The sequence below is a fragment of the Chenopodium album genome, chromosome 22 (genome assembly GCF_948465745.1).
Source record: "Chenopodium album chromosome 22, dcCheAlbu1.1, whole genome shotgun sequence".
Classification (NCBI taxonomy): domain Eukaryota; kingdom Viridiplantae; phylum Streptophyta; class Magnoliopsida; order Caryophyllales; family Amaranthaceae; genus Chenopodium; species Chenopodium album.
This window is the reverse complement of record NC_137855.1, coordinates 19,932,401-20,004,489: the sequence shown is the minus strand read 5'-3', so window position 1 is coordinate 20,004,489 and position 72,089 is coordinate 19,932,401. Positions and strand designations below refer to the sequence as shown.

Sequence of the window (72,089 nt, the reverse complement as noted above, 5' to 3'; positions counted from 1 at the left end):
GCTTTTACGCATACTCATTTGCCATTATTCACAAGGAGATCTTAACACAATCTTGCTTTCATAAGAACCAAACATTTCAACTTCTCCACCACAAATTCCATCAAGAATGATCAATTGCTTCACAAAAACAAAGAAAAGAAAGAAAATGAAACAAAAGGCCAAAAGATCTATAGATGTGACTTGAAAAGAAGGTATAAGGCTCAAATGGTTGCAAGAAGGCAAATGTAAACCCAAAAATAAAGAAATAAACGAACTATCCTAAAAATGAAAAATACCACCCCGAAAAATGTGCCTTTGTCCTTCCTAGATAGTTCGGTCTCGTGTTTGAGAATCATACATCAAGCTTTATTAGATTAGGTTTGCATAGTCAAGGATCCACGCCGCTCATTCAAAGAATGTTGAAGGCTAGAAAAACAAGTAACCTCACAAGGATGTGGCAAAAACTCACTAATGGTGTCAAATGAACTATAGGAAGCAACTACCAACGTGCCACAAACAAGTAGAATCCAGCTTCATGATCCCCCTAGTTCAAACCAACTACCCTAGCTTACACTATCCTAGAGTCAACCAAACATAGTCTCAAACCGTGCATACCTTTACAACCTAGGAAGAAAATCATGCAAAAGACAAAGTCCAATGTACAAGGTCCAATTCAAAAGAAAAGTGAAAATTAAAGCCTCAAAATTATACCACAAAGAAAAAGAAAGGAAATAAAAGAAAGAGAAAATAAAAGAAAATAAAAGCGAAGTAATGGAACATAGAAAAGGAAAATAGGAGAGATAATATGAAAGGACTAGAAGGCAAGTTAAACACATAAGAATCCCAATCGACAGACAAGTGATCGAATGACATCATCGTCATTAATCCCAAACACATTATGTGTTAACAAGCATTCATCCTCGAACCATTCAACATCCCCTAAACCAATCCTAATCTATGCAACCAGGAAAAATAAAGAGAAAAATAAGAAAGATCTCACCGGCTCCAAGCTTAGCAAAAATAAACGAAGTAAGTAGAAGCCACCTCGTTGCATTCCATAAACAAAAGCTTCGACCAAAAACCAAGTGAGAAAAAGAGAATAAAAGAATCTATATACAAAGAAAATTGTCAGTAACTTCCAAAAGAAATCAGCCTAATATTTGGCAGCATAACGACAGGAAATGAAAAATATATATCAGAGATAGTGAAACATCAGGAAACATCATCAGCAACAAGAATCATCAGAGTAATAGCAGAGCAGACAGATAAAGAACAGAGCGAGTCATCATCAAAGAAACAGCAGATAAAACATCACAGAGACATCAGAGCAGACAGAGGACATAGAAGCTAAGAAGGAAAAATGCGAAGTAAACCACTAACAAGGAGGAGAACCATGCAAAACATAACCAACCTAAACCAACTCCCCCAAGCTAGAAATTAGCCACCCCTCCACCAAGCTAAACCCAACCATAGGGCAAACACAAAGAACAATCATAAAGCATGCATACGGAGGGGGGTAGCCAAAATGGCTCACTCGGCACTAAAGTAGGGGGTAGAACTAGTACTCCCCCCACCTGACGAAACAACTTCCTTCCCTTTAGCCTTACCCAACCTCCTAAGGGAATCAGCAGCAAAATAGTCAGACCAGTCATCCAAGACAGGGGGCCCTGAACGACCCCATCTCCCCTCAGTCTCAGGGCAAGGGAAAGGAGCAGGATTTGCTGGATCATAAGTCCAGTCACATCCTCCCGGCCTCCTGTAATCGTAATCCCCCTTAGAGGTCCCACGAATGGCACTATGCGCCATATGTGGGCCCTCCCTGTAGGGATAGCAAAGACGGGGCCCCACCGCCTTGTCAAAAGGCTCCCACTGTGGGACAGGGCCCTCTTGGACCGGGAGGTATGGATAATTCACATAAGGCTCAATATCCCCTCTAGAAACATGAAAGTCATACACCCTCCTAGCATGATAATCATAACCACCCAAAAAACAAGTATTCCCCATAGAAGAAGAAGACAATGCAACAGAAAGGGCATCAATCTTGGCATGCAAGCTAGATAAATCATGCAAGGGAGGGGATGAAGGAGGAAGAGGAATAGGAGAAGAAGTTTGAGGGATACCTTCCTTAGATGAAGAGGCCTTAGACTTTGGAAGAGCATTACCCGAAGAAGGCATGGAAACCCGACGAAAAGAAACCGGAATATCTCTCTTAGGCGGCTTCCAAGGGTAGGGCGAACTCTTGTCTCTCACCATCGACCCTTCGTAGGGAATGAGGCACCAATCGGTTGTCCGAGACACCTTCCAAATAACAAATCGTCCATGATAGTGCGCTCAATGAACTTTTGATTGATTAAGGCAAACGTGCCCAACAAACAAGACGGAGACTTCTCTCTAGGGTCCTTAATCTCCACAAGATCTCCAATCATAGAAGCATATTTTTTGTTAAGCGATAGCACGATGAGGGTGATCATACCCCCAATTTGAATGCTTCCCGAGAGAAAGAAACCGTCACGAATATCGATGAAGCGATCGAGCAAATGCCTAGAAAAATCAATTACATCAAAGTCCTCCAACATATCATCCCTATATCGATGAGCCAACCATAGCCAACTTAATTTCTCTTGAGAAATAGCTCCAAGAGATTCCTTGGAGAAAAATGCATAAGTAAGTATGCGGCTAAAGTAGCGCATCGTTCCATGGACTATAGAGGCCGATTTGGAAGTTTGGGCGCAATAAGTATCCTCAATAGAAATATCATCCCACCAATCATTCTCATCATACCTATGGTTGCGATGGAGAGCTTCATAGGCCGGATAAAACAAAGGCTTGCCATCAATGGGCTCCGGAAAGTTGAACATCTTGTTTAGGAATGAAAGGGGAATAGAATAGTCTTCATTGAATACTTGGAAGGTAAGTGTTGGACATTCATTATCGTCACCATCCTCTTGCACTTCGAGCGAAGATAGGAATTCATAGGTGAGCCTTGCATAGGTGGGAGCATTAAGGTCAATGAATTGCTCAAGACCCAAATTTCGAGCTAACATCCGCACATCGTCGTCTATCCCAAGAAGAGTAGTGGTGTCTCGATCATAGAATCTTGTAGAATACAGTTTCCGTGAAGAAAGACTCTCAAATCTATCCCAATGCTCTTGAACCGTGAACTTGATGCCATAAGTTTCTTTGATGGAGGAAGGTGGATCAATTGTCTTCCTCGAATTTGTAACCTTAGTGCGCTTAGCTTGTCTTGAACCACCCATCTATAAGATAATGCACAAAGAAAATGATTTCAATAGTAAGAATAGTGTGCCAAAAATTAATCATGTGCATGGGGAAAAATAAAAGGAAAATATGACATGAGTTAAGCAAAAGTTCAATAGAGGTGAATAATGCATAATCAAGGCATCACAATTGACACAAGTATTACCCCAAATCACAATTAACAAAAGCAACTATATACCATACTACCAACAACCACTTTCTCCATTATCACCATCAACATCAACAAAACACCCTAAAACTAAACATATGAAAATCCAACAAGGTTCATGCCAAAATTCGTAAATGCTCAAGTAATATCATCATCATAATTAGATTTCACAAACCATCATCAACAATTCCATAATCATCATCATAAAAACAAGTGGTAGTAATGGTGGAGAGTATGAGGGTAGTACTAGTCATGCTCAAATTCTCAAGAGATATGAAAATTGAAACTTTATCAGATAAAACATGCAATTATACTTTCAATTGATTGAAAATCACAACAATTAAGCAAGAAAAACACCACTACACATAAAGATCTCCAACAATCATACCAACAAGTTTCAATTAAAAAGTACCCAAAATTTTCAAACTAGGAGTGAGAAAATTACCTTTAAGGATGTAGATTGAAGACTTGGGGAGCAAAGTAGTGAGAATTATGGAAAATTTGATGAGGAAAAATGAAAAATATTATGAGGAGAATGGAGAGCAACTATGAGCAACCACAATATACCTAAGGAGGAAGGAGAATGAAATAGGAGAGAGAGAAGGAGAAATCGGGCTTAAGAGAGGAGGGAAAACCACCCCACGTTCACCCAGCAATGTGCGGCCGCACAAGAGAGCTGTGCGCCCGCACAGTGCTCGTGTGTGGCCACACAGTGCTGGTGTGCGGGCGCACAAAAACTAGGCTCTTTTTTCCCGATTTTCTTCCTCCCTCATCATGTGCGCACACCCCATGATGGTCATGGGGAACCACATAGGCAGTAGCTACACTTCATATTGGAGAAAGAAAAACATGAAAATCATGAAAATAAACACAAGTATTCACCATTCTCCATACTTACCCACCTTTCCAACTTAAAAATTGGGACAAGTTTACCTCAAAGTTGGCATCAAAATTGTTGGAATTCGACTCAAACCATCCTACAACATCAAACACAACAAAATTAGATCACAAAAACATCATCAAAACCCAAAGAAAAACCAAAAGAAAAAGAAAGAAAAATTTAGAAAACACGGGTTGCCTCCCGTGAAGCGCTTAATTTAGAGTCTTAAGCTAGACATCCTCCACCTCTTTCAAGGCGGATATAGAGAGTCATGTCATGAATGACCCCCACAAACACCCCATCATAATACCTCTTTAATCTATGTCCGTTAACCTTAAAAGTTCTTGAAAAATCCAAAGGAGAAATTTCGATAGAACCATTTGAAAACACCTCTTGAACAACAAAAGGGCCGGTCCAACGAGACATCAATTTTCCGGGAAAAAGCCTCATTTTGGAATTGAAAAGAAGCACCTTATCCCCCGGAACAAACTCTTTCTTCTCAATGAGCTTATCATGCACCTCCTTAGTTCTAGCTTTGTACAAGCTAGCACAATCATAAGCATCCAACCGAAGCTCTTCTAACTCATGAAGATCTAACCAACGTTGCTCACCCGCACTAGCCAAATCAAAATTGATCTTTTTAATAGCCCAATGAGTGTGGTGCTCAAGCTCAACCGGAAGGTGACAAGACTTCCCATAAACCAAGCGATAAGGAGTGGTACCAATAGGAGTTTTGAAAGCCGTTCTATATGCCCATAGAGCATCATCAAGCTTATTTGCCCAATCTTTCCTACTCCTTGCAACCGTCTTCTCAAGAATTAACTTAATTTGACGATTAGATACCTCAACTTGCCCATTAGTTTGAGGATGATAGGAAAGACCAAATCGTTGGTTCACTCCATGCTTCTTCAACATCTTCTGGAAAGCATAGTGCACAAAATGTGAACCATTGTCACTTATAACCGCCTTGGGGATGCCAAAACTAGGGAATATTATCTTTTTGAACAATTTCATCACCACTTTATGGTCATTAGTGGGAGAAGCAATGGCTTCCACCCACTTTGACACATAATCAACGGCAACAAGGATATATTGATTCCCATAAGAGGATGGAAAAGGACCCATAAAATCTATACCCCAAACATCAAATATCTCCAATTCAAGTATTGGTTGTTGGGGCATCTCATTCCTCCTCGAAATATTCCCGGTCCTTTGTCATTGATCACAACTTTTGACATACTCCCAAGCATTCTTAAAGAGGTTAGGCCACCATAATCCACATTGAAGCACCTTAGAAGCCGTTCTTGAAACACCCATATGACCACCACTAGGATCCGAGTGGCACATCTTCAAAACATTTGGTATTTCCTCATTTGGCACACATCGGCGTAACAATCCATCCACACCTCTTTTTTACAAGATTGGTTCATCCCATACATAGTGCCTTGCTTCTCTCTTAAGCTTTCTCTTTTGATTGTCGGAAAAAGAAAGAGGGAACTCCCCACAAGAAAGAAAATTCACCAAATCGGCAAACCAATGGAGCTCCTTCATATTGATAACATACAAAGAATCATCCAACATCCGGTCCTCTATAGGAGAACCATCGTCTTGAACTTGAAAATCTTCAAGTCTAGACAAATGATCCGCAACAACATTTTCAGCACCTTTTTTATCCCGGATCTCAAGATCAAAAGATTGAAGCTCAAGGACCCAACGAATTAACCTCGGTTTTGATTCTTTTTTCCCAAAGAGATACTTCAAAGCCGCATGATCGGTGAGAACTATAGTCTTAGACCCCAACAAGTAACAACGGAATTTCTCAAAAGAATGAACAATAGCCAAGAATTCCTTTTCCGTTGTTGTGTAATTTCTTTGAGCACCATTGAGAGTCTTTGACATATAATAGATGACATGGAGCTTCTTGTCAATTCTTTGACCCAACACACCTCCTATAGCCGTATCACTTGCATCACACATGAGCTCAAATGGCAAATCCCATCTAGGGGCTTGGACAATAGGAGTAGAAGTCAAAGCTTTCTTCAACTTATTAAAAGCTTCCAAGCAAGCATCATTAAAGACAAAATCAACATCTTTTTGGAGAAGATCATTTAAGGGCTTAGCAATAAGAGAAAAGTCTTTGATAAACCTTCTATAAAATCCGGCATGACCCAAAAACGATCTTACCCCTTTCACATTGACCGGGAGAGGCAACTTCTCTATCACTTCAATCTTAGCCTTGTCAACCTCGATGCCTTTATTGGAAATTTTATGGCCTAGAACAATCCCTTCTTCCACCATGAAGTGGCATTTTTCCCAATTAAGCACCAAGTTGACCTTTTCACATCTCTCTAGGCATCTTTCAAGATTTTTGAGGCAATCCTCAAATGAAACACCTCCCACGGAAAAATCATCCATGAAGACTTCCATTTCCTCTTCAAGCATGTCCCCAAAAATGCTCATCATACACCTTTGAAAGGTCGCCGGAGCGTTACACAATCCAAAGGGCATTCTTCTATATGCAAAGGTACCATAGGGGCATGTGAAGGTTGTCTTTTCTTGATCCTCGGGGTGAATAGGAATTTGAAAGAATCCCGAATATCCATCAAGAAAGCAATAGAATTTGTGCCTAGTCAACCTTTCAAGCATTTGGTCAATAAAAGGGAGAGGGAAGTGATCCTTTTTGGTTGACGTGTTTAGACGTCTATAGTCTATACACATCCTCCAACCGGTGACCGTTCTAGTTGGAATGAGCTCACCTTTCTCATTCTCAACTACGGTCATGCCCCCCTTTTTAGGAACGACATGAACGGGAGAGACCCACCTTTAGCTTGAAATGGGGAATATAATTCCCGCATCCAAAATCTTGGTGATCTCTTTCTTGACTACTTCTCCCATTTGGGGATGTAGTTTCCTTTGTCGTTCGGTAGAAGGAAGGGTGCCTTCCTCAAGTGTTATGTGGTGTGTACACAAGGCGGGGCTTATGCCTTTAAGATCATCAATTGTGTACCCCAAAGCACCTTGGTGCTTTCTCAAAACACCACATAACGCTTGAGCTTGGCTCTCACTCAAGGATGCACTAACAATAACGGGATATGTAGAATTAGGGCCTAAGAATTCATACCTAAGGTGTGATAGTAGAGGTTTTAGCTCTACCATGGGAACACCTTTACCTTCTTTGGTTGAGGCCACTTGCAAAGCATCTTGACTTGATATCCCCATGCAAGTTTCTTCTCCATTCCCTATATCGCCTTCATTAAGCAAATTTTCATACAATTGCTCTTCCTTGGTTGAGATACCTATCTTTTCCTTGTTCAACAAGACACACTCAAGAGGATCGTTAGATGTGAGCAAGTGCTCATGCATGGAATTCACAATATTATCAAGCACTTCAACTCTCATGCAATTTTCTAAAGAAGAGGAAGGATATTTCATTCCTTCATTCAAATCAAATTCAATTACCTCATCTCCTATCTTAAGAGATATCTTAGCACTTTTCACATCTATCATAGCCCCCGATGTAGCAAGGAAAGGTCTACCTAAGATGATAGGTATTGTAGCATCTTCATCCATATCCAACACTACAAAATCAACCGGAATAACAAATTTTCCAACCCTTAAAGGCACATCTTCTACCTTCCCCTTAGGAATCTTGATTGATCTATCGGCTAATTGCAAGGTAATCTTTGAAGGTAGAAGTTCTCCTAGACCTAACCTTTGATAAACCGAATATGGCATAAGGCTAACACTAGCTCCTAAATCACATAAGGCATTATCAATTTGGGTCTTGTTGATAGCACAAGGGATGGAAAAATTTCCGGGATCCTTCAACTTAGGAGGCATCTTATTCATGATGATTGCACTACAATGCTCGGTAAGGCTAATAGTCTCCGCCACATCACAAGTCCTTTTTCCACTCAAAATCTCCTTAAGGAACTTAGCATAATTTGGCATTTGTTCAACAACATCGGTGAAAGGAAGAGTTAAATGAAGTTGCTTAAGCATCTCTACAAATTTCCCAAATTGCTCATCCAACTTATATCTATTATATCTTTGAGGATAGGGGAGCCTTTGTTTGCAAACCTCTCTCTCTTTCTCTATCACCTTCTCTACTTGTTCCTCACCAACATTTTTGCTCAAGGGGCATTCATCACCTTCAATTTCAATGGAATTCTTACTAGTTCTCTCATTAGCAACACTCTTCTTAGGCACACCTCCCTCAAGGACCTTACCACTTCTAGTAACAATGGCATCCATAGGGTTCCTAGAACCTAAGCTAGGTGGAGTCAAAGAAGAAGAGTTTGCATATTCCTTGAATATACTAGTCAATTGAGAAAGTTTTTCACTCAAATCTTTGTTATAAGCCAACATGTAATTAAATTTCTCTTCATTCAAAACCATACACATTTCCAAAGTCTTGGCTTGTTTCTCAATGACACTTTCCAAAAATTCCCTAGAAGAAAATGATTGGTCATGGGAATTATCATTTAAACTTTGAGCATTTGGAACTAAATCAATTGGGGAACCATCTTGAAAACTTGCTTGAAAATATCCCCTAGCTTGATTATTCCAATTACCCCTAGTTTCATTTTGGCTCCTTTGTTGACCATAGTTATCATAACCTTGGTTATGATCCCCATGTCTATAGCCATGACCATGACCATTACAACCATGATGATTATAGTTACCATGAATCTCTTGGCATTCATGATTTCTATAACCTCCATTTTGGTTATAATCATCATGATTCATATGATAATTCATATTTCCAATATTCCTTTGAACATCATTTCTAGGTTCACAAGCATGATTCTTGACATAATTCATATGTTCCATTTCACTTCCATCACATTCACTACAAGAAACATTTGGGAACATAGAAGCATTATGATCATTCATTCCACATAATTGACATGGCCAACATTCCACAATCATGTAACAAGTAGAAAGATTGGAGTTAGAGTGAGAAGATGTACCTCTCCCCTTAATTTGGGAGGGAATAATTGGAGCTTGGGAAGGAGGCTTCTCAAGCTTTTCCTTGAGGGACATAACTTCTTTCCCTAAATCCGCAATCAAAGTGGTCAAATCATTAATGACACTAAGTTGTTCAATCGAGTAACCCTTGCTTGTTGGCTCTCTTTCCACTTCTTGCCAATTCATATAATGACGAGCTACTTCATCAATAGCATCAACCACTTCTTCTTCCGTCTTGTTCATGATTGGGCCTCCGGCTCCGGCATCCAAACTTGCTCTCCCATGAGAACTCAACCCACCATAAAAGATATGTATGATTTGATAGGTAGGAATCCCATGGTGTGGACACTCCCTTTGATAATCCTTGAATCTTTCCCATGCTTCATAAAGGCTTTCATTAGGCTGTTGCTTGAACCCTTGAATCAAAGCTCTTGCCTCCGCCGTTTTCTTTTGAGGATAGAAACGGAACAAGAAAGCTTTGGTGACATCATCCCAAGTTTTCAATGAATTGGGCTTCATCTCTTTATCTAACCATTCCAAAGATCTTCCTATGAGGGAGAAAGGGAACAACTTAAGGCGGATGAATTCTTGAGACACTCCATTAATCTTGATTGTGTTACAATATTTTTCAAACTCCTTAAGATGGTTCAATGGGCTCTCGTTCTTCGCCCCACCGTATTGCCTCCTCTCAATAAGAGTGATCATTGCCGGCCTTATTTCAAAGTCATTCTCCGGTGATATAGGTGGAGCTATGGCGCTCTCATACCTATAAGCCCCGGGCACTCCAAGCTCCTTCAAGGTAACTCTTGAACTACCTCCCATGACTTGGGATCTACACACACAAAACTCAAAGACAATATTAGTAGCACGGCTACAAGTGTAGCCTAAGTGTAAAATCTTTTTGTATTTTGCAAATAGAATGGAATAGACTCAACAACAACATACACTCAAAACACCATTCCTCGGCAACGGCGCCATTTTGATGAGAAGGAGAACGGTAGGTTGTTAGACTACCACCCCACCCTATCAAACAATATTTGTAACTTAACAAACCCCTATTTAGTGTAGTAGTAAGTCAAGGTCGAACCCAAGGGAATGGAGGTTAAATGCACGATGCCAAAATTAAGCTATTCCGAAATCTAGAAGGGGTATATGGTAAACACTAAGGATAAGCTAAGCGATGCAAAAAGGCTAGTACTAAATGAATGCTAAAGCACTAGGGGAATGGATCCACATGCATCAACGATGATGTTCAATCAACTTGGGGAATTAACCAATCAAGTCAAGCAATGTGAGGGAAAACCGAAATTATAACCAAGAGAGTACATCAAGCTATTCTCCTAGAGGTCTAATTAGCGTCAATTACATCAAACACCAGCTAGGAAACATCACAAGATATCTCAATCGAGTAAATGTAAGCCACAAATCAATGGTCCGTATCAATGTGAACTCACAATGCAATCTAGTGTGAATAACAAGGGTGATCAAGCCTAATCAAGCACACACATGCACAAAATCAATCAACCAATTTAATCACATCATCAACTCAATTAATTTCCCCCAAATTAACCTTAATTCATCATCAATACATGCTTCACCACTACCCTAGCAAATAAACTACTCACAATCCATTAAGAACAACAAAATCAAAGCTAAACTAATCATCATTCCCAAATTCATCAATTGAAATCAAATTGAAACCAACAAAATCAATCAAATCAATCAAACTATCAATTAATCAAATCAAACAACAATACTCATGAAATCAAAGATTGAATTGCATTAAAGAGTAAAGAATCCTTACAAACTTGATAGAAATCAAATCAAATGAAGCAATCTTCAATCATCAATCATCAAACCCACACTTTTTCTCTCTAAAAATGCTAAGAACTAATGTTTTCTCTTTCTAGGATCTAATCTAATCTAATTCTCTCCCTCTAATGAAGATCTAAACTTCTCTCTATAAATGGAATGAAATAACTAACAATCCCAAGAGGAAGTTGAGAAGGAGGTCCGAAAATAGACCCACGTTGGTGCGGGCGCTCGAAGGAGAGAGAATGGTGCGCACGGGAGCACACCCAGGAAGGTGCGCCCGCACGCACCTGATGTGCGGCCGCACACGACAGATGTGCGGCCGCACACTCCTCTGGTGCGCCCGCACAGAGCTGCTGCTTCCTCCTTTCTTCTTTGCCCTTGCTCACGAGGTGCACGCATCCTAGATGATGATGATGGAGGACAAGGTAGGCAGCAACTTCCTTGAATTTCTTGAAGAAAATGAGCCATGAAGAAGACATAAACAAGACTTTGAAGCATGCTCCTTGAACCTCACATTGACTTGAAATTTCTTGCACAAGCTTTAGGCATGAAAATCAATAGAAAACTATGTAAAGGAAACCCGGGAATCCTTGGACAATCAATCACAACCTACAATCATAGGATAAAAAGCAAGTAAAAGGGAAAAATAGCAAGTAAACGAGAAAAAGCACGAAATAGAGAAACTAACTACAAAAAGCATGAAAAGAAGAAAACGAGAATAAAACTAAGGGAAACTAAAGAAAAGAAAGATAAAAAGAAATAAAAATCATCCAAAAAGGAACCAAATGAGTGCCAAAAATGTCACTCATCAAAGATGTGGCTTGAAAAGAAGGTATAAGGCTCAAATGGTTGCAAGAAGGCAAATGTAAACCCAAAAATAAAGAAAATGAATAAAACTATCCTAAAAATGAAAAATACCACCCCGAAAAGGTGCCTTTGTCCTCCCTAAATGGTTCGGTCTCGGATTCAAGATCTATGAGTCAAGTTTCAAGATTAGGTTTGCAAAAAGTCAAGGATCCATGCCGCTCATACAAGTAAGGTAGAAGGCTTGAAAAACATAGAACTCACATGGTTGTAGCAAAGACTCACTATTGGCGTCAAATCGACTATAGGAAGTAACGACCAAACATGCCACAAACAAGTAGAATCCGGCTTCAAGTTCCCACTAGTTCTAACCAACTACCTTAGCATGCTTTATCCTAGAATCAACCAAGCGTACTCTCAAACCGTGCACACCGTTACCATTTAAGAAGAAAAGCATTCAATTATACAAGTCCAAATGTTATTATGTCCAAAGCAAGAACAAAACAAAACACATTGCAAATTTGCCTTGATAAAAACAAAAATCTTTTTGGAGTTTGTCAAAATATAAGAAACATGGAAAAGCATATACAAAGGTGCATAACACATAAGAATCAACATTCCACCAAACATGATAGAATACCCTCCCCCAAGCTTGAATGAGACAATACACTCAAACATAAATCATATAATCCATGGGAGGGGAAATCAAGGAGATCAATCCAACAAACCAACATATGTCCAACAAGTCATCATCCACAAGAGAAAGAGCAAGGAAAGACATTACCGAATTTGAGGTGGGTGTAAATACCCGCAAATGACCCAATTTAAACCTTTCAAAGCTAATTTCTCAAGAATTGAACCTTGTCTTCATATGCACGCAAAGATAGGAGTCAACCTTCCTTGATTCTTGATCCAAATCAAAGAACCAAAATATATCAAGTCATGTACCTAGCAAAAGGCACACAAAAATTTCCATGAGAGAAAAATCTATTCTAAAAAGAAAAGGAAAATCTAATCTAAAACACGGGTTACTTCCCGAGAAAGGCTTGCTTAAGGTCCAAGCTTGACCGCTCTAGTAAAATAATAATTCAACGCACGCAAGAGCTTGTAAAATGCACTACTACACATTTCATAAGAGAGAAAGTAGGCAAATGACGGAAGAAAAACGTGCAACAAGATCATTGCACGCAAGTGAGAAGGGAGGTGCCAAAAGAAAGAAGAAGAAGGATCAAAAGGAAAAACAAGAAAATAAGAAGAAGAAGGGGGAAAAGAAAAAGAAAAAGGCAAATCCTCCTCACTAAAATATTTTTGGGTGGCAACATCACCCTCTTCCTCATTTTGAGACAAATGAGCCGCAAGCAAATCCTCATAGACAAAAGGGTCCCCGATAGGCTTACCAACAAAGGAAGGGAGAAAAATAGGGCAATAGGGGATGTGGTCAAACTTTTGAGAGAAAGGGGTATGAGAAATAGGTAAAGGGTTCGCGATTCCCTCAACACAAGGTCTCACATCACCAATGAGGGTATGAAAATCAATCATAGAATCCTCAAAAGAAGAACACTCATGATCACCATCTCCCTCAAACATCCAACTCCCAAGAGGAACCACATAATCTCCTCCACTACCTTCATGAACAATAGCTCCTTCAACTTCCTTAAAGCTTAGAGTCTCAAAACCATGCATGAATGGAGGCAAATATAACTCAAAATCATCTCTCTCCCATGAAGCTTTCTTAATCAACTTGCTTAAAAGGCTATGGCTATTCCTTATGCACTCAATAAACACATTTGACATAACCTCAAACGAGTCCAAATACTCATGGATAAAAGAGTCACATTCATACACTTGAGATTCATTACAAAGGGTGGGAGGGTTGGGATTTTCAAATTCAACACTCTCTTCGTTCTCAACTCCTTCACCATCGCTCATATTCTCACCAATGGTATCCTCACACACACATTGGATTTGTTATTTTCACATACAAGCATCAAAAATGACAATTGGCTTTTTAGCTCTTCATTTCTCATTCTTCCCTCCTCAAAACGCTCCTCACTCTTTTTCATCATGTCCAATTGACTTCTCAAACAATTAAGAGTAGATTCCATTTTAGGCCCAAGATTATCACTAAGCTCAACATGCCTAATTCGAGTTTCCAAGGTAACAATAAGAGATTCAAAGGATGTAGGAGATTGAGGTTCAACAAAAGAAGAAGGAGCACAACCAAGATTGGAAGAATCAAAATTGAAATCATGAGCATGTACATCACATTAGGGGGTGGGGGCACAATCAAACATATGAGATTTGTCATCAAGGGAACGAAGCACATCACAAGAAAGCATGGTAAATAATGAAGAATATTGAAACACACCATTAGCATCAACTTGAGCATGTACTTCATCATCATGAACAAAAGGGGAAATAGAGTTGAAATCATGTGTTCTAGGTTCACTAATGGGATCATGTGACAAATCATGGGAAATCATGCTAACATTAGAAGAATCAACACATTGCATATCAATATTAGGAACATGATTATCCCTATTATAGGCATCCCTAGCAAACCAAACATAAAAATCCCAAGCATCGTCAATTGACAATGCTCTAAATTCACCATTGTGCATGCATTCAACTTTATCCCTAGTTTGCTCATTCAAACCAAAATAACAAATCTCACAAGCCTCCCAAAGGCTACTACAATTATAATCAAGAAATCCCTCTAATCTATTAAAATATTCACAAAAAGGCTCATTGTCAAATTGAGGAAATGAGAGACATGCCATTTTTATACAAAACAAGCAAAAATCAAATAAAAGAAAAGTATACACAAACACCTAGACTCAAGCAATCAAAAACACTCAAACATAGACACCGTTCCCCGGCAACGGCGCCATTTTGACGTGGGGAAAACTAGGTCGTTGGGCTAATTCTCCCTAAGCTAAACAAAATTTATAAACACTCAACAAACCTAAATACAAGTATAGAGGTAAGTCAAGGGTCGAACCCAAAGGAACGGTAATGCCTAAGTGCTTCCAATTATATGCCTAAGCTAGGTCGAAGACAAGAGATAAAAGGTAACTCTAACAACTACTAAAAGGAAGAAACCAAACAAATATTAGAGCTAGGGATTAGGATTCACTTATAATAGCAATGAACAATGCAAATTGGAATGGAAAGTCGACTAAGTCAAGCAATGTGAGGGAAAATCAATCATGCAACCAAAAGAGCATGTCAAGCTATTCTCCTAGAGGTCTAACTAGCGTCAACTACGATAAACTCTAGCTAGGAAACATCACAAGACACCTCAATCGTGTAAATGCAAGCCACAAATCAATGGTCCGTATCAATGTGAACTTACAATGCAATCTAGTGCAATAATCAAAGTTAGCTACTCTCTAATTAATCACACACATGCACATGATCAATCAACCAAGTTTAATCACATCATCAACTCCATCAATTATCCCCAATTTACATCAATTCATTACATCAAAGCTTCACCAAATCCCTTACCAAACAACTACTCAAACATTATCATCAATTCTACCAATACAAACATGAATATCCAAAATCAATTATCAAATCATAAAATTCCAATCAAATAAATCAATCAAAACAATGAATATTAAACAAAGCAATAAATGAGATAGAGTTTAGAAATGCTCTTTGATAATAAAGTAGATCTCCAATACAATTGTCACCATTGGATCTTCAATCTCTCAATCACCATTGAAATTCCTCACTTTCTCTCTCTAAAATCTACTTCTAAAATTAACCCTAAACTAGAGAGAGAAGCTCTCAACTAAGCTAGGAAAATTGATCTAAAAATCTAAGCTAATTCTACTTCTACTTGTTTCTCTCTCTACCCAAAAATGGGTATTTATAAAATACAAGGATTAGAAGAAGATAAAATAGAAAATAAAATAAAAGAAAAAGAATAAAAAAAGGAAAAGGAAAAGGAAAAGGAAAAGAAAAGAAAAGAAAATAAAATAAAACAATAAAAGAAAAAGAAAGAAAATAGAAAACTAAAACTAAAAGGAAAATAAAGTAAAAAGAAATTGAAAAGAGAAGATCATCAGCCACGCATTTGCTGCTCTTCAATTGGGACGAAATCCCATGCTTCGCACAGCCAACCTCTAATCACGAACAATCAAATTGCCGCTCATCATCATCAAACTTCATCAATTAACCTTCAATTCGAACCCAGCTGAGTGCGGCCGCACTAGATGAGTGTGCGCCCGCACCTACTGAGGTTCGAATGAAGGTGGAGCTGCGGAGGTTATGGAGGCATTAAGGAGCTGCGGCTGGTGGAAGATGCTTCAAGGGCGGCGCAATTAGTGGTTGTGGCTGGAGGTATGAAGGCTTGAGGTTGCGGTTGGTTGGTGGCGGAATTGGAGGTGTGTTGGTGGCTGATTAAAGGGGCAGCAGGTGGTGTTTACACTTGGGTGCTGCTATTGTCGTTGTGAGGTGGTTTGCGGGATTTGTTGTTGTGTGTTGCGTGTGTGGTGGCTGGCAGAATTAAGGAGCAGGGAGGTGGCTGCGTGTGTGGCTGGTGTTTGTGTTGCGGTTGTTGGTGGTTGAGTGGTGGTGTGTAATTGGAGGTGGTGTTGTTAGCGTTTGCTGGAAGAGGTGGTGGAGTGGCTGATTTGGTGGTGTTGCGTGAGGTCGGGGAACAGGGGAAGTTGAAGTTGAAGCAGGGGAAAGCAGGGGAAGAGAAGTGAGGAGTTCCTGCCCACTTTCATCCCCATCACTATCATCACCATGATGGTGATGAAGACCAAACTATGCAGTGGCTAACTCTAGCGAGCACTTCAAATTGGAGTTGGAACAAACACCTACAAAACACACATAAAACCGAGAAATAAAATAAAGTGAAATAAAACTAAAACCGACAAATAAAAGTAAAAGAAATAAAATGAAAATGAAAATAATAAACGAAAGAAAATATAATAAAATGAAAATAAAATAAAGTAAAGGAAAATGAAATGAAAATAAAATCAAATAAACTAAAATAAAATAAAACTAAATCTATAAAATCTAAAATAAAGAGAAAACAACTAAAATAAAAGAAATAAAGGAGAAAATACTTGAAAAACATAGAAAGGTAGAAAAGAGAGAGAAAGCATAAAACCGAGCATTTATTGAGCAAGAAAGCTATGAAAATAGGATAAAAAGGACCTAAATGCTCATCAAATGTGTTCCATTTATGACACACATCAGTTTACTTTTCCAAAGCTTCTATAGTACCTCCTCCCCAATGAATGATCTTGCATGTTAGTACACTTTGCATGCATTGCTCTGAACATTCTTGATTTTATTCCTGAAGTACATTTGTCTGAAGTGGGAATGTTTTTACTGCTTTTCTTTAGTTCATGTGGCTTTGACTTGAATATAAAATTGGCTTTGACTTGCATAATTTTTGACAAATGTTAATGCCGAGACAATGAGTAAAGGAAGAATGGCAATTTTAGCTAATGAGTATATGAAACTTCGCAAATCCTTGTATAACAAGTTAAAGTTTAACTTTTGCATGTCATTGTGTACTATTGTTCATTTAACTTTTGCATGTCACCTTGTAATAACCCTTAATTTTTTTTCAAACTCTAATACTTCGTATATAGCTTTATACGAAGTAGGTATTATATATATATGATTATTGGAACCCAATAACATCTATATCAACTCTTGGATCAGCACGCCGAATTGTGATTTACAATGTAATCCTTCATTGTGAACACATTAGATAGAGTATTTAAAAGTTCAATGTAATATTAACATGGTACACATTTATTATTAATCATTTGGTGTATGTGGTTAAATGATTAAATGCGTTTATTTCTTTAAGCTATATTCTATGTAAAGAGATATATATGTTAGACTTGTGGATGAAATAGCGCACCACAAAGTCACTTCTTTTTTTTTCCCTTCTACCCTCTCGGCAACCCTTCATCCTCTAAGTGTCCATCCATACCTTACCCAAGAGTAGCTTACACCAATACAATGAACCGTGTGTTTTTGTACTTCCGCCCTACTCAAGGAATTGAAACGGAAAAGGATCTCAACTCCATGTTTTTCCTCTGCCGTGATTCCTCTGATTCACCCGCCTATGTGTCGCGTAAGACCATTTCCCAGATGATTCTCAACCCTAAAGCACCCACCCCAGAGATCTCTACTCTTAAAATGAGACCTAGAGATTTCCATGAACACACCAAGCCTGCGCACATCCCTAACATTGAAGACCTATACCCAGTCTCTATTCAAGGAAAGTCGGTGATCAAGTGGTGTTTGGAATACTTGAAGACCATCCCCCGCAACTTGCAGCACTTGATTGATCCCAAGCCGGTTCTTGATTTGAATGTACCGGCTGTACGGTTATGCTTGCATACTGTGTATCTATGCATGGGAACGTATACCGACGCTATCCAAGTTTTGGAAGTACCCATATTTGATCCATGGTGATAATCCAAATTTACAAAGCCAAGGAATCTGAGGAGAGGGATCCTTTCAACATTGTGGCTTTTGATACTGTCAGGTGCCCTAGTTGGGTTCCTCATCTTAAAAATGTCCCATTGAACACTCGTATTGTTTGTTGGAATGTTCGGGGAATTGCTAGGGGCCCATTCCCTGAGAATTTCAGGCTGATGCATGCCGCTTACAACCCTTCCGTGGTTGTGCTTTTGGAAACAAGGCATCTTGATGAAAATGTCAATGAGGTGGTGAGGAATTTGCCATGGCGATTCAAAGTGAGGACATCGTTCATCGACTCATGCTCTGGTGGTACCGCAATACTCTACAAGGAGGACCTAATCAAGCTGGTTGGAAATCCCATTTGCCCGACATGTGCTATAGAAGATGTTGTTCTTCTGGTATTTTCTTATGTATGCATAAAGTGTTATACGTAATAGATTAATTACAATTAACATTTTATCATTTATTCCTTTTTTTTTAACATTTGTAGGGTAGGAAGGCCATCCACTCCTTTGTTTGCAAGAAATATAAGGGTGAGTGCTCCAAGTAGGTCGTCGGATACGTGAGGCCATGTGGAAGGTGGTGGATATGGCTACACCTTATTTTTTAATCGGATGGTGGCGGCTATGGTTATGTGGTAGTATATCGTATGTTATGTAGTTTGATACCGTATCTTATGTAGTTACTAGTGAAATGATCTTTCGCATATTAACGAATGTATTTTGCTAAATTGTGACATCTTTTGTAGCCTTTGAGATGAAGGGTTAATCAGATCGGATAGTATTTAGTTATGTATTACCAATTTAAATAGCGGAAATAACGATTATTTTTTTGAATCACAATTTATGAGTTTTTCATATAAAAAAAATGTCAGTAATAGATTACATGTTAAAAATTTTGGCGATTTATTTTCTTATGTATAAAACCAGTGTAAATTCATTTGTTGACTATTCACTATCTCAATGGTCCACATACTTCAGTACTTCACAACTTTCAACATATGATTTAGCACAATAGTCAAGGTTCGATTCCTCCCCCCCCCCCCCCCCCACAATTTTTTTTTCCCCTATGACATTATGTTATTTTTCTAAATAATTTTTATTGATTTTCGAACAAAATTAAATAAATAAAAATTTTCGTTATAAAAATATATGTAACAACTTTATAATAGCTTTATGTAAAAAAATTATAAAGTATATACACATGAAAGTCTGAAGTCATAAGTGTACATGAAAGTCTGAAGTCAGTGAAATGATAGTGATAAATGGTGTCAGATGCCTAGTTTAGACTATAGGTATTGACTTTGGTGTATATACAATGATGCATGTAGTTGGAGGAAGCTTATACAGACTATATACTACTATAATGTTTTATTTTCCCCATAAAAAAAAGTGTTATTCTCTTGTTTCGTATTTTATTATTCTTCTCGATATTGTGTTTATTTGTTGCTCCGTCCCCAATAATTGTCTTGTTGGGCCTAAGTCACCCACATTGACGGGTCACACGCACACGTACTCCACTCCACATTAATGTGATATTGTCCGCTTTATGCCTAGCCCGCACAGATTTGTTTTTGTTTTTGAGCACCTTTCCAAAAGGCTTCTTACTAATGTAGTGTGCACTCCTTTAAGGAGCTCTTCACCTCATTACTCCTTCCATGTGGGATTAGGTTGAACTATCCCAACAAAGAGTAAGTTGAAAGTCATAACATCTTTAAACCCACCAATAATTGTGTGACGACTTCAATTATACTAGGTAAAGAAAATCTCATTAATTCATTCTGATCATTGAATCAAATTACCCAAAATGTATTCTAAAGAGGGATATTATAGACATCTACTTTTCACATTTAAACCAAGCTAAAACATACAAAGCATTACATGTAAGCTCTCGCACTTATGATTAGAAACCAAGCTAAAACATATTACATGTATGCTCCTGCGCTTATGATTAGAAAAGATCACTTATGTATTATGGAATCAGTCCTTCAAAAAAAACATTACTCTGCATTGAAACTGCCTAAACAAATCATATCTACTTAGCAAAAACATCTAAGGAGTGCCTAAGACTACAATGCCAGTTGCGCGCACCATCAAAATAGTCCGCTTCCTAAGCAATCATCAAGATTTATCACCTCCGAAAAAGGAAACTTAGCAGACAAACAGGCGATATCCTCCTCTATTTCTTGCTTAACCTTGGCAATACGAGCTAAAAACTCCTTTTCCTCTTTATCAACCTGAGCTTTTTTCTTGTCTTGAAGCATCCTAGATTCTATCACTATGGTTTGCAGAAATAAAAATAATAAAGTATGGTTTGCAGAAAAAAAAAAAGAATTAGAATATTTTGTGAGCGTTCACACAAAAAAAAGTTTAGTATAAAAGATTTATTTGTACCAAAATTAACACGGTCGATGACTGTCCCAATGGCACTTGTTACTACACGCTCTATTCCATCTCCCATACCACATATCAGGGGTTCGAATCCTGCTAAACCCCTCACACGGTCACACCACCCCCCCCAATTTTTTTTTTGTTTTATTTTTGTAATCAGATTTTAATTTTTTATAAAATTTTAATATTTTTTTTAATTCGGTTGTTTTCAAAATTAAAACTAAAATGACAAAAAAAAAATAATAAAGTATGGTTTGCAAAAAAAAAAAAAAAAAAAAAGAAAAAAAAGGGTTAAGATATTTTGTGAGCGTTCACACAGACAAAGTTTGGTATAAAAGATTTATTTGTGCCATAATCAACACGGTCGATGACTGTCCTAATGGCACTTGCTACTACACGCTTTACTCGATCTCCCCAACTACACATCAGGGGTTCGAATCCTGCTAAACCCCTAATACCCCCCCCCCCCAATTTGTTTTTTTTTTGTTTTATTTTTGTAATCAGATTTTATTTTATTTTTTTATAAAATTTTAATATATTTTTTTTAATTTCGTTGTTTTGAAAATTAAAATTAAAATTACAAGAAAAAAAATTATAAAGTATGGTTTGCAGAAAAAAAAATGGTTGGGATTTTTTGTTAGTTGTTACAGAGTTCCTTGTTCATTAGCAAACTTGGTTCTTTTATCTTTTTTATTATTAATTTTTTTTTTTACTTTTCCTTATTTAGAAATTAAATGGGATCAAATATATTTTAAATTTTAAATATTGGATAAGGGAAAAAATGTGATTACATTTACATTAAAAATTGTAAATTATCTCTTAGACAACAATAAAATATTTGAATATTTGACTAATTGCATGGAGAACACTTGCATCGACAATAGATTTCTAGAGTAGTTCATATAGGCTTACTTGCATGAAAAGTTTTGACTAAAATAGTGAAGTATTTGTAATGATACATGATTGGTGAAATTGTAAAATTGTAGGTCCAATAGTCCTCCATACAATTTATAATCACATCATCACATGCAAACCTACACTTGGACATCAAGTCATCAAGTATATAATCACAAGTAATCAGATTTTATTTTTTTTATAAATTTTTAACTCACATCTCTCAACATTCTGCTAACCAAAATGGTCAGGGTTCGATACCTCCCAACACCCTCCCCCCTGTTTTTTTTTTTTTATCGATTATGACATTATGTTATTTTTTTCAAATAATTTTATTTGATTTTCGATCAAATATAAATAAATAAACATTTCCGTTATAAAAATATATCATTTGATAAAAACTCAAACTATGCCTACCAAAAAAAAATATCGAATTTGTAACTCAATACCCAATGTATAGATAGCCCAATACAGAAGTAACAACTTGTAAATGAACCATACTATGTACAACAATGTTAAGTATGTTAACAATTCTCAGCATAATTTAAGTTCAATTCCAATGCTCATCAGTGTTCGAGCATACTCTAATAATTTATCTGCACCAACTTCCGAACCCTTCTCTTCTCCAAGGTCACTTTCCAAATCTTTGGGCCGCTCTTCAACAGCTCCATGGGGTTCAGAAGCATTAGGTGAGGCAAAATAATATTGCCTCTTGGGAATAGGAACATCATGGTCATGTTTGCCTTCATAAGTAAGGATGATTGCTGTTGAATTGTCTGTAGCCCTTTCAGCATGCTTGCGGACAGGACAACCAGCAGATGAGCACATATAATAGCTCCTGAAATGCGTTCCAATGTGGTTACATCAGAGAGAGAAGTAAACATAATTATACTTTGTGAAAGAAACATATCTTCCTCAATTAATAACTAAGCTTCAACGCCTTCAACCACTTTGGTTTAATAATATCAATAAAAGCTAATAAGTTTCAAACTTTAGTGTTCATATCGATGATATAGGAAGAACAAAGGGAAAAAGAAAATATGTCAAAACAATCTTATATGGAAAAGTTCTTCAGATATTACTATCCACAGGGCAGTATAATTGAAACCACAGTAACAAAGGACATAAGACACCTTTTAAAAAGAAAGGAAAAACTTTTTTATGATTATAGGTCAAATATAATTATTAGTGCATAAAATCATAAAGTCTAGTATCAAATATATAGCTAAAAAAGATCATTATAAAGATCAAATATGTGTAAAAGTCAAGGTATATAAGAAAAACAGCATACCTTAGATTTCCTTTAACCATCTTTTGCCCATACTTGCGCCATCGGTACCCATCATTAAGCATTTCACCACCCTCAGCCTCATGTGTTACAATTATAGGATCCTTGAAAGTTCGGTATAATGGTGCATAATCCTTCTTACGGCTGATGGAACTCCTAAGAATTTGAGGAGGTTTATGATTATGTTCACCTTTATAAACCACATCAATTAATTTTCCAGGTACGCCCAATTGCTGAACCTTCTTTTTTGCACAGCAAGATAGATCAGTGCATCGGTAATAGCTTCTAGAAATTCCAGAGCTTCTTTTCATCTGCTTTTGGCCATACTTCCTCCAGTTATAACCATCTGATATTAGTATAATTGGAGTATCATCTGGAGAATTATCTGCATTGCATGAGGAGTTCATTATCTTTATCTCAGGCTCTTCAACTTCATCCTTTGGAAGAGGTTTGATCAAAGGCTTTGTATCTGCAGTTTGAAGTTGCATCTCAGGATGAGCTTGAGCTGCCTTAGCGGTAACATTTGCCAAGGCTTCTTGATGAGACATTCCATATTGTCCCTATTATCCATAAAAGGAAGAAGTATGCTAATAATTACGAACCAATACATAGAAGTAGGATTATATTTAGGGCATACCACTATAAGGTAAAAAATAAGTCACTCAGTCGTCATCACTATACAATGACTGCCGATTGATCATAGGCTAAAAGCTCATGAAATCAAATTATAAGCTGAAAATTCAATCATTACTAAATACACAGCAAGGTATGCTACTGAAAAGTATATATTTTGAGCAAGTCTAGACCTTATGCAACCACCAAAAGTACCACTATCATTTGTATTAGAGTATTAACGTATCCAAATTCTGGTAGAATTTAGCAAGTCGCATAGCATTAGCCACCAAGACCTGGCACAATAAGCCTAGATGCAAGTATGTGATCGATCCATACCAACCTATATCTAAAGTTTAGCTTTATGTAGAAATATTATTGTGACATGAGAACTCTTAGCCCCCCAAAACACTGATGATTAAAGCATCCTTAGTAGGTTTTACTGCTACATATTTTGCATCGGCTATATTCAAACTTCATGTATATCACTCACCTTTAGAACATCAAATAGAAGTAAACCAGAATTATTGTTAATTCTTCTTTTCTGTTTCTTCGTTTTTGTTTAGATTTCAATAAAAATGAGATAAATTGACATTAACATGTTTCTAAAGAGTATAGTCTATACTCTATGGCCAGTATACATATGCAATTGAATACCTTAAAGCCACAATCCACCAGAAATCCAAATGCATAAAAGAATCAGCCATTTACAGTACTATTATTTTCATATATGTGGCCAAAATCGAAGATCCTAAGTGTCCACACCAGCATAGAAGTACCAAACACAAGTACAATTTGAGTCAATGGATGCATATAACATTGTTCATGGCCCAAAACTCTCACACGACTGATAACAAGATAGAAATAAATATGTCCAAGGTTCATGCTAAAAGATACTACTCTTACTACTAAAACATAGTGACTTATACAAAATCAACAAATTAAGCAATAATAATCTAGTTTAGATATCACTATATTTCAATTCTTAGAATCTATGTTACTCTAACACTAGTATATACTCTAACCAAGTCCAAGGAAAATAGCCTAAAATAGTAGTAAATATACATCTAGCATATACATGTTCAAAGAGCAAATCTAAACAAATCTAGCTAGACCCAATTTCGAAAAATATATAATCTTTAGGCAATAAGAAATTGTCATTAATAAAGTGGCAAACATCAACAATAATACAAACAATCAATAAACAAAAATTGAATTACCAAGTATAAATCAAAAGGATGAACACATAAAATTCATAAAGGTACATATTATTATAACAATCTATGACTATTAAGGATAAAATTACCAAACAAATAAAATTAAAAGAAATTAAAAGGGAGTTAAAGAATTTACCTGAAAGTAAGTCGTTTTGACTGGAGGGTTAGAAAAAATGGCAGAATTAGCCGGCATAACAACACCTTCTAACAGCTTAGAAGATGAAGATGCAATTACAGATTTTGATTTAGATAAATTATTTTTGGTTTCAGAATTTAATTCTGGGTTAGTTTTTATCTGGGTTTTTATTTCTGCCTCCATTGAAAAGAAAAAAAAAATTGCAGGGGAAAAAAGTGAGGAAATAAAGGGCAAAAAATTAAGAAAAAACTGAAAATGTAAAATTATGGAGAATAGTTTCGTGTTTGAAAAGAGAAATTTTTTTGAGGGATTTGAAAAGAGAAATTAGATGTGAGTTTTTTATTCTCTTTAAAAATCAAATATTGTTAGGAAATTGAGAAAGAGAGAACTGGAAAAAGAGAGTGGTTTTTGTATTTTTGACTATAGTTGACCAGAAGGTTGGTTTTGTGGGATGACATTGATTGAAGGAATAAGTACTTTACACAAATGTTGTGTGTCTACTACTCTACTCACTTGATAAATTTTTGTTTTGTACCCTATTTAATTATTTATCTATCATCATTGACCATATATTATGATTTACGACTTTACAAAACACGCAAAAAAAATCAAAGTCATGTTAGATCTTAATTTAAATGTCTCGTAATATATAATTTCATAATACAAGTATTACTTTTTTTTTATTTTTTTTTAGGGAAAGTATTACTTTTATAGTATTTAATAATTTAACATATTGCATATGAAATGACTAATGAGGAAGAGTGTTTTGGTTGCTTCAAAAAAAATAAAGGAAGAGTGTTTTGGTGGACTTTGGAATAAATGATTCATATACTACAATGTTTTACTATTGACCAAAACTTCCAAATGCTCATATTAAATGCAAAGTATAAGTAGGTGGATGGTAGTGAAATCTTTTTATTTCATAAGTATATTAATTAAGATACAAATCATTAAGCCAAGAAATACTTAAATAGTATAGTGTATGTATAATATTCATTATACATAAAACTCCTACTTCCCACGTAGTATTGAAGTGTGAAATTATTCTTATTGTCGTAGTAATGTGAAATTGGTTGCGGAGAGAATGTAAGTTGTTGATATACTTAATAATGTGCTCGATTTGTCAAGGGATTGTCAAGTTGATAATTTAGATGAAATTGAAAAAAAAAATAAAATGGATAAGATAATTGAAATTGAAAAGACAATAGATGAAACTAAGATAATTTATAAGTAAAATGTATAAACTAGGACTATAATTACACGTAATTTAATTAAAAGACATTTTAATGGACCTAGTAAAAGTAATATAAACACAGAAAATGAAGATTTGGATTTTGTTTTCCAATAAAATGTAAAGAATTTTTGTTAATTAACTATGAGTACTATAGATTAAAATTATTATTTGTGAAGATGAAGACGCTTTAATTCTTAATTTTTTTTATTTCATTATTATTTACGTTAAATAATGTTAACTATGAGTACTATAGATTAATATTTGGTGCCAATAAGAGCATAGTGAAATGTAAACTTTATATACAAACGATACAAAGAAACACGGATTATTGTATACGAAATTATATATAATAGTATATGAAACTGTATATATAAAAACTTTTATAAAAACACGGATTATTGTATACAAAATTATATTACTAGGTATGTTGCGATTATTTAAAACGAAGCAAATAAAATGTAATAGAGTAATGTATATCATCAAGGGTCGGTATGCAGTATTCTTGTATATTTATGTAATAATATTACCCTTGATAAACTTTATAAGCATGGACTAATGGAAAAAAGTTATAATCATTCATCAAGCTTCTTTAAGCTATTTACAACCATAGTATAATTTTAAAGCAAGCACAATCATAAAAATTTTTACTAAAAATGATGGCTAAAAATATGATTGCTATGAGTATCAAATTTACCTAAAGAGGGGAATTAATGTTTAACCTAAAAAGAGTTGTGGCTAAAAATTTTAAATAGGCTATAGCTAGTGCCTTGACTTTCAAGCATAGTAGGTTCTAGGGCAATCATGAGCCAAATACTATTATTATATAAATGATACTCTATCCCCAAGGTAATTGATTATTTTATAAAAAATAATATATTTTTGTTACAAATATTTATTCCCCAAAATTTAAATGTAGAATTATCACATATATTTAATGTAATACCAAAAAGGCAAAAATGAAGCAATATGTTTTAGCAAACTCATTCATTTAATCTTTTAACAATTATAAATAAATGTTTCACCTAAAATGACTATAGACTATTCTTGGTATTTATATGAAATGAAATTTTTTATAATGCCTATGAGTCTATGACTATCGAGTGTAGAGGGAACTAGGGCACTCATGAAAACGACAGCTATGAGCTAAGCAACTTCTTTTCACGTCATGTTATGACGTTAGTCAGTATTAGGGTGGGGAGAATTTACTTTTCCAAAGCTTCTCTAATACCTCCTCCCCAATGAATACTCTTGCATGCATGTTTCCCTAGTGAATACTCTTGCATGCATGTTATAAAGTATACTTGTCAATTTGTCATGCATTAATCTGAAAGTTGTGGATTTTTATTCCTGAAGTTTGAAGTGGGAATGTTTTTCTTGTTTATAATGAAGGTCCCACAAGGTTTCTTAGGTTTGTATTTGGCAAATTATACATTCACTAATTTAATTAATTATTTTAAGCTTGATTTTTTTTTTCATAGTCATTTTACTTACTCCGTTTCTTTTTAGTTGACACGTTTCTTTAGTCACGTTTGTCAATGCACTTCACTTATTAAATCATTAATATCTTTTTAGTTGATCCCACATGACTATATTTTTCATTACGTTTGTATAAAGCACAAAACGCGGTCAAAGAGAGGTGTGTGAATATTGCTAAAGTCAAAACTTGTCAACTAAATAAAAACGGAGGTAGTACATTTTATATTCCTCCTTAACCTGAAATATAAAACTCCAATAAAATTATTTGCGGTTTGACGAGAATAATCATTTCATGGGGGTTATGTACTTATGTGTTTACATTTCATAATGAGGTACTTTATTGAAAAGATTCCTTCTAATATGAACTTATGTGTTTTACTCATAATATATAATTATATATGTTTTTTATTTCTTTGGAACTCTAAGATAATCACAAAGCTATACTAATTAACAACGAATATATATAACAACTATAAGATATATCAGGAAACTAATTACCTCCTTTGACTAAATTAAAAAATATATATATATAATAAAAACAAAAAAACTCCTTTGACTATGCTATACCCATATACTTATTACTTAACAGGTTGCATGCAAAGACAGCTATTATGGAAAAAGAAATGGGTTTGACTTGCAAATTTATGTCAAATTCAATCATCAAGGATGAAGGCAATTTTAGCTAATGAGTATATGACACTTTGCAATTTCTTGTATAACAAGTTAGTGTTTAATTGTCTTCCAAAAAAAAAAAAAAGTTTAGTATTCAATTGTTGCATGTCAGTGTTTTTGCATGTCACCTTGTAATAACCCTAATAACATTTTTTTTTAAAGTTAAACTCTAATGTTCTCTTCTGTTGAAATTTGGTTCATTTCAGTTCAGCTCATCTCTTAATTTATGTCTAATGATATAAAGCCAAATTTCATTCTTTTAGTAATAATAAAAATAATAATAATTATCAATAAATAATAATAATAATAATAATAATAATAAAAGAGAGTTCAACTATGACTTTTAAGAAAGGAAGTTTAGAAACATTAATAAAGAAAAGTTAAGTTGAAGAAATCAACCAATTGACTTCAAAAAAGACTACTGTTTTCAATATGGTAAGAGTACTCCAATATGGTAAGACTATTGTTGTAATCGGTCCGGGTTGTTTTTGGTTTCGGGTTGTATCAGTTCGATTTGATAACGAATACAGTTCATTAAAATTTCTTAAACATTCAGAACGTTGCAGTTTCAGGTTTTGAAAAATCAAGCCGGTTAATGGTTTTAAAACAGCAGGTTCTTAGCGGTTCGGTTTGAAATGGTTCGTATTCACAATTTCGGGTTGGTTTTTGAAAGCTCTAACCACAACACATGTGAAGGGACCAAAACTCCTATATAACCTAAATACCTAATCAAGGTATTCTACTTCCTAAAAAAAAATCAAGGTATTCTACTATTATATAAATGATACTCTCTCCCCTTGGGATTTATCATTTCTTGAAGCCATAAACACATAAGTCCATCTTCCTCTTGTTTTTAAAGATGTCTCAAAATAATCCTATTATCATGTCATCTTCTTCTTCTTTCCTTTCCATTAGTAGCCCTAAAAAAGTCATTGGTGCTTCTTCTTCTTCTTTTATTTCCATTAGCGGCCCTAAAAAAGTCACGAGTGCTTCACATCGCATCAATCGACGTAGCTCAAAAAAATCAATCATTAAAAAATTTAGGCCAAACACGAAATCATCTATGATTTCTAAAGCTCTAGCTCGCTATAGGAAGAATCGTGTTAGAGCACAAATCTTTAATGCTATAGTTGAGGTGAATAATGTAGCTTCTCAAGTTGCACCCCAACTTAAACCTCCAGTTGCACCCCAAATTCAACCTGGAAATTTCGGGCAAATCTTGTTGCCAAATTTTATTCCACTCCCTCGTGATGGGTTTTCTATTTTGGGTGTATTTCAGGCCGAAGACGTGCCACATGTCCGAAAATTTCCCAAAAATGTCTCGGAGCCTATTATTGTTGATTTCGAAGTTGGTGGTGCCGTGGTGCTGATGTGTGTCATAAATGGCACACATTTGATGAGCATTTAGTTCCTTTTTATCCTATTTTCATAGCTTTCTTGCTCAATAAATGTTCGGTTTAATTTTATGCTTTCTCTCTCTATTCTACCTTTCTTCTCTTATTTTACGGCTTTTGAGCATTTCTATGGTTTTCTAGTATTTTCTCTTTTATTTCTTTTATTTTCTTTATTTTAGTTGTTTTCTCTCTATTTTAGATTATATAGATTTAGTTTTATTTTATTTTAGTTTATTTGATTTTATTTTTATTTCATTTTCCTTACTTTATTTTATTTTCATTTTATTATATTTTCTTTCCTTTATTATTTTCATTTTCATTTTATTTCTTTTACTTTTATTTGTTAGTTTTAGTTTTATTTTACTTTATTTTATTTTCTTGGTTTTTATGTGTGTTTTGTAGGTGTTTGTTCCAAGTCCAAGTTGAGGTGCTCACAAGAGTTAGCTACTGCATAGTTGAACCTTCATCACCATCATGGTGATCATGGTGATGGTGATTAAAGCATCCAGGAACTCCTCCAACTCCCCTGTTCCCACACTCCTTGCTTCAACTTCAACTCCTCTCAATGAAACGCCTGCTGCCTCATACCCCGAAACAACTCGCGCAGCTACTTTACCCAGCACCAACCTCTCAACACAAACTCCAGCCACCACTACCTCACGCAACAGCACCAATTGCAGCAACAAAGCCAACCACAGCTGCTGCCCCTTCACCCCTCAATTAACTGCCACCGCAGCTCCCGCATCAACCAACAGCCACCAATTGCGCCTACCTACCTCACGCAACACCACCACACACGCAGCCACACAAGCAGCCCCCACAACACACACTCCGACTACCAACAACCACCTTCGTCACCTGCAATTACCTCCAATTCGCACCACAAATGCAACCCGCAACCAGTTCTACTCAACCTGCCACCGTCGCACATTTCTCCAGCCGCAACCACCAATTGCGCCGCCCTTGAAGCATCTCCCAGCCACAGCAGCAACTCCAATTGAACCTCCGCAATCGAGTTCCTTCGGACCTCAGCAGGTGCGGGCGCACATTCGATGAGTGCGGCCGCACCCAGCTGGGAATGTCTTGAGTCGTTGATTGATGTTGATGAACGGCTGTGATGAATTGATGCGTGTGATGCATTTGACTTGAGCAGCAAGATGATTTCCGTTTAACTCTTATTTCCCTGATTTATTTTTCCTTTTTATTTCTTTTAATTTTCTTTTTCCAATTTCTTTTATTATTTTATTTATTTTCTTTTCTTTCCTTTCCTTTTCCTTTTTATTTTCTTTTCTAATTTTATTTCTTTAATCCTTGTATTTATAAATACCCATTTTTGGGTAGAGAGAAAAACAATTAGACAATTAAAGAATTAGATTAGATTAGATTTTAGAGAGAGAAAACATTAGTTCTTAGCATTTTTAGAGAGAGAAAGTGTGGGTTTGATGATTGATGATTGAAGATTGCTTCATTTGATTTTATTTCTATCAAGTTTGTAAGGATTCTTTACTCTTTAATGCAATTCAATGTTTGATTTCATTAGTATTGTTGTTTGATTTGGTTAATTGATAGTTTGATTGATTTGATTGAATTTGTTGGTTTCAATTTGATTTCAATTGATGAATTTGGGAATGATGATTAGTTTAGCTTTGATTTTGTTGTTCTTTATGGATTGTGAGTAGTTTATTTGCTAGGGTAGTGGTGAAGCATGTATTGATGATGAATTGAGATTAATTTGGGGGAAATTGATTGAGTTGATGATGTGATTAAATTGGTTGATTGATTTTGTGCATGTGTGTGCTTGATTAGGCTTGATCACCCTTGTTATTCACACTAGATTGCATTGTGAGTTCACATTGATACGGACCATTGATTTGTGGCTTACATTTACTCGATTGAGATATCTTGTGATGTTTCCTAGCTAGTGTTTGATGTAGTTGACGCTAATTAGACCTCTAGGAGAATAGCTTGATGTACTCTCTTGGTTGCAATTTCGGTTTTCCCTCACATTGCCTGACTTGATTGGTTAATTCCCCAAGTTGATTGAACTTCATCGTTGATGCATGTGGATCCATTCCCCTAGTGCCTTAGCATTCATTTAGTAAAAGCCTTTTGCATCGCCTAGTTTAGCCTTAGTTTCTACCTTAAACCCCTACTAGACTTCGGAATAGCTTAACTTAGGCATCGTGCATTCGACCTCCATTCCTTTGGGTTCGACCTTGACTTACCACTACACTAAATAGGGGTTTGTTAAGTTACAAATTTTGTTTGATTGGGTGGGGTGGTAGCCCAACGACCTACCGTTCTCCTTCCCATCAGGTGCCTTTGTATGCTTTTAAAGTTAAAAGCATGGCTCACAATGACATAGGTGTCATATATTATGTAACAGGAAATGAAACATTCCAACGTGTCTGCTATGACTACGCTAAAAGAACCGACCGTTTTGTTTATGAAATCATGATTTATCACTCAAACGGGTCATACATCGACATGATGGATACACCCATGGGACTTCACTTATTTAATGCTAATGTACTTGAGGTTATTAGCAAGGTACTATTTATTAAACTCACGAAAAGATCTATTAACATTTTATTGTGGTATTTGAATTGTTGCATTTTATAAATTTGTTATATTTTTTTTATTGTATGTTTAAAGTATTTATATAATTTTTTTGCCTTAATGTGTAGATACCTCATGTTATCTTGAACACCTCAGTTAAGCACTTCTATCTTAGGGAACACTCTACTAGCCCCACGTTTGTCAAGTTTAGCGGTTAATTAAGTGGCTCTTTAAGTACGATACTGGCCATGTGGAGTGAGTATGAAAATTTGAATCGAGATGATTTAATCATGTTTTCCGAGAAGAAGCTCCTCACTAAGTTCAACACCGTAGCTGATGCAAAAATCAGAAATGAAGATGACGTGTTTATGTGGAATAACGCTGGATGATGTCAGAGGAGGGCAAATGCAACAAATTTTCATGACGTGTGTGGTTTAAAAATTATCGGCTATGCTGTTTTTAATTTGTAATCATTTGTGTTAATGTGTGTTTTTCATTAATGTGTTGATGTTGTTTTACTTTTAATTGGAGTAAGTAGTATTACTCTGTCTAGAATTGTGAGGTTAAAGTTATGCTTTCTAGTAAAATTTGTAATTCATATGACCGTGTGAGTCATATTGTATAATATGGTAATGTTTAATATATGAATTTATAATGATATATAGTATTCTTGTTATGTCAATTGTTAATATCTGCAATAGCAATTGCATAGCTAAAATCAGTATTAAAATTATAGAAATGTTGTCATTGTTGTAAAAATTTAGTCCCTTCAAAATGTAAAAGGTAAATTATTGAACTTAATTAATATAACATCATTTTTGGTGAGTTTTTTCAAATCAATCACTGTTAAGCTAATTGCAATCAAAGCTTGATTTATTCATTAACCATCATACGATATTTATACAAACTATTGCCTTGAGCTACAAGGATCAAAGTCTATCAAACTTAGGACGTTTATCATACTTGCCTAAGATAATACGATAATTATCCTTTCCTCTAACAATAAGATATTATTAAGATACTCTATTATCTTTTCCTAAAAATCACCAATGTAGCAATAAGATATTATTAAGATAGTCTTGTAGAAAATAATTTTTATTTTTTTTGGCGAAAACTCACCTATGTGTATTCACTCACTAAATCAAGCACTTTTAGTAGATGGTAAATTGATAATATAATATATAAAGCATGTGCAATTCCCATTATTTCACCAAGTAAATTTTTATCTTGTCTACCTTAAAACTGCTTAGTATTTGAGTTCAAATTATTAAATGGCTCTATTATTGAATTTTTTTGTATTCAATTTCCATAGTAAACCAACAATTGATTTAAGTTTATTTACCTAAAATGAATTGGAAAAAATACAAACTGATCATAAAAATAATGAGAGATATTACCTCACTTAATCCTATACAATTAAAGGTTAAATTTGCTAACATCATTTACTTAAAATAAAATAATAAACAAACCAAAAATTTGTTGCTTAAGTCTTCTTGTTGAAGTCAATAGCCAAAGTCATCATGAGGTCATAGTCTTGCATGTTGAATTCAAACAATCCTTGTATGTGGAACACAAACTACTCTTGCATGTTGAATTTAAGTCTTGGATATCCAATATAAATTTTTGCATGTTTAAGGTGTAGAGTGTAGCTAGACTAGTTTTAATTACTTTAGAAATTGCATTTAGATCAAACCATGCACATGTTTGTCACCTCTTAATTGAAATTTGTCGACTCACCACTTAGATAAAGTCGGGCTAGTTTCGTTTAATTTGAAACTTGATTGATCGAACTCTACCTTAAGCAAATCGAGTTAACCTAGAGTTGCTTTTAGAAATACTCTAGACAAGATTTCATTTGAGATTATTGTGTACTCCAATGTATTCAAAATTTTTTTATATATATTTTTTTTAATCCATTGTTTTGAAAATTAAAATTAAAATGACATGAAAAAATTATTATTAAGTCATTCACACTTACTAAACTTAGTACAAAACATTTTTTTTGGGCCGAATTTAGCACAGTCGAAGACTGTCCCAATGGCACATGCTACTACTCACTCTACTCCATCTCCTCATGATGAGTGACATTTTTGGCACTCATTTGGTTCCTTTTTGGATGATTTCTATTTCATTTTATCTCTCTTTTCTTTAGTTTTCCTTAGTTTTATTCTTGTTTTCTTCATTTTATGCCTTTTGTAGTTAGTTTCTCTATTTCATGCTTTTTTCTAGTTTACTTGTTATTTTTCTCTTTTACTTGCCTTTTATCATTTGTTTTTAGGTGGTAATCGATTGTCCAAGAATTCCCGAGCTTCCTCCCTACGAGTTTTCATTGTTTTCATGCCTAAAGAAGGTGCAAGAAGCTCCAAGTCAAAGGTGGATCCAAGGGGCAAGCTTCAAGGCTTTGTTTATGCCTCCCTCATGGCTTATACTCTTCAAGAAATTCAAGAAAGTTTCTGCCTACTTTGTCCTCCATCATCATCATCCTGGATGTGTGCACCACTTGAGCTAGGACGAAGAGAAGAAGGGGGAAAGACCCAGCCAGGTGCGGGCGCACCAAGGAAATGTGCGGCCGCACATTGGTCGTGTGCGGCCGCACACCAGGTGCGTGCGGGCGCACCAGTCTGGGTGTGTCCCGTGCGCGCCATTCTCTTTCCTCCGAGCGCCCGCACTTACGAGGGTCTATTTTTGGGCGTCATTACCGACCTTCTCTTTGTATATATAGTTATTTCTACCTATTTTTAGGAAGGAAGTGAGTTTTTAGATTGAATTTGATAGTTAGTTTTTGGGAGAACTTTAGAGAGAGAAACTCAAGAACTTTAGAGAGAGAAACTCATGATTTTTGGTGATTGCTCAAGGATTCCTCATTGTATTTGATCTTTAGATCAAAGTTTTGTAAGGATCTTCTTCTTGATTTCAATACAAGTTTGATTTTAGTTGATTTCATTAGTTTTTCCAAGTTATTGATGATTGATTTGGTTATTGATTGAATTTTGATTGATTTTGATTGATTGTTGGTTTTATCTTTGATTTCAATTATGTTGATGATGAAATTGATGATTGTTGTAGTTTTGATCTTAATTCCTATGGCTAGTGAGTAGTTTCCTAGCTAGGGAATTGGTGAAGCATGTATGAATAATGGATTAGTGTAATTTGGGGATAATTGATAGAGTTGATGATATGATTAAATTTGGTTGATATTTCATGTGCATGTGTGTGATTAATTGAGGTTTGGCCATCTTTGATTAATACACTAGATTGCATTGTAAGATTGCTATGATACGGACCATTGATTAGTAAACTTGCAGTTTCACGATTGAGGTGCTTTGTGACGTTCCCTAGGTAGTGTTTAGCGTAGTTGACGCTAGTTAGACCTCTAGGTGAACCATCTTAGTATGCTCTTTTGGATACATGATGATCTTCCTTCATATCACTTGACTTAGTCGGTTTGACCTCCTAAATTACCGTTTCCATTACAATTGCACGTGGATCCATTGCCCTAGTGTCTTTATATTGATTTCATATAAGCTTTTGCATCACCTAGTTTAGGCTTAGTTTCTACCTTAAACCCCTTCTTGACTTCGAAATAGCTTGATTTAGGCATCGTGCATTTGATCTCCATTCCATTGGGTTCGACCTTGACTTACCACTACGCTAAATAGGGGTTTGTTAAGTTACAAATTTTGTTTGATAGGGTGGGGTGGTAGCCCAACGACCTACCGTTCTCCTTCCCATCAAAATGGCGCCGTTGCCGGGGAATGGTGCTTTGAGTGCATGTTGTTGTTGAGTCTATTTCATTTCATTTACAAAATACAAAAAGATTTTACACTTTAGGCTACACTTGTAGCCGTGCTACTTATATTTTCTTTGAGTTTTGTATGCATAGGTCCCGAGATCGCTCATTTGTTCCCTTTGATACGGAGATTGAAAGAACTCTCTCAAGGAGGAGAGTAGCAAACAAGACCTTGGATTATAGTTCCTCAAGCGAAGAAGAGATTGAACAAGAGCAAATCATGGGAGAACAACCAAGAGTTGCCTTGAAAGAATTGGGAGTTCCTGGTGCATATAGGTTCGAGAGCAGCATAGCTCCACCTACTACACCGGCAAACGACTTTGAAATTCGGCCGGCAATGATCACCCTAATAGAGAGGAGACAATATAGTGGGGCAAAGAACGAGAGCCCATTGAACCATCTTAAGGAGTTTGAAAAATATTGTAACACGATCAAGGTTAATGGAGTGTCTCAAGAATTCATCCGCCTTAAGTCGTTCCCCTTCTCTCTCTTAGGAAGGTCTTTGGAATGGCTAGACAAAGAGGTGAAGCCCAATTCATTGAGAACATGGGATGATGTTACTAAAGCTTTCTTGTCCCGTTTCTATCCTCAAAAGAAAACGGCGGAGGCAAGAGCTTTAATTCAAGGATTCAAGCAAAAACCAAATGAGAGTCTTTATGAGGCATGGGAGAGATTCAAGGAGTACCAAAGAGAGTGTCCTCACCACGGAATTCCAACATATCAATTGATCCAAATCTTCTACGGTGGTTTGAGTCCTCAAGGCAAGGCATGCCTTGATGGAGGGGCTGGTGGTCCAATCATGAACAAAACCGAAGAAGAAGTTGTGGACATAATTGAGGATGTGGTGACTTATTATAGAGATTGGCAAGATGGGGAAAGAGATTCTTCAAATAAGCAATCTTCGTTGTATTCGGTGGACCATCTCAATGCCATCAACAATCTTTCCTCTCAAATGACAAACTTGGGAAAGGAGATGACGGTGATCAAGGAAAAGTTGGAGAGTGTTTCTTCCTCTTCACAAGCTCCAAGTCTTCCCTCCCAAATTAAGGGGAGAGGTATTCCTCCTAACTCTCAAACTCCTTCTACTTCACATAATATGCCTATGGGATGTTTGTTTTGTGATGTATGTGGATCATATGACCATGATTCTAGAAATTGCAACAATGAATGTGTTGATGAGTTTGACAACAATGAGTGTGAACATGTTAATTTTGTGTCAAACAACAATGTTCAATGGTTTGATAATCAAAGAGGCCAATGAAATAGGAATTACCAAAACCAAGGCAATTTTGACAACTATAATCATAATGGTGGTTATAGGAACCAAGGGAATCAAGGTTCTCGTGGTAACCATAACCAAGGTTATAGTAGCCAAAATCAAAGCCAAAATTATGGTAATCAAAACCATAATTATGGTAATCAAAACCAAGGTTATGTAAATCATAACCAAGGTAATGGAAACCATAATCATGGTGGTGGTAACCATAATCAAGGTTATGGTTCAAATCAAAATAGGAGTAAAATCAAGGAAGGGGAAATTTTCAAAACAACGCTCAAAGAGGTCCCCCACCCGGTTTTGTTCCAAAGACTCAAGGTGAAAATTCCTATTCACAACCTTCTTCTCCTAGGACTACTTTGGAAGAGTTGATTGATAATCAAACCAAGATCATTAACACCTATATGGCGGTTAGTGATAAGAAATTCAATGAGATGATGACCCACAATAAGATGCTTGAGACTCAAATTACCCAATTAGCAAGCACTATAAAGGATTTTGCTAGTCCTTCATCTTTGCCTTCCCAAGGTGTTGAACCAAAGAAAGCCGTGTACTCTATTGCCACAAGTGGCGGAAATGATTTTGATGAGGGAGTTTCTTGTTCAAAAGAAGGAAGAGATGAGAGTGGTGCTAAGGAGAATGAAGTGGAGAGGGTTGAGTCTAAGGAAATTTATTGTGAGGTTGACAAAAGAGAAGAGTGTGTTGTTGAAAAGATGAGTGAGGTAGAGAGATTTCCCGATCTACCATATCCCCAAAAATATTCGAGATTCAAAATGGATGAGCAATTTGGAAAGTTCCTTGAAGTTCTTAAGGATGTTCATGATTCTACACCCTCTACCGAGCCAATTCCCGACATGCCTAAGTACTCCAAGTTCCTTAAGGAGATATTAGAGGAGAAGGAAGATTTTGATGAGGGTAGTTCGGTGGAAGGAGGGAAGTGTTTTAGTGCTCTTATCCATGGTGAACTTCCGAAGAAGATGGAAGATCCGGGGAATTTTTCAATCCCTTGTCAAATTAAGAAAATGGTTTTGGAGAATGCTTTGTGTGATCTAGGGGCTAGTGTGAGTATTATGCCCTTTTCGGTCTTCAAAAGGCTTGATCTAGGTGAGCTTCAACCATCTAATATAACACTTCAATTGGCCGATCGATCTATTAAGCTTCCTAAGGGAAGAATTGATGATGTTCCTTTAAGGATTGGAGAGTTTGTCTTTCCTGTGGATTTTGTTGTTTTAGAGATTGAGGAGGATGAACATATTCCAATCATTTTAGGGAGGCCTTTCTTACCTACCTCGGGAGCTTTAATAGATGTCAAAGGAGGTCAAATCACTTTGAGGTGTGGAAAATTAGAAGAGAGTTTTAAGTTGAAACCAATGCATGAGTCCTTATCTTGTGTGCAAGATATAGCATGTGCTAGTCTTTCTCGTTCCATTGATGGTATGTGCATGATTGATTCTTCTACTAACGATGTTTTTGAGATTGTTGATGATGTTTGTGCAAGTCTTAATGATGTTAGTGAAGAGGAATTTGTGATTCAAAAGCCAAGGGATGAGAAAGAAATTGAGTTTCCAAATTGGTTCAAGCTTAATTCTCAAGATGAAGAGAAAGCTTCCATGACTAAAGATGTTGAAGTCAAGCCGAAGAAAAAGGCCCGTGACTCGAAGAAAGCAAGAAAAAAAAAGAAGTTGAGAAATGAAAAAGAAGAATTTGAAAAGAATTTTGTGAAAGTTTTATTAAGCAACAATGAGAAGTTGCTCAAAATTGAAGAAGATTTTGCTCTATCAACTACCTTGAAGAAGGTGGTGTTCTTTGATCCTCCATGATTAGGAGGAAGGGTCGAGCTTAGGACCTTACGCAAGCGCTTCCCGGGAGGCAACCCGGAGTTTCTAACCTTTCTCTTTGATTTTTGAATTTTCTCATTTTTGTTTCTTTTATTACTTTGTCTTTTCTTTTACTTTTCTACTTATTTGGATTTTTAGGATGTCCTTTTGCGGGATTGGAATTCAATAAGTATGCATGATGAATAGAAGGTGTTCATGGCACAAATCATATTTTGTTCGATTCTAGTCGAAATTTGAGGTAAAAGGGTAAGAATTTTAGAGAGGTAAGATAGGAAATTCATGTTTTGAAAGTTGGAGGAAATTGATACTTAGTGAATTTTTGTGGTGAGCACATGAATTTTCAACTTTGAGGGCTTTGAAAATGATTTTAGCTACTGCCTATGTTGTTCCTCATCACCATCATGATTCATGTGCACACCAAAATAGGCAGTAAGTATCAAATTCTCGAGAAAAAAAGAAGGAAGGGAGACGCACAGGGGTGTGCGGCCGCACACGAGGCTGGTGCGGGTGCACAGCTTGCGTGTGCGGGCGCACATCAGTCTTGTGCGGCCGCACGTTGGCTGGACGTGCATATTACCCCCTTCTTCCTACTTTTTCCCTTCATTTCCTCATTTCCTTCATCTTCCTCACGCTCATCGTCACGCTAAACCCTCATAAGCGCACCTTCTACTCCTTCATTCATCATCAATAATCACTCAAATCCTCACCAAAATCACTCCAATTTCAATTTAAATCACTCACAAAGCTTTCTACACTACAAATTCCTCACAAATTGACCCAAATTTCACTCACTCTCTCTCCTACTCTTGGTGACCGAATTTGGGGCTTTCTTTGAGGATTCAAATTGCTTGCTCAAAATTGGTTAATCTTGCTTCTTTTATGGTATAATCACTAATCCTTGCTTTAATTTTGCCATTTATATTATAAATTTGCATGGATTACAAATTTTTATGAGCATGAATAGTGTAGTATTGATTTTGTGATTTTTGATGCTTGATCTTGATTTTGGTTGTGATTTGGTGATGTTTGTTGATTGATTTTGCATAACATTGTATTGTTTGTTGATTTTGTAGTGATTCTCATCATTTTTGGTTGAAATCTTGTGAGTTGAATTTTTGGAGTATTGGTAGTATATGGTGATTTTGGTATTGGTCTTGTGGTTGTTCTTGGATTGTTGAAAAGGAGTTTTTCTTGGATTATTGGTATTGTTGATTGGTTTGGAATTAGTTTGATTGAAAAGAAGTGTGAATTTGGAGTTTGGTGATTTTGGTAGTAAGTGGTGAATTTGGGTGTGGTATTCTTGGTTCATTGGTTTTGCTTCTTGGTGGTTGTTGGTGATCTTCTTAGCCTCTCAAAATGTCTAAATACCTCAAGAAACTCACCAAGAAGCGGAAAACCGATGTTAGCATCGATGAACCTCCTCGCCCAAGTACCTCCTCTAGGCCTAGTACATCTTCTAGGCCTAGTACTTCCAACCCTTTCTCCACTCAAACACGACCCCCAACCTCTCTTCCCAAAAAGAAAAACTTCACCGATAAACAAAAGACCTTCTACCAAAACCTGAAAGATGAAAGAATCCTAAAACAAACCCGCCACTACTTCCAACCTGATATGCTGAAGTTGGGTATTGATAATGATGTGCGGTCGTTGCTTTTAAATCTCAGATTGGGTTCTTTCATCACCGATGCCTACCGCACCTATAAGGAGCCTACCTTGGAGTTCTTGGCTACCTTAGAGCTTGTACCCGTAGGAGGGGTATATAGGGTGCGTTTCCAATTGTTCAACCACATCTTTGACCAATCACTGGAAGAGTCCAACGCCGCTCTAGATTTTGATCCCCATGGGGATATTGTCAACGTTGAACACTTCATTTTTCCGGTGTATGATCAACATTCATGGTGGGAAGACATCTCCGGTGGTAATGAGTTTATCACCAACAGGGCTAAGATCTCAGAGGTGTACCAACCTTGCCTTAGGGTTGTACACCGTCTTTTGGGCTATGTTTTGTTCCCCAAGCAAGAAATGGGGAAGTTGAGTAAATTGGAGCTCAAGGTCCTTTGGTTGTCTACTCGCCCGGAGTATGTGGGCCGGTTGAACTTGGGCTATATCTTTGCCCAATATTGCTTGGAACTTCGCAAGAGGAGGACGGGAGAGATCCCATGTGGGGGTATGGTAACTAGGCTATTGAGTCGCCTTCGCCTCAATGATTATCTCCCATTTTGTAAGGAGATCGGGGATGCAGCTTCTATCTACCTCGATATGAAACAATTGGGTCAAATCCAATTTATCTCCAAGGGCTTTAGCGAAGGGAGATATGAGTGGCTTAGGTGCAACGAGCATTGGTGCTACTTGCCTAACCCTAGCTTGACTTCTTTGGCTAGGATTGCCAACAATGTGTGGCATGTTCCGAAGTCCTTCCGGCATCCCAACTTTGACTCCGAGGAGGATGAGGAAGAAGATGATGAAGAAGAACAACAAGATTAAGAACAACAACATCAACAACAACAACAACATTATTCTCCACAACAACAAGCTCCTCAAGAGCAAGAGCAAGAGCAAGGGCAACATGCTTTCGCCAATGCAAATTTAAGGGCTCTTAGTGAGCAAATGAGTGGATTAAAAATCCACGTGGATGGCATGTACGATCAAGACTTTGGGGCCATCTATGACCAAATAAGAGGTATTCAAGAGATGCAGCAAGGTATGTTTATACAACAACAACAAATTTATGAGGCGGAAGTTAACCGTGGGAACATTACTCCCCCGGTTAACTATCCGTACTTCCCGCCCCAACAAGGTCCTCTACCTTCGTTTGGGCATCCTTATTGGTCGGGGCCTTCTAACCACGACACCGAGCGTCATTATTACCCGGACGAGCATGGTAACTATGATTACAAGGCTCCGGGTGGTAGTGACTATAGGGGTGATCCTAACTACCCCCATGTCCATCCCAACCACCCCTTTGAACTCACTTTGCCCGATAACTTCACCCCTCTTGCTCCTTGGCAACAAGATCTTTTCAAGGGGCATTATGGGTGGCCCGAGGGGTACACCAGAGGATGGGAGCCTTACCCTCATCCCTTCGATGACCCCGAGCGCAACAGAGACCCCGATGGGGCCGGGCCAAGTGGGAGTGGTGGTGGTAATGGTAGTAGTTATTAGTTCCCTTTAGCTTCTCATGCTTTTTACCTACATCCCTTATATTTTTGATGCTTGCTTTGTTTTGATCGGGATGTTGAGATGTATTTTCTATCTAGCTTGGGGGAACTAATAACTTGCTCGGTGACCATTTTGTTGTTGTGTACATATCTTAGTTGCTTGCATGTTTATTTTCATTCCTCTTTTTGGTTTCCTCATTTTCTTGATCTCTAGGCTACTTTCCTTGTAGCTAGCTTGTTTGCCCGATTTGCTTGGTTGTTTGTTGTTTGTGGCGATGTTTTGCTTGGCATGTTGTTGTTGATGATCCCTTATATCCAAATCCCTTAATCCAAATCCCTTAAATCCAAATCTTGTAGTTTAGAGTAGTTCTTTAGTTAGTCTAGACTTTATTGTTTGCTTAGCTTTATTTCTTTTATTCTTTCTATTCTTTGGTTAGTTTAGCTTTTCTTTCCTTTAGTTGTATATACTTCTTGCTTAGTTTAGTTTCCTTTTATTTGTTGTTTTCTTTTATTTGTTTTGAAGTTACTAACCATTTTCTTTGTTCATAGTTTCTTTTATTTCTTTTTCTCACTTGGTTCCTTGAAGAGCTTATAGATATGGCATGCTACGAGGTGGTTTCTAATCGCTTCACTTATTTTAGCTAAGCTTGGAATCCCGGTGATACCTTTCTTATTTTCTCTTTATTTTCCTTGGTTGCATAGGATAGGATTAGTTTAGGAGGAGTTGAATGGTTCGAGGTTGGATGCTTGTTAACACGTAATGTGTTTGGGATCGGTGACTTTGTTGTCTATCGATCACTTGTTTGTCGATTGGGAATTTTATGTGTTTAACATGCTTTCTAGTCCTTTGCATGCTTTTTCTCCTATGTTTTCCTTTTCTATGTCTCCGTTTCTTTTCTTTTATTCTCTTTTATTTTACTTTTTCTCTTACTTTCCTTTATTTTTCTCTTTATTTTTGATGTGATTTTGAGGCATTGTTTTTCATTTCTTTTCTTATGGGATGAGCCTTGTACATTGGACTTGTCTTTTGCATGACTTTCTTCCTAGGTTGTAAAGGTATGCACGGTTTGAGACTATGTTCGGTTGACTCTAGGATAGTGTATGCTAGGGTAGTTGGTTTGAACTAGGAGGATCATGAAGCCGGATTCTACTTGTTTGTGGTATGTTGGTAGTTGCTTCCTATAGTTGATTTGGCACCACTAGTGAGTTTTTGCCACAACCTTGTGAGGTTACTTGTTTGTCTAGCCTTCAACATTCCTTGTATGAGCGGCGTGGATCCTTGACTATGCAAACCTAATCTAATAAAGCTTGATGTATGATTCTCAAACACGAGACCGAACTATCTAGGAAGGACAAAGGCACATTTTTCGGGGTGGTATTTTTCATTTTTGCTATATTTTGTTATTTTCTTTATTTTTGGGTTTACATTTGCCTTCTTGCAACCATTTGAGCCTTATCCCTTCTTTTCAAGCCACATCTTTAGTTATTTGACCTTTTGTTTCATTTTCTACTTTTCTTGATTTTTGTGAAGCAATATGATCATTTAAGATGAAGATTGTGGTGGTTAAGTTGGAATTTTGGTTTTTATGACAGCAAGTTTGTGATTTCATCCTCTTTGTGAATAATGGCAAATATATTTGGAAGAGCCGTCCTACTCCTCAAAAGGCATGGACTAATAATTTGCATTTAGGAAAAGCCGTCCGAATTTAGCAAAAGGCAAGGACTTTGCAATTACAATATAAAAACACAAAAACAAAAAAAAATGAAAAGTGACCAATTCAAAAATATTTTGATGTATTCTTTTCTCCTACTAAGCATTGAGGACAATGCTCCATTTTAGCTTGGGGGAGAAGCGTGTACGCTTTTTGTATATATTTTTGCGAGTATAGCTTCAAGTAAGCTTGGGGGTGTTGTTTTTGTTTGGGTATTTCTTGATTGTGGTGTTAAGGATTGATCACCCTTTTGCTTCACCTTTTAGGAAAAACACCAAATTTTTAAATTTTAAGCCTACCTTCACCCTTTATGCCTTACGTTACAACCTTGGGGAAAGACCTTTCGACCTAGATAGTTGAGTCACTATTCGGGGGAGGGCATCATGGGTCATTGCCTAAGGAAAGGGGATGCATAGTCAAGATTGTCGAGTAGCCTTAAAATAAATCTTTTCCGGTTCCTTCGAGGAATCATTGGGACACTCACTAAGGGGAGATTTGAGACTAGTGGGAAGAACGCGGTAAGATTGTTTGGGATGAAAGTGAATTTTGATAACTAGTTCCTATGCCTAGCATATCCTATGTTTCAATCAACCTTGGATATCTTGAAACGTGCATACCTTAACTACTTGAGAAAGATTGTCATTCACTTGCATTATAGTCTTTATGTTGATTCATTTCGCAAAGGTTTGTTTTTATTTCATTTTCTTTCTTTTAATTTTATGGTTTGCCTTATTGATGTTTGGTGGAGAGTTATGGGTCAAACTCTTAGGATACCCTTACGAGACCTCACTCGTCCTCATAGGCGACTTTGGGTTTTAAAGGGCTTGTTGTAGCTAAAAACAACCGTAAATCCTACGACAATGAGTTTTAGTGTATATTCTTATCTTGAGTCTTTCTTTTTCGTTTTCAATAAAATTTTCATCCTCTCTCTTTCTTGCTTTGTTTTGCTTGAGGACGAGCAAAAGTTTAGCTTGGGGGAATTTGATGAGTGACATTTTTGGCACTCATTTTGTTCCTTTTTGGATGATTTCTATTTCATTTTATCTCTCTTTTCTTTAGTTTTCCTTAGTTTTATTCTTGTTTTCTTCATTTTATGCCTTTTGTAGTTAGTTTCTCTATTTCATGCTTTTTTCTAGTTTACTTGTTATTTTTCTCTTTTACTTGCCTTTTATCATTTGTTTGTAGGTGGTAATCGATTGTCCAAGAATTCCCGAGCTTCCTCTTTACGAGTTTTCATTTTTTTCATGCCTAAAGAAGGTGCAAGAAGCTCCAAGTCAAAGGTGGATCCAAGGGGCAAGCTTCAAGGCTTTGTTTATGTCTCCCTCATGGCTTATACTCTTCAAGAAATTCAAGAAAGTTTCTGCCTACTTTGTCCTCCATCATCATCATCCTGGATGTGTGCACCACTTGAGCTAGGACGAAGAGAAGAAGGGGGAAAGACCCAGCCAGGTGCGGGCGCACCAAGGAAATGTGCGGCCGCACATTGGTCGTGTGCGGCCGCACACCAGGTGCGTGCGGGCGCACCAGTCTGGGTGTGTCCCGTGCGCGCCATTCTCTCTCCTCCGAGCGCCCGCACTTACGAGGGTCTATTTTTGGGCGTCATTACCGACCTCCTCTTTGTATATATAGTTATTTCTACCTATTTTTAGGAAGGAAGTGAGTTTTTAGATTGAATTTGATAGTTAGTTTTTGGGAGAACTTTAGAGAGAGAAACTCAAGAACTTTAGAGAGAGAAACTCATGATTTTTGGTGATTGCTCAAGGATTCCTCATTGTATTTGATCTTTAGATCAAAGTTTTGTAAGGATCTTCTTCTTGATTTCAATACAAGTTTGATTTTAGTTGATTTCATTAGTTTTTCCAAGTTATTGATGATTGATTTGGTTATTGATTAAATTTTGATTGATTTTGATTGATTGTTGGTTTAATCTTTGATTTCAATTATGTAGATGATGAAATTGATGATTGTTGTAGTTTTGATCTTAATTCCTATGGCTAGTGAGTAGTTTCCTAGCTAGGGAAATGGTGAAGCATGTATGAATAATGGATTAGTGTAATTTGGGGATAATTGATAGAGTTGATGATATGATTAAATTTGGTTGATATTTCATGTGCATGTGTGTGATTAATTGAGGTTTGGCCATCTTTGATTAATACACTAGATTGCATTGTAAGCTTGCTATGATACGGACCATTGATTAGTAAACTTGCAGTTTCACGATTGAGGTGCTTTGTGACGTTCCCTAGGTAGTGTTTAGCGTAGTTGACGCTAGTTAGACCTCTAGGTGAACCATCTTAGTATGCTCTTTTGGATACATGATGATCTTCCTTCATATCACTTGACTTAGTCGGTTTGACCTCCCAAATTACCGTTTCCATTACAATTGCATGTGGATCCATTGCCCTAGTGTCTTTAGATTGATTTTATATAAGCTTTTGCATCACCTAGTTTAGGCTTAGTTTCTACCTTAAACCCCTTCTTGACTTCGAAATAGCTTGATTTAGGCATCGTGCATTTTATCTCCATTCCCTTGGGTTCGACCTTGACTTACCACTACGCTAAATAGGGGTTTGTTAAGTTACAAATTTTGTTTGATAGGGTGGGGTGGTAGCCCAACGACCTACAGTTCTCCTTCCCATCACCTCACCACACATCAGCAGTTCGAATCTTGCTAAACCCCTTCATCCCCCCCCCCTTTTTCTGGTTTATTTTTGTTGCGCATTCCAATGTATTCAAAATTTTTTTAAATATTTTTAATATTTTTTTTTATTCCGTTATTTGTATATTAAAATAAAATTGATAGAAAAAAATTATTATTAAGTCGTTCACACTGACTAACCTTAGTATAAAACATGTTTTTGTGACAAATTCAACACGGTCGAAGACTGTCTGATGTGTGTCATAAATGGCACACATTTGACGAGCATTTAGGTCCTTTCTATTCTCTTTTCATAGCTTTCATGCTTAATAAGTGCTTAGTTTTATGCTTTGTTGCTTAGTTTGACCTTTCTTCTATTATTTTGTAGCTTTTGTGCTTTTCGTTGGTTTTCTAGCCTTTTCTTCTTTATTTGCTCTATTTTCGTGGTTTTAGGTATTGGACGAGGTTCGGGTCTTGATTTTGGTGATCCACTATGGTGGAAGAAGCTTTTGGATCAAGTTCATGGAGTTTGGGAAGCTCAAGATGCAAAGAAGTGGAAGTTCCAAGTCTTGGCTCTTCTCTTGTGCTCCCTTCAAAGGAAGTGTGTGCCCTCAATATTAAGCCTTAGCTACTGCCTACCTTGTCCTCCATCACCATCATAAATCATGTGTGCACCCCTTGAGCTTGAAGAGTTGAAGATTCGAAGAAACCCAGCTAAGTGCGGCCGCACTCGCAGAAGGTGCGGGCGCACACGAAGGATGTGCGGCCGCACACCATGGTGGTGCGGGCGCACATCATCGTGGTGCGGGCGCACATCCCCTGTTGTGTGGCCGCACCAACGTGGGTCTTTTCCGATCAGATTTCGACGATTTTCTCTCTCTTCTTATACCTATTTGAACCCAATTTTTGTAAGAAGTTTTCAGAACAGAATTAGATCATATTCTTAGCTTAGTTGAGAGCTTCTCTCTGTAGATTTAGGGGTTAGTTTTAGGAGTAGATTTTAGAGAGAGAAAGTGAAGAATTTCAATGGTGATTGAGAGATTGGAGATCCAATGGTGACAATTGTATTGGAGATCTACTCTATTATCAATGAGCATTTCTAAACTCTATCTCATTTATTGTTTTGTTTAGTATTCATGTTTAGATTGTTTGATTTTGATTAGATTTTGATGATGTGATGATTGATGTTTGATTAGAGTAATTGTTCTTCTTTAATTGTAGATTCTTTGATTGTTGATTATTGATTACTTTAGTTGTTTGTTGAATTGATGATGTTGCTAGAGTAGTTGTTTGGTTAGGGATTTGGTGAAGCTTGTATAATGTAATGAATTGATGTAGATTGGGGATTTTGATGGAGTTGATGATGTGATTAAATTGGTTAATTGATTATGTGCATGTGTGTGTTTGATTTAGGCTTGATCACCCTTGTTATTCACACTAGATTGCATTGTAAGTTCACATTGATACGGACCATTGATTTGTGGCTTGCATTTACACGATTGAGGTGTCTTGTGATGTTTCCTAGCTAGAGTTTATCGTAGTTGACGCTAGTTAGACCTCTAGGAGAATAGCTTGATATGCTCTTTTGGTTGCATAATTGATCTTCCCTCGCATTGCTTGACTTAGTCAACTTCCTATACCAATTTGCATTGTTCATTGCTATTATAAGTGAATCCTAATCCCTAGCATTTTATTTGTTTGGTTTCTTTGTCTTAGTAGTTGTTAGTGTCCTCTTTTACCCTTCTTCTTCGACCTAGCTTAGGCACATAATTGAAAGCACTTATACATTACCGTTCCTTTGGGTTCGACCCTTGACTTACCTCTATACTTGTATTTAGGTTTGTTGAGTGTTTATAAATTTTTTTTGGCTTAGGAGGATTAGTCCAACGACCTGATTTTCCCCGGCAACGGCGCCATTTTGATGGGAAGGAGAACGGTAGGTCGTTGGGCTACCACCCCACCCTATCAAACAAAATTTGTAACTTAACAAACCCCTATTTAGCGTAGTGGTAAGTCAAGGTCGAACCCAAGGGAATGGAGATCAAATGCACGATGCCTAAATCAAGCTATTTCAAAGTTAAGAAGGGGTTTAAGGTAGAAACTAAGGCTAAACTAGGCGACGCAAAAGCTTATATGAAATCAATCTAAAAACACTAGGGCAATGGATCCACATGCAATTGTAATGGAAACGGTAATTTGGGAGGTCAAACCGACTAAGTCAAGTGACATGAAGGAAGATCATCATGTATCCAAAAGAGCATACTAAGATGGTTCACCTAGAGGTCTAACTAGCGTCAACTACGCTAAACACTACCTAGGGAACGTCACAAAGCACCTCAATCGTGAAATTGCAAGTTTACTAATCAATGGTCCGTATCATAGCAAGCTTACAATGCAATCTAGTGTATTAATCAAAGATGGCCAAACCTCAATTAATCACACACATGCACATGAAATATCAACCAAATTTAATCATATCATCAACTCTATCAATTATCCCCAAATTACACTAATCCATTATTCATACATGCTTCACCATTTCCCTAGCTAGGAAACTACTCACTAGCCATAGGAATTAAGATCAAAACTACAACAATCATCAATTTCATCATCAACATAATTGAAATCAAAGATTAAACCAACAATCAATCAAAATCAATCAAAATTCAATCAATAACCAAATCAATCATCAATAACATGGAAAAACTAATGAAATCAACTAAAATCAAACTTGTATTGAAATCAAGAAGAAAATCCTTACAAAACTTTGATCTAAAGATCAAATTCAATGAGGAATCCATGAGCAATCACCAAAAATCATGAGTTTCCCTCTCTAAAGTTCTTGAGTTTCTCTCTCTAAAATTCTCCCAAAAAACTAACTATCAAATTCAATCTAAAACGAACTTCCTAAAAATAGGTAGAAATAACTATATATACAAAGAGGAGGTCGGTAATGACGCCCAAAAATAGACCCTCGTAAGTGCGGGCGCTCGGAGGAAAGAGAATGGCGCGCACGGGACACACCCAGACTGGTGCGCCCGCACGCACCTGGTGTGAGGCCGCACACGACCAATGTGCGGCCGCACACTCCCTTGGTGCGCCCGCACCTGGCTGGGTCTTTCCCCCTTCTTCTCTTCGTCCTAGCTCAAGTGGTGCACACATCCAGGATGATGATGATGGAGGACAAAGTAGGCAGGAACTTTCTTGAGTTTCTTGAAGAGTATAAGCCATGAGGGAGGCATAAACAAAGCCTTGAAGCTTACCCCTTGGATCCACCTTCGACTTGGAGCTTCTTGCACCTTCTTTAGGCATAAAAACAATGAAAACTCGTAGAGAGGAAGCTCGGGAATTCTTGGACAATCATTTACCACCTACAAACAAATGATAAAAAGCAAGTAAAAAAGAAAAATAACAAGTAAACTAGAAAAAAGCATGAAATAGAGAAACTAACTACAAAAAGCATAAAATGAAGAAAACAAGAATAAAACTAAGGAAAACTAAAGAAAAAAGAGATAAAATGAAATAGAAATCATCCAAAAAGGAACAAAATGAGTGCCAAAAATGTCACTCATCAAATTCCCCCAAGCTAAACTTTTGCTCGTCCTCGAGCAAAACAAAGCAAGAAAGAGAGAGGATGAAAATTTTATTGAAAACAAAAAAGAAAGACTCAAGATAAAAATATACACTAAAACTCATTGTCGTAGGAATCACGGTTGTTTTTAGCTACAACAAGCCCTTTAAACCCCAAAGTCGCCTATGAGGACGAGAACACATGATTAATCCAAAAAGCAAGTAAATGAGTCCCAATGGCACATGCTACTACACTTAATCCATCTCCCCACCACACATCAGAGGTTCAAATCCTAACAGTGTCCTCATCCCCCCAATTTGTTTTTTTTTTTTTGGTTTATTTTTGAAGCGTATTCCAAGTTGTTGATGTACTAAATTAATGATGTGCAGATGTGCTCGATTCTTTCATGGGATGGTCCAATTGTCTTTTATTACATGCGTTCCCCCTTTTTTTAAAAAAAAAAAAAATACATTATTATTTACTTTAAATAATGTTAACTATGAGCACTATAGATTAAATTATTATTACTAACCAAATTCACTGACAAAACAATAAATAAGAAAGATGTCAACTTTTTTTTTTTTTTTTGAATTTGAACCAAGAAAGATGTCAACTTAGTTAAAACAAAATTAAAAGTAAGAAATAAATAAATAAATAAATAAAATAAATAAAAAGAAGAAAAAAGATAAGAGGTTGCTTTTACTTCGTTCCCGTCAAAAAAAAAAAAATTGTTGACGTCATGAGTCGGATTGACCAAATGCTTAAACAAATGAAAATGATCTAATTTTGGCCTTTTTTCAATTTCACCAACTATACTTGTTCATTCAAATAATAATAGTCAAACCTATATGTAGAAAACTCATAAAACGTTACTCCATAGTCCATAGTATTATTGATAAAGATTTCATTATCCGTTATTACTTATTAGTATATGTTAAGATAATTGCAAATCAAATCTTGGTTTATTCATTCACCATCATATGATATTTGTACAAGCTATTGCCTTGAGCTACAAGGATTAAAGTCTATCATACTTAGGAAGTTGATCATACTTGCCTAAGATGATTCGACAATTATCCTTGCCTCTAACAATCAGATATTATTAAGATACTCTATTATCTTTTCCTAATAATGACAATGTATATAATTATCTTTGCCAAATAATAAGATATTACTAAGATACTCTATTATCTTTTCCAAATATAGTATATCATTGTGTCACTAATCCCATTCATTATAACTAGTACATGTAACAGCATAATTATTTTACAATTTGTAAACTATAGTGTTCACGTATTTACATAAGAACTATCAACATAAACAATTTCGATAATTTCTTTTGTACAAATTTTCGATAACACACCTAAATCTAGACTGAAGGAGTTGTTGCATATCCATTTACCTTTCCATTTGATTAATACCCTTATTATTACTTTTCCATTTATTTTTTGATTTATTTATTGATTTATATATAATGTATAATTTTATTGTGGCTTCCATGCATGTCATTTTTTTAAAGGCTTTTTTATGGAAACACAAAGCTCTAGCTGATCATTTATTGCCTAAACTAAACTAGCTCATTTATTGCCTTAAATACAAAGCTCTAGGAATCTAATAATGTTATGTAAATTTAAAACATATCCATTCCACTACTCAACTATGCTACGTAAATCAATGACTTAATGTATTACATAATAATGTTAATCAAAATTATTAATTTATTCCAATACAACTATTCAAATTATGATACATTGTTTCCTAGAATATGCTGTAATGTATAAACTTATCTCGATCAAATAGTACAAATGATGATCATTGATCATGTACTTTGTCTATTGTGATAGGAATGTATATTGTGATGTGTTATTGTGAGAATAATATCATATGAGATATTATTGTGAAGTATATAATATTTATTATGAATAGATTTAGGAAGTTAGGATAATAAGGAAACTTAGGGTTTGTTATTCGTATTTGTCTATATAAATTGTAGTGTGGCCTAATATAATGAATAGGAAAAATAGTTCCTATATTTCATTGTATTTTCCTATTCATGCCACATTACAATATATATAGACTAAAAGAAATAACTAACCCTAATATATCATATATATCTTAACTTTCTAAATCTATTCACAATATATATCATATATATCTTTTCACAATAAACATTAGAAACATTCCTATCACAATATTGTCACTTGATTAATAGTAAATAAAATCATTCCACTTACATTAGAAACATATAAAACGTGACAAAAAAATGATGATCATGTAATTTAATTTGTCTCTTGAGTAATAGTAAATGAAATCATTCACTTACATTAGAAAAATATAAAATGTAACCAAAAAAATGATGATAATGTACTTTGTCACTTGATTAATATAATGAAATCATTCACTTACATTAGAAACATATAAAACATAACCAAAACTTTAATCGTAATTCAAGGTGCTAAATAATAGTAATGGAACCATTTTGAGAATTATGTCAATATTCAAATTTCCATAACTAATAAAAATTTACAATAATGTTTTTTTTAAAAAAAAAAAAAAAAAAAACACTCTGGAAAAATATATTTTGTAACATCAACCATTACATATGACGTCATCATGAAATGAGGGTTAGGGTTGTGCTTTGTGTATAATATTTACAAAAAACTCATTGACAATATTTAGAAAACATACCCCACATTCTTCAAAAAGAAAAAAACAAAAAAAAAAAGAAAACATACCCCACAAGAAACTACGAGTAGTAGAAATCTATTAATTAAGTGAGATATAGTGACTGACAAGAGTGAGAAAGACAACTATCATTTCCCCCTCTATTTATAAAGAATATATCAGAAGACAGAGAGCTAATACCCTATCTTATATACTACCTCCATTGTCAACCTCTAAAAATTAAAAAAATAAAAATATGGAAGGGTACCACAGTAATTATCAGCCTGAAAAGCTTGTAAGGTTTTGTTCTAGAGGTCGATTACTAGTGCCTAAAAGATTGGATTTTAGTGATCCACTCATCCCCTCTTCTGAATTCGGCCCTGCAGGTGGTCCAAATCCAACTGACGATGATCTTGATAACTTGCTATTGAGTGAAATTTACCATCATCAACTTCATGAAGTCGAAATTAAGTCACCCCCTCTTTCACCAAATATCGAACCTTTGTCCGAAAATTGGTACTTGGTTGGGAGGGGATCAAGCTTTTCTTTTCCTTTATTGTCTCCTGATGTTTTTAATTCCTTGGGTTTGAGGGAGAAAAATCCAACACCTCCTCATTCGAGGTGTGGATCTGACTCATCTGAGTCAGAGTATCTTAACTTTATTACCTTGGGTGAGTTATGACGTGGGGAAAACTATGTCGTTGAACTAATCCTCCCTACAGTCAAACAAATTTATAATCACTCAACTACCTATACAAGTATAGAGGTAAGTCAAGGGTCGAACCACTAGGAACGGTTATGTTCAAGTATTTCTAATTAACGCCTAAGCTAGGTCGAAGTCCAAGGTGAAAGTTAACGTATTCTACTTTCTAAATCAAGAACCAAACAAATGAAACACTAGGGAATGGGGATCAATATGCATTCATGATAACCAAGCTAATTAGGGAGTCAAGCAATCCAAGCAATGTAAAGACAAATAGTAGGAGCAATTAGGGGCATTCAACTAATCATCCTCACACTCTCTAACATAGATTTCTCTAGTGCTAAACAATATGAAGAAACATAATCAAATACTCAACTAATTATGATCAAATCGATATCAAGTGGTCATGTCAATCAATTCAATCATGCAATCAATGCTAGCAATCATGGTTAGCTACTCCAATCAAACTTATGCAACATGCAAACCTCTATGAATCAATTTAATCACAACACAAGAAATACTCAAATTCCCAAATCAATCTCAATCTATCAATCACACATGTTTACCCAAACCCTAGCAAGTAAACTACTCAAGAAACATGATCAAATCTACTATCAACTGTAGAGAACAAGAATCAACAAAAATATCAAGAACAAATACTCTAATCAAACATCAAATATCAAAATCAAACCAAACAAACATCAAATTAAACAAAGCAATTAAATGAGATAAAGTTTAGAAATGCTCATTGATAATAGAGAAGATCTCAAACACAATTGTCACACTTGCATCTTCAATCTCTCAATCACCATTGAAATCTCTCACTTTCTCGCTCTAAAACTACTCCTAAAATAGCCTAATCTAGAGAGAGAAGCTCTCAACCTAAGAGAGAGAAAACTAAGCTAATTCAAATAGAATAAAAGTTCTTTTTAATAATCCCCAAAAAATGGGTATTTAAACTAAGCTAAGAAAAATAATAAAAGAAGGGAAATAAATAAAATAACTAAGAAAAGGAAAAATAGAAATAAGAAAGGAAAATAGATTAAGAAAAGAAAAAAGAAAGGAAAAATAAAAAGAAAAGGAAATGAATAAATAAATAAATAAATAAATAAAAGGAAAAGAAAAAGAAAACAAATCCCCCACCCAAAACCAAATCATCAGACCCCAAATAATTCCTTTTTCTTCGATGTATTGGCTGCTTAATCTCCATTGAAGCGCATCACCATCATCACCGTCCATCGACCATCATCAACACCACTCATCTTCATCATCTATCATCAAGCATCAATCGAGGCCGTTGATCTTCATTAATACCACGTGAGGAGCTTGTGATACGGTTCAAATTGAACCCACAAAGCCGCGCCCGCGGTGGTCTAAGCCGCGCCTTCTCCATAGCCACCGCGTCCGCGGGAAGACCTCGGGATAACCGCGGCTACTTACTGCCTGATTTGTGACATCGAGCCCGCGTCCGCTCCTCTCACACCCGCGTCCTCGGGGAAATCCAATTGAATTGGGGGAAATGAAGGAGGTTGCGAGAGTGGTGGCGGTTTTGGGTGGTCTTGCGACTGTGGTTGCTGCGGGATTTTGGTGGTTGCTTGCAGGTGTTTAACGGCTGGTGGCGTGTAATTGGAGGTGATTGGGTGCGGCTGGAGCACGGGCAATTGGTGGTTGTTGCGGGAGCAGGGGAGCTGCGTGAGGATGATTATTGCGGGATGATTGGTAGCGGATTTGGTGTTTGCTGGTGGTGGAGTGTGCGGTGGCAGCAGCTGCTTTGGTGTTGATGTTTGCGGGATTGAAAGTGGTGAAGGTGGCTGGTGGGTGATGGTGATGATTGGAGCTGGAAGCTACGGCTGGTGGTAAGGGAATTGCGTGAGGTATGGTTGTGGGTGATTAAAGGGGCAGCAGGTGGTGATTACACTTGGGTGCTGCTGCTATAGTTAGTGAATTGGGGTAATGGAGGAGCAGGGGAGATAAATGGTGTGGTGTAGGATAGGATATGGTGGGGTGTAGGATAAGATGGCAGCAAGGGGATAAGACAAGTTGGCTTGTTTTCGTTGCAATGCTTAATTGATTTTGTACTTAAGACCTCGAAACATCAAGCTTGAATGTCGGAATTCCGAATATGACAATGTAACTCGTGTCTTGTCCCGAGCAGTCACCTACACAAACAACCAAACATGAGGGAGAAATAGAAGACAAATAAAGTAAAATAAATAAAATAAAAATAAATAAAATAGAAATAAAAGAAATAAAACTAAATCTATGAATTAAGGACTAAAATAACGAAAAACACATAAAAACTAAACAAAACTCAAAATGAGTTATTAAAATGGAAAACCAAATAAAACTAAGAAAAATAAAGGAAAATAAAGAAAGAAAATAGAGAAAAAGAACCTAAATCTTATTCTTTTGAGCGCCATAAATGACGCTCATCAAATTCCCCCAAGCTAAACTTTTGCTCGTCCTCGAGCAAAATAAAATCCAACCCAAGGAAAAATGATGAAATTATTCAAGCAAGGAAAGAAACAAGAAAAACTAGAGAAGATGGGAATATACACTAACTCACTTTCGTAGGAATCACGGTCAATTTTAGCAACTAAAGACAAGCCATTTAAACCCCTAGATCGCCCTAGAGGACGAGTGATGCTCTCGTAAGGGTATCCTAAGAGTTTACCCATAACTCTCATAATAATACAAACAAGGCAAAGCATGAAAAAGAAAACAAAATACAAGAAAAGCAAACAAATGTTCATGAGAGGACTTTTGCAAATGTACAAGCACAAGTGGATGCAAATCTTTCTAAACAAGTAAGGGAGTGCACGTTTCAAGATACCCAAGGTTGATTGAAACATAAATATGCTAAGCATAGGAACTAGCTTTCACAATCCACTTTCATCCCAAACGATCTTACCGCGTCCTTCCTAATAGCTTCAAATCGACCTCTAATGAGCATCCCAATGATTCCACGAAGGAACCGGAAAAAGAGGATTTTTAGGCTACTCGACATCTTGACTTTTGCATTCCCTCTCCCTATTTCTAAAACTCACATTCCTCTCCACCGATGAACGACTCAACCATTTAGGTCAAAAGGTCTTTCCCCTAGGTTGTAACGTAAGGCAATAAGGGTGAAGGTAGGCTAAAAATTTAAAATTTGGTGGTTTTCCTAAAAGTGAAGCAAAGAACGGCCAATTCTTAGAATCACAATCAAGTAGTCACCAAACAAAAACAAACTAACACCCCCAAGCTTATTCAAAGCTATAAATCACAAACATATACACAAAAAGCGTGAGAACGCTTCCCCCCAAGCTTAAATGGAGCATTGTCCTCAATGCTCAAAAAGGGAGAAAACTCGCATCAAAATATTTTTGGATTTTTTCATTTTGCACTTTTTTTTTTCTCTTTTTTTTACTTTCAAAAATGCTTTGTCCTCGTTTTTTTTACTTCGGACGGCTTTTTCGACTTTGCACTTATTTGTCCATTCCTTTTATAATATAGGACGACTTTTACTCATACTCATTTGCCATTATTCACAAAGAAGATAGAACACAATCTTGCTTTCATAAGAACCAAATATTCCAACTTCTCCACCACAAACTTCATCAAGTATGATCAATTGCTTCACAAAAACCAAGAAAAGAAAGAAAATGAAACAAAAGGCCAAAGATCTAAAGATGTGGCTTGAAAAGAAGGGATACGGCTCAAATGGTTGCAAGAAGGCAAATGTAAACCCAAAAATAAAGAATGAAACAAACTATCCTAAAAATGAAAAATACCACCCCGAAGAAGGTGCCTTTTTCCTCCCTAAATGGTTCGGTCTCGGATTCAAGATCTATGAGTCAAGTTTCAAGATTAGGTTTGCAAGAAGTCAAGGATCCATGCCGCTCATACAAATATAGGTAGAAGGCTTGAAAAACAAAGAACTCACATGGATGTAGCAAAAACTCACTATTGGCGTCAAATCGACTATAGGAAGCAACTACCAAACATGCCACAAATAAGTAGAATCCGGCTTCATGTTCCCACTAGTTCTAACCAACTACCTTAGCATGCTTTATCCTAGAATCAACCAAGCGTACTCTCAAACCGTGCACACCATTACCATTTAGGAAGAAAAGCATTCAATTATACAAGTCCAAATGTTATTATGTCCAAAGCAAGAACAAACCAAAACACATTGCAAATTTGCCTTGATAGAAACAAAAATCTTTTTGGAGTTTTTCAAAATATAAGAAACATGGAAAAGTATATACAAAGGTGCATAACACATAAGAATCAACATTCCACCAAACATGAAAGAATACCCTCCCCCAAGCTTGAATGAGACAATACACTCAAACATAAATCATATAATCCATGGGAGGGGAAAACAAGGAGATTAATCCAACAAACCAACATATGTCCAACAAGTCATCATCCACTAGATAAAGAGCAAGGAAAGATATTACCGGATATTAGGTGGGTGTAAATACCCGCAAATGACCCAATTTAAACCTTTCAAAGCTAATTTCTCAAGAATTAAACCTTGTCTCCATATGCTCGCAAAGATAGGAGTCAACCTTCCTTGATTCTTGATCCAAATCGAAGCACCAAAGTATATCAAGTCATGTACCTAGCAAAAGGCACACAAAAATTTCCATGAGAGAAAAATCTACTCTAAACAGTGATGAAAATCTAATCTAAAACATGGGTTACTTCCCGAGAAAGGCTTGCTTAAGGTCCAAGCTTGACCGCTCTAGTAAAATAATATTACAACGATCGCAAGAGTTTGTCAAATGCACTACTACACATTTCATAAGATAGAATGTAGGCAAATGACGGAAGAAAAACGTGCAACAAGATCATTGCACGCAAGTGAGAAGGGAGGTGCCAAAAGAAAGAAGAAGAAGGATCAAAAGGAAAAACAAGAAAATAAGAAGAAGAAGGGGGAAAAGAAAAAGAAAAAGGCAAATCCTCCTCACTAAAATATTTTTGGGTGGCAACATCACCCTCTTCCTCAATTTGAGACAAATGAGCCGCAAGCAAATCCTCATAGACAAAAGGGTCCCCAATAGGCTTACCAACAAAGGAAGGGAGAAAAATAGGGCAATAGGGGATGTGGTCAAACTTTGGAGAGAAAGGGGTATGAGAAATAGGTAAAGGGTTCGCGACTCCCTCAACACAAGGTCTCACATCGCCAATGAGGGCATGAAAATCAATCATAGAATCCTCAAAAGAAGAACACTCATGATCACCATCTCCCTCAAACATCCAACTCCCAAGAGGAACCACATAATCTCCTCCACTACCTTCATGAACAATAGCTCCCTCAACTTCCTTAAAGCCTAAAGTCTCAAACCCATGCATGAATGGATGTAAATTCATTCAAACTCATCTCTCTCACATGAAGCATTCTTAATAAACTTACTCAAGAGGCTATGGGTTTTCATTTGACACTCAAAAAACATATTAGACATAACCTCAATTGAATCTAAATACTCATGGATAGAAGAATCACAATCATGCACTAGAGACTCGTCAATATGGGAAAGAAGGATAGGATTTTCAAAATCAACACTCTCTTCATTCTCAACTCCTTCACCATCACTCAAATGCTCACAAATGGGATCCTCACACTCTCTTGGTTGCTCAAAATCATCATCATCCTCAATACACAAATTAAATTGGGATTTTTCACAAATAAGCATCAAGGATGACAATTGGCCTTCTAACTCTTCTTTTCTTCTCTTTCCCTCCTCAAGACGCTCCTCACTCTTTTTCATTATCTCTAATTGACCTCTCATAGAATTAAGAATCATCTCCTTACTAGGCCCAAACTCATTATCAAGCTCAATGTGCCTAATTTGAGATTCAAATACATCAACAAGAAATTCAAAAGATGTAGAAGGTTGAGGTTCAATAAGAGGAGAAGAAATACAACCAAGATTGGAAGAATCAACATTAAGATCATGAGCATATACATCACATTGGGGAGTGGGGGCACAATCAAGAACATGAGATTCATCATCAAGGGAACGAAGCACATCACAAGAAGGCATGGTAAATAATGAAGAATATTGAAACACACCATTAGCATCAACTTGAGCATGTACTTCATCATTATGAACAAAAGGGGAAATAGAGTTGAAATCATGTGTTCTAGGTTCACTAATGGGATCACGTGACAAATCATGGGAAATCATGCTAATATTAGAAGAATAAACACATTGCATATCAATACTAGGATCATGATTACCCCTATTATAAACATCCCTAGCAAACCAAACATAGAAATCCCAAGCATCATCAATTGACAATGCTCTAAATTCACCATTATACATGCATTCAACTTCTTCCCTAGTTTTCTCATTCAAACCAAAATAACAAATCTCACAAGCCTCCCAAATAGTACAACAATTACAATAAAGAAATCCCTCTAGTCTATTAAAATATTCACAAAAAGGCTCATTGTCAAATTGAGGAAATGAGAGACATGCCATTTTATATAAAGCAAACAAAAGAAATCAAATAAAAGAAAACTATAAACAAAGACCTAGACTCAAGCAATCAAAAACACTCAAACATAGACACCGTTCCCCGGCAACGGCGCCATTTTAACGTGGGGAAAACTATGTCGTTGAACTAATCCTCCCTACGGTCAAACAAATTTATAATCACTCAACTACCTAAATACAAGTATAGAGGTAAGTCAAGGGTCGAACCACTAGGAACGGTTATGTTCAAGTATTTCTAATTAACGCCTAAGCTAGGTCGAAGTCCAAGGTGAAAGTTAACGCTATTCTACTTTCTAAATCAAGAACCAAACAAATGAAACACTAGGGAATGGGGATCAACATGCATTCATGATAACCAAGCTAATTAGGGAGTCAAGCAATCCAAGCAATGCAAAGACAAATAGTAGGAGCAATTAGGGGCATTCAACTAATCATCCTCACACTCTCTAACATAGATTTCTCTAGTGCTAAACAATATGAAGAAACATAATCAAATACTCAACTAATTATGATCAAATCGATATCAAGTGGTCATGTCAATCAATTCAATCATGCAATCAATGCTAGCAATCATGGTTAGCTACTCCAATCAAACTTATGCAACATGCAAACCTCTATGAATCAATTTAATCACAACACAAGAAATACTCAAATTCCCAAATCAATCTCAATCTATCAATCACACATGTTTACCCAAACCCTAGCAAGTAAACTACTCAAGAAACATGATCAAATCTACTATCAACTGTAGAGAACAAGAATCAACAAAAATATCAAGAACAAATACTCTAATCAAACATCAAATATCAAAATCAAACCAAACAAACATCAAATTAAACAAAGCAATTAAATGAGATAAAGTTTAGAAATGCTCATTGATAATAGAGAAGATCTCAAACACAATTGTCACACTTGCATCTTCAATCTCTCAATCACCATTGAAATCTCTCACTTTCTCTCTCTAAAACTACTCCTAAAATAGCCTAATCTAGAGAGAGAAGCTCTCAACCTAAGAGAGAGAAAACTAAGCTAATTCAAATAGAATAAAAGTTCTTTTTAATAATCCCCAAAAAATGGGTATTTAAACTAAGCTAAGAAAAATAATAAAAGAAGGGAAATAAATAAAATAACTAAGATAAGGAAAAATAGAAATAAGAAAGGAAAATAGATTAAGAAAAGAAAAAAGAAAGGAAAAATAAAAAGAAAAGGAAATGAATAAATAAATAAATAAATAAAAGGAAAAGAAAAAGAAAACAAATCCCCCACCCAAAACCAAATCATCAGACCCCAAATAATTCCTTTTTCTTCGATGTATTGGCTGCTTGATCTCCATTGAAGCACATCACCATCATCACCGTCCATCGACCATCATCAACACCACTCATCTTCATCATCTATCATCAAGCATCAATCGAGGCCGTTGATCTTCATTAATACCACGTGAGGAGCTTGTGATACGGTTCAAATTGAACCCACAAAGCCGCGCCCGCGGTGGTCTAAGCCGCGCCTTCTCCATAGCCACCGCGTCCGCGGGAAGACCTCGGGACAACCGCGGCTACTTACTGCCTGATTTGTGACATCGAGCCCGCGTCCGCTCCTCTCACACCCGCGTCCTCGGGGAAATCCAATTGAATTTGGGGAAATGAAGGAGGTTGCGAGAGTGGTGGCGGTTTTGGGTGGTCTTGCGACTGTGGTTGCTGCGGGATTTTGGTGGTTGCTTGCGGGTGTTTAACGGCTGGTGGCGTGTAATTGGAGGTGATTGGGTGCGGCTGGAGCACGGGCAATTGGTGGTTGTTGCGGGAGCAGGGGAGCTGCGTGAGGATGATTATTGCGAGATGATTGGTGGCGGATTTGGTGTTTGCTGGTGGTGGAGTGTGCGGTGGCAGCAGCTGCTTTGGTGTTGATGTTTGCGGGATTGAAAGTGGTGAAGGTGGCTGGTGGGTGATGGTGATGATTGGAGCTGGAAGCTACGGCTGGTGGTAAGGGAATTGCGTGAGGTATGTTAGTGGCTGATTAAAGGGGCAGCAGGTGGTGATTACACTTGGGTGCTGCTGCTATAGTTAGTGAATTGGGGTAATGGAGGAGCAGGGGAGATAAATGGTGTGGTGTAGGATAGGATATGGTGGGGTGTAGGATAAGATGGCAGCAAGGGGATAAGACAAGTTGGCTTGTTTTCGTTGCAATGCTTAATTGATTTTGTACTTAAGACCTCGAAACATCAAGCTTGAATATCGGAATTCCGAATATGACAATGTAACTCGTGTCTTGTCCCGAGCAGTCACCTACACAAACAACCAAACATGAGGGAGAAATAGAAGACAAATAAAGTAAAATAAATAAAATAAAAATAAATAAAATAGAAATAAAAGAAATAAAACTAAATCTATGAATTAAGGACTAAAATAACGAAAAACACATAAAAACTAAACAAAACTCAAAATGAGTTATTAAAATGGAAAACCAAATAAAACTAAGAAAAATAAAGGAAAATAAAGAAAGAAAATAGAGAAAAAGAACCTAAATCTTATTCTTTTGAGCGCCATAAATGACGCTCATCAGAGGCCTAATTTTGACATGGGCACATAACATGTAATTAAGAGACTAGTAATCAAGTTACTTCGGTTGGAACAGCTCAATGAAGGGTATATGGTCCCAAGCCGTTCAAATGGAGATGTTGAGGTCGATATGAATGTTGTAGATGGCGACGGTACGGTGAAGAATCCCAAAAAAATTGGCATATGGTGGAAGTTCGGCTTTATCTCTTCAAGTGTTATGTGATTCCAAAATAAGGTAAGCTGAGAAAATTGTCCCAATTTAGTTCATTATTTAATTTATGTTTAATAATTCTGGTTTTATTATATATATATATATATATATATATATATATATATATATATATATATATATATATATATATATATATATATATATATATATATATATATATATATATATATATATATATATATATATATATATATATATATATATATATATATATATATCCTTTTTTAAGATTAATATATAAATATATTTTTGACATGTAGATCAAAGTCTTGCTCACCCACAAGAATTTTGAACTCGGAATGTTAATGAAGACCTTACTACCTTGTTTGTGTAATTTATTAGGAATGTGATGTATTAAATATATCATGAACAATGCTTGTTGCACCTTTAATTTTTATTAGTCTTTGATTATGTAATGAAAGTGTATTTTCTATTGTTGCTTTTGCTTTATTTTCTCTTGTAATGATGGATCTTTGTGGGTGATTATGTAATGACTAATGGCTATGTATTTAGTGTTACTATTACATGGGTGTGGTTGAGATTTTATTTATTTATTTATTTTATAAATCCAAAATAAGTCCACTGATTTTTTATTTACATTAACATGATTATTTTTGATATAAAAATTGAGTTAAATTTCGTTAGAGCAGAATACGAAAAAATGTATTTGAAATCAAGCAATAAATTCATGGTTTAATGATAAGGTTTGAATTTATCAACAATAAAAATACAATCGAGGTAATATACTTTGCTTTATGACTAAAAAATGACAACAAAATTTTGCTTTATGTTATTGCAACATTAAATGATGGGGCCCATAATTCAATGTAATATTTCCATGAGAACTAAAAGTTAAAATTAAAATTTTGAGCATCATGTATCTACTAATCTAAGTTTAATAGTACTAGTAGTGTTAAAAGTAAAAAAGTTAATAGTACAACAATATAATAATTGATCCCTCAAAAAAAAAAAAAAAAAAATAAAAAATAAAAAATAAAAACAAAACAAAACAAAACAAAAACAAAAACAAAAAAAAACAATATAATAATTGAAAACAAATAAGAGATGACTTGATTTTAATAAGGATGCTGTTAGGTTTTTTTAAAAAAATATAGGGTTATTAGCAAATTAGCAATTAATATAAATATATTTTGATTATATTTGATTTATTAATAATAACACTAAATACATATAAATATATCAATGTTGGGTACTATAATTTATTATGCCTCTATAGTCTCCATTCAAAAAAAAAATTATAGCTACAAATAAATAAATTAATGAAGATGTTTTAGCCTACAACATGAGCTTTAGTGTAGCATGAGCTTTATAATGTTCAACTCAAAAATAAAAATACAAAAAGGTTTAGTATAGCATATTTAATTATATCTAAGTTTTAATGAATGTCTAACTTTATATGATAACTTTTTTTTTTTTTTTTTTTTTGGGGAAGACTTTATATGATAACTTTGAGAACTCATGATATTAGCTAACATAATATAAAAATGTATGAATAAAAAGGGTTCAAAGGCATGTGAAATATATTTCATTTAACATTGCCATTGACAAACATACTTGAAATATACAAATTCATAGGATTATATCATCTCCATTAAAAACAAAGCTAGTTTAATTTATCAATAATAATGTTATGAACTAGTACTTTGCGACAATTTATATTGCTAGGTCCATTTATTTAGAATGTTTAATCCAAAAATAAAGTTTCATCCTATAATCAAATTCATAGCAATTTTTTATTTAATTTTTATTTGTATTTTTTTTCACTTAGAAAGGTGTATTACAAAGTCAACTACATGGATGGATGTGATGTATTTTGTTAAATAGAGGGTTGAGATTCAATCATTTATGATTATCACAATTTAATTGTAGTCATTTGTAACACATAATAAGTTTTACATAAATGATTAAATGTTTATATTAGCTAGCAGGTGTGTTTTTTTAAAAGGTATCACATGTCTGACAAATGTCACTTAATAAAATTTGACCAAATATATTAGACCAAATATATTTGAGACACTTAGTAAAAACAATTAATTAATTGAACATTGAATCAAATAATATTATTATAATAATTTATTAACTTGAATAGTATATACCCACATATTGCCTATATAAACATAGTTTTTATGTGTATTATTACGTAAGCCAATTAGAAAAAATGTCCTTCCTCTTTTGAGGTCCTATTCTTATAAATATAAAAATTCTATAAATCCAAATGAAATTAGCTAATTTATAAATATATCAATAATGGAAAATTCAGATTCTAACATAAACTACGATAATTGCCCAATATCTCTTAGAGGCTTGTCTCGACACGGCCCTAAGGTTTGGTTAAAGGATCAACCTTCACGTCCGTCTGACCGTGTATTCCCAATGGTAGTGGTGGGAATGTTTGTAGATGATAGAAGTTTCTCTCAGAGGAGGGTACATGAGTGGATTAATCGTAGGTGGAGAACTTTTGGAAAGATTGTTGTTGAGAAGGTTGGGTTGAAATTCATGCTTCATTGCTCTGATTTTAGAGATAGGGATAATTTAGTCGATCAGGAGTCGGCTTCGTTGGAAGGTGCCTTGTTTGTGATGACACCATGGTATCCTCGGGCATCTGTGCAGGCGTTCGAGTTTAAGTATGCATGTTTATGGGTCCGTGTTGAAGGACTACCTCTTACTGCTGCAACTCCAAATTTTGTAACGCCTATTTTGAATGAAATAGGGAGAGTTATTTATTTTGATGAAGAGTCATTGGGGCTGGGACTAAGGAATTCCTAAGAGTAAGAATGCGTATCCCTTTAGAATTGTCGCTTATTCCAGGTTTTTATTTCGAAGCTATCCCAGGGGAGTTTATATGGGTGTACCTTCGTTAGGAACATGTATTCATATTCTGCACAGTGTGTGGTAGAATTGGACATGAATCGGATGTTTGTAATTAAGGTCACCGTGTGTGATATGAAAAAATTACTTGGTGAAAGAATGGGAATGATTGCTAAAATGAAACATAATGTAAAGTTCGAGGAATATCATGTAAATATGTTCACGAACAAGCTAATTGGGCTTAAAAGGTCTATAATTTACAAAAGTTCTTGTATTATTCTGGTCAATTATAAGAGATGGAGACCAGAGAGAGTGATAATGAGGAAAAAACCTTCCCATTTAAGTAGTGATTCAAGTAGTAGTTCGGAAGGTTCTGAGTCAAGTACTAGATCCAGGAGAAAGAGAAAAGTTCGATCTATAGGTAGTTTGCAACTAGATGGAGGAGTTGCTTGGGAAGAATTTGGTGAGGGTAGTGGTGGTACTCAAAGGATCAAGATAACTGTTCCAATTTTTATACGCAGAAGCGACAAAAACATAGATCCAATATGTACTGAAAAGAAATGTTTTGAGGAATTATCTGATGAATCATCCGAAGATCGTACTGATGAGAAGTGTTGTACTAGTCCTTGTGCACCACAAGAAAGCAACAAAAAAGAGGAACCAAAGTCTTCAACAATTTAAAAATAGTTATGTAACCTTTTAAAAAAATAAGCTTTTAGTTGTGTTTTAAATTTTAGTATTATTGCAATGTTGTAATATTATTAGACAAGGTGTGGCAATTTGAATATCCAAAATATTTGCTTAAACTTGCACTAACAATATTGACTTAAATAGTGAAGTCACTTGCTAAAACCTTGTTAAATTAGTTGTTACAGAATTCCTTGTTCATTAGCAAACTTGGTTCTTTTAATCTTTTTTATTAGTAATTTTTTTTTTTACTTTTCCTAATTTAGAAATTAAATGGGATCAAATATATTTTAAATTTTAAATATTGGATAAGGGAAAAAATGTGATTACATTTACATTAAAAATTGTAAATTATCTCTTAGACGACAATAAAATATTTGAATATTTGACTAATTGTATGGAGAACACTTGCATCGACAATAGATTTCTAGACTAGTTCATATAGGCTTACTTGCATGAAACGTTTTGACTAAAATAGTGAAGTATTTTGTAATGATACATGATTGGTGAAATTGTAAAATTGTAGGTCCATAGTCCTCCATACAATTTATAATCACATCATCACATGCAAACCTACACATGGACATCAATTAAGTATATAATCACAAGTAATCAGATTTTAATTATTTTTTTTATAAATTTTTAATATATTTTGTAAAGGGTTAGGATTTTTTGTGAGCGTTCACACAGACAAAGTTTGGTATAAAACATTTATTTGTGCCAAAATCAACACGGTCGATGACTGTCCCAATGGCAATTCTACTATACGCTCTACTCCATCTACCCTACAACACATCAGGGGTTCGAATCCTGCTAAACCCCTCATTCCCCCCCCCCCCATTTTTTTTTTGTTTTATTTTTGTAATCAGATTTTAATATTTTTATAAAACTTTAATATTTTTTTTAAAATTCCGTTGTTTTTAAAATTAAAATGAAAGAAAAAAAAAATAAAGTATGATTTGCAGAAAAAAAAAAGAATTAGGATATTTTGTGAGCGTTCACACAAAACAAGTTTAGTATAAAAGATTTATTTGTACCAAAATTAACACGGTCGATGACTGTCCCAATGGCACTTGTTACTACACGCTCTATTCCATCTCCCATACCACACATCAGGGGTTCAAATCCTGCTAAACCCCTCACACGGTCACACCACCCCTCCCCCTTTTTTTTTTTTATTTTTGTAATCAGATTTTAATTTTTTATAAAATTTTAATGTTTTTTTTAATTCGGTTGTTTTGAAAATTAAAATTAAAATGACAGAAAAATATAATAAAGTATGGTTCGCAAAAAAAAAAAAAGGGTTAGGATATTTTGTGAGCGTTCACACAGACAAAGTTTGGTATAAAAGATTTATTTGTGCCAAAATCAACACGGTCGATGACTGTCCCAATGGCACTTGCTACTACACGCTTTACTCCATCTCCCCTACTACACATCAGGGGTTCGAATCCTGCTAAACCCCTAATACCCCACCCCCCCAAATTTTTTTTTTGTTTTCTTTTTGTAATCAGATTTTATTTTTTTTAAAAAAATTTTAATATATTTTTTTAATTCCGTTGTTTTGAAAATTAAAATTAAAATGACAGGAAAAAAATTATAAAGTATGGCTTGCAGAAAAAAAAAAAGTTGGTTAGGATTTTTTGTTAGTTGTTACAGAGTTCCTAGTTCATTAGCAAACTTGGTTCTTTTATCTTTTTTATTATTAATTTTTTATTTTACTTTTCCTTATTTAGAAATTAAATGGGATCAAATATATTTTAAATTTTAAATATTGGATAAGGGAAAAAAAATGTGATTACATTTACATTAAAAATTGTAAATTATCTCTTAGACAACAATAAAATATTTGAATATTTGACTAATTGCATGGAGAACACTTGCATCGACAATAGATTTCTAGACTAGTTCATATAGGCTTACTTGCATGAAAAGTTTTGACTAAAATAGTGAAGTATTTGTAATGATACATGATTGGTGAATTATAAAATTGTAGGTCCAATGGTCCATAGTCCTCCATACAATTTATAGTCACATCATCACATGCAAACCTACACTTGGACATCAAGTAAATAATCACAAGAAAACCTAAACTTGGACAACAAGTAGTCAAGTATGCACAAGTACCACCATATAGGCTACTTGCATGAAAAGTCTTGTAGGTCAATTTGACTAAAAGTTTCGTAGGTCAAACCTAAACGTGAATTTTTCAGTAAGTTGTCAAAGTAGTAATTTAATTTTTTGAAACATTATTTGTTGTTACTTTGTAATTGCACTTTGGGCTTATTACTTCCATAAATTTGGGTTTGTAGTAGGTAGATGTATATACTAAATAAAATTGATTAAATAAAATAATTTAATTTATAAAGTTCAACTAATGTACTGTTTACTCTCATACTACTATGGATGCATTACTTAATGATTCAACTTTAGACTAAATTCAAAGTAAAACTAAATCAATTCCTTTAATACAATAAAAGACAAATTAAGAATATCTTCTTGCAATCCAACAACAAAAACACAACAGAAACAACGTGAGTTTTTCTAGATGATAATAAATTTCCATTGCCTATGATGTTCAAGATAAACCATAAGTTTCAACTTTAATTAGTTGGGTATGTAGAATATTGGTGGTTTAACATCACCAAAGAACTCCACTGTGATGACCTGACCATGCCTAAATCCTTCTTCGTTTATCATCTTATTCACACCTTCCTTGATTACACACCCCCTTATGATTTTGGTTCGGCCATACTTTTTTTTTGGTTCGGCCATACTTGATCTTCACACTTGCACGATAGGCTTTACTAGATTTACCAACAAGGATATCAACTTCAAATGACTCTGGGTAGCCACTCAAGTTCACTCTTGCAAATTCAACCGGGACATACTGTCAAAATATATCATTAAAATAACATTAGTAAGAAATAATGTTTGAGATTAAAAGATATGAGAATAAAACAAGTTATGTAATTTTGATGTATTCAAAAGGTTGCATACACCCTTAATTTCATACCATTCTCCCAACTTTGATGTAATCATTTGTAAATCGAGTATGGAACATATTTTGATCAGTCATGGGAATTTTAAAGTTGTTGTCATCTCCATCCTCCTCATTATCCGACACCACCCAGCAGTCACGGAGAATTTTTACCCTGAAATGGAAATTTCCATAATAGTACATCTCCATGATATCTCCATTCTTGATGTCATTATCTTCCATGAAATCTGACCATCCATCCTCGATTACACACAAGGATTGTTTTCCTATTCGTACCAATCTAACGATAATAGGAAAAGGTCTACCACGGTGACCTTTTCCTACGAAAAATTTCCCAGATGTCGTTTGCATATGCTCCATGATCCTTTCAGGTAGAATCTATTAAAATTCAATTAGTAACTCTACTTTTACGTAAATTCTATTAATAAAACAAAACTAGTTTACATAAGTGAGGTTAGAATTCGATTACTCACCAGCTGTAATTGAGTTGACTCATCAACCATGCATTGAAACCAAAAAAGGGGGTTTATTTCAGCCATTTTCTGGACATCACACAAGCAATCAAAATTATATCAGTTTCTTATACTTCTATCCAATTGAAATACCATTTATAAGCCAAAAGTAAGCAACTCAATTCCATGATAGTCCATGTCAAGTAGAGTTCGAAATTCCATGATAGTCCATGTCAAGACAACAACATTCTGAAATAAGAATTTACATAAAAATAGGGCTGCATATGAGACTACTCCTACAATCCAAATCTTGGTGGGCAACTTGATTAAGGCCTATGAGGTAATTAAAACAAGCAGCTGTAATTTACACAGAGGTACTAACATAGCCACACGCCCATACCATCTAAATAATGCTTGAAGGGAAAAAAGGGTCTTGGTGGGGGTAATGGGCCTGGGGACAAGGCAGGTTCAGGAACTCACCATTCAAAAAAAAGGAAAAAAAGAAAATCTTAAGCACAAATTTGAGATTCGGTACATACACAAAGAATCTGCACTCCTGAGATTGACATGAATAAAACTAATGGGAGTATATAAAGTGGATTTTACTTTCAAAATTTTACTTGCAAGTCTATTCACAATTCACAAATTCTCAATTAACAAACAATTTCAATAGCAATGATACTTTAATTTCCTATTCTCAACTGTATTTTCAACCACACAATCAGACAATTACACCATGTATACAATAACTAATCAATGTCAACCCTTATTGTGAATATAACTAATTATTAATCCAAAGCAATACCTTCAATTAATGATTTATTAGCTTTATAAACTGGATTAGAACAACAACAACAAGAAGAAGCTTTAAAGCAATTAGCAGATTTTTTTAAAAATGTGATTTTAAACTCACAACTCAAAAGAAACCAAAATTCAACATGAATTCGAAACATATGACCTAAAATAATTCGATAACAGTCATTTAAAATCAAAAAAACCAAAATTAACTGAAAAACAGGGGAATGGCATTAATCAGATAGATCAGTTCATGCTTATTACTCTCTTTACCAAAAAAAAAAAAAAAAATTTAAAAAAAAATTTTAAAAAAAATTAAAAAAAAAAATTAGAAAAAACATGAATTCGAAAAAAAAAAAAATTAACTACAAAAAACTACAAACATCAAACAATCAATATAACCATTTGAAACATGAATAAACATATAAATTCTCACATTTAATTCATCATTGCAAATACAAAAATCCCAAACATAATTAGGTTTAATTAAAAAAAAACAAAAAAAAAACTTACAATTCCCAATGGTGGCTGATGCAGCGACGAAGCTTGTAGGGAAGCAGGGGGGTTTCCGTGCTGGTGGCCTGGTGGGCGGTGCAGCGTGAGGAAGTGTGTATGTTGGTGTCGGCTGAGAGCAAAAGGAAACAAAGAAATTGCTTAGTAATTTTTTTTTTAAAAAAAGATTAGTGATTTAGGGTTTATTAAATTACATGAGATTTGTAGTGGGTCGGTAGTTGACGGAGTTGCAGAGCTCTTGAACGGCGGTGGGTGTGGTCGAATATTGAGGAAAGTGTTTTGGAATATGGAGTAAATTGGGAAACTCTTTGACAAAGTCTAACAAGGATCCTTCTTTCAAATTAAGTAAAATGGGCATTGGGAGTATATGTGGCAAATTTATTATTGCTTCAGATTTTTCAAATTGACTAAAATGGGTAGTTTGGGTGGAATTGAGTACACATTTTAATTTTGTACTCATTATTACAAATAGAGGTGTCAATTCGGATAACCGGATGGAGTTTGGGTCGGGTCTTTTCGGGTCGGATATGTTCGGATCAAAATTATCCTTTTAACTCAGATCGGGTCTGATTAAATTCGGGTCATGGTATATCGAGTCCGGGTCGGATATGGGTCGGGTCAACTCCAAATCGGTTCACTTTCGGTTCGGATAAATTTGGATCGGGTTTAAAACGGGTTTAACCTTATAACTTCGGATCGGATGAATTTGGGTCGGGTTGATTTCGGTTCGGTCAAGTTCGATTTGATTAAGATAAGGTTGATCCGTTGATTCATTAATTGGTCAGTTTCGATTCAATTCCTTTTTGTGTTTGCTCGATTTTGGTTGAGCTGACCAAATTCATATCCAAATAAGGTTATTTTTAATCTAGATATATTATTGAGTTTTTACCTTATTATTGGTTCAATAGATTATTAATTATGAAGCACGAAGTTTTAGTTTTCTCATTTGATAAAGTTATGTTTAATTTTTG

The 72,089-nt window shown here is 35.6% G+C and overlaps 1 protein-coding gene and 2 non-coding genes across 3 annotated transcripts; 1 reads left to right on the top strand and 2 right to left on the bottom strand.

Annotated features, from left to right (window-relative positions):
- Positions 1–9,588: 9,588 nt before the first annotated feature.
- On the top strand, positions 9,589–9,694 carry LOC145606363 (small nucleolar RNA R71). The gene has a single exon (XR_014105262.1). It is a non-coding gene; the product is annotated as a small nucleolar RNA R71 (small nucleolar RNA).
- Positions 9,695–22,159: 12,465 nt separating this feature from the next.
- LOC145604071 (putative WRKY transcription factor 26) lies at positions 22,160–25,061 on the bottom strand. Its single transcript, XM_081660019.1, has 3 exons — positions 24,879–25,061; positions 22,917–23,473; positions 22,160–22,463 (listed from the first exon to the last, which is right to left on the bottom strand). Exons 1-3 carry the CDS (start codon positions 25,059–25,061, stop codon positions 22,160–22,162), a joined length of 1,044 nt encoding a protein of 347 aa, XP_081516145.1.
- An 11,547-nt stretch (positions 25,062–36,608) lies between these two features.
- LOC145606368 (small nucleolar RNA R71) lies at positions 36,609–36,714 on the bottom strand. Its single transcript, XR_014105265.1, has one exon. It is a non-coding gene; the product is annotated as a small nucleolar RNA R71 (small nucleolar RNA).
- Between the last annotated feature and the right edge of the window lie 35,375 nt (positions 36,715–72,089).

Excerpts from the sequence above, each read along its gene's own strand:
- LOC145604071 (XM_081660019.1), bottom strand. The coding sequence starts at position 25,061 with ATGGAGGCAGAAATAAAAACCCAGATAAAAACTAACCCAGAATTAAAT. Across the intron at positions 23,474-24,878 it reads TCAAAACGACTTACTTTCAG|GGACAATATGGAATGTCTCA; the intron begins GTAAATTCTTTA and ends TATGGATAATAG. Across the intron at positions 22,464-22,916 it reads ATGGTTAAAGGAAATCTAAG|GAGCTATTATATGTGCTCAT; the intron begins GTATGCTGTTTT and ends AACGCATTTCAG.